This window comes from Vigna angularis, chromosome 6 (assembly GCF_016808095.1).
Source record: "Vigna angularis cultivar LongXiaoDou No.4 chromosome 6, ASM1680809v1, whole genome shotgun sequence".
Classification (NCBI taxonomy): Eukaryota; Viridiplantae; Streptophyta; class Magnoliopsida; order Fabales; family Fabaceae; genus Vigna; species Vigna angularis.
The window spans coordinates 20,973,072-21,026,636 of record NC_068975.1 but is presented as its reverse complement, the minus strand read 5'-3'; the positions used below and the strand labels follow the sequence as shown (position 1 = coordinate 21,026,636).

At 38.9% G+C, this 53,565-nt stretch overlaps 2 protein-coding genes across 2 annotated transcripts; one reads left to right on the top strand and one right to left on the bottom strand.

The window, feature by feature from the left end:
• The first annotated feature begins 5,474 nt into the window (after positions 1–5,474).
• LOC108343293 (THO complex subunit 3) lies at positions 5,475–33,387 on the top strand. Its single transcript, XM_017581484.2, has 11 exons — positions 5,475–5,679; positions 5,843–5,938; positions 6,689–6,818; positions 7,157–7,248; positions 7,446–7,514; positions 19,988–20,045; positions 20,154–20,253; positions 20,451–20,537; positions 20,644–20,722; positions 32,901–33,033; positions 33,109–33,387. The coding sequence occupies exons 1-11, from the start codon at positions 5,617–5,619 to the stop codon at positions 33,141–33,143; spliced, it is 942 nt and encodes a 313-aa protein (XP_017436973.1). The 5' UTR covers positions 5,475–5,616; the 3' UTR covers positions 33,144–33,387.
• Positions 33,388–33,821: 434 nt separating this feature from the next.
• Positions 33,822–35,479, bottom strand: LOC108342210 (uncharacterized). Its single transcript, XM_017579936.2, has 2 exons — positions 34,560–35,479; positions 33,822–34,361 (listed from the first exon to the last, which is right to left on the bottom strand). Exon 1 carries the CDS (start codon positions 35,309–35,311, stop codon positions 34,610–34,612), a length of 702 nt encoding a protein of 233 aa, XP_017435425.1. The 5' UTR covers positions 35,312–35,479; the 3' UTR covers positions 33,822–34,361; positions 34,560–34,609.
• Positions 35,480–53,565: the final 18,086 nt, after the last annotated feature.

Genomic DNA, 53,565 nt, shown 5'->3' with positions numbered 1-53,565 from the left:
AAATTCTTCAGATTAAAACATTTTTACTGAAATAAGATTAGAGAAAGAGAATTAAGGATTTGGCCAGTGGGAGAAGAGTAATTGGAATCCTAGAGAAGACGAAGACAATCAACTGCATTCTACAAGTTCGAAACCCATTAGGGTTTTTCGCCTCTCCTACCAGACCAATTGGAATCTGCATCCTCCACTTGAAACCAAAAGGGAACCAGAGGAACCCAGAAGCGCTCATCTCCTCCGCTCATGTGCGTCCGCCTCAGCCTCCACCTAATCGGTCGTCGCGAGTCGTGGTCCAAGGCGTCGCCAGCACCGCTGTTCATCATCGGAGGCATCGCCGACCATGGCGTCAGGTCCTCCCTTCTCCTTCTTCTCTTCGCGCATGAGAGAGAAGCTCTCTCGTTCCTCCGTCAATCGCCTCTTGTGCGAGCTCGACCGCTGCGAGGCGTGAGCCAAGGTGCCACCATACCCATCGGTCGCCGCCAAGCTCGTCGTCGGTCACCGTGCAACGTCACCAACGATGAAGGTGATTGGTCTTCGCGATGGTCTGATTCGAACTCAGATTTGGGGCTTTCTATTTCTAATTTGGGATGAGGCGCGATGATGTTGAAGGGGATGGTTGATGAAGGCGCCGATGAAAATTGGGTTTTGTGGTGTTTCGCAGGTGATTGCGATTTCAATTCGGACCAACCACTACCTGAAGGGAGAGGCATCGTGGAATGCTACATGGGACACGCGAATGGCGCGGTGGCTTCGTCGTCCTAATTCTGCGTGGCTCCTCTTCAGAGCTTTTGGGAGTAAATATTGTTCTTATTATTGATGGTCTGGCGGTAGACGATTAAAAAGGATGAAGTGTTTTATGTTTGTGATAATTTTCTAAGAAACTCAATATTGAGATTGATACGGTTGAGTTACATTTTTTTAGCATTTTTGTGTTGTTGATAATAGAAAATCTGAACTTCGGAGAGAGAAAGAGAGATACAGAGAGACAGAGAAAGATTGCCGCTAGCAAAGCTCCGACCGTGACCGGCGGCTGGCAGGGAGGCCCATGGCCTGACTTGATGATGAACGTTCAGTGGTTAATGTGCAGATCCCTAATTCCCTTTTCAATTCACTCTTTCATTTTCTAACCCTTTTCAATCCCTAACATAATATTTTAAAATAAACCAAAATTTTTGCCACATCATAATTTTTTAATTTAAATACAAATTCCATCTAATCAAACAATCCACATCAGCATAAACACATCAGCTAAATTTAACGCCGTCTGAGAGCACTTAACGGTTAAGGTAAAATTTGCTCATTTTTACAAAAAATATGACCCAATTGAGAAAGTTGCAATTGGGACCCAACTGAGATTACCATACAAAATTGAGGACCAACGGAGGGTTTAAACCTTTTTTTAATACAAAATAAGAACTTTTATACTAACATCTAGAAACTGCTCCATCATCTCTCTTCGTTAAATATCTTTAATTCACCAAAAAATAATAATCATCGTAACACAAATCACACACAACAAGAAAGGTAAATTAGTTTACGATATTCAAATATAAACATTAATGTCAATCTCAGAAAATTTTGACATTTGTTATGAATATCTTCCACCTATAAAGTTAATTTTATACTATCATAAGAACGACATTGTTTTTTAGACCAGGATCTCATATCAATCTAAACCCTTTAACCATTATCCGAATAATCTCTAAACCTGGACTCCCATATAAATGCATACGCAACCAATGGAACTTTCCCATGGAATTCCATCAAGTGCCAAAATAGCTTTCTAATCATGAATACATCCAATATTACCATACAAATCAACTCTTCACACCAAAACATACAACAACATTGTTCCACAAACCATTCATCATTTACTATATAAGCAACATGCATTATTGACATTTCACATCACACCTTTCAGATAAAGCCCACACACAAACATAGATAAAACACACACACAAACACACAAATAAAGAACACACACATATGTAAAGTTCACACACAAAAATAAAGATCACACGAAAAAGTACATGCACACGCACACAAACATAAACACACACATACAGACACAAACACACAAAGAATTAGAGAGACAAACACAGACACATAGACACACACACATACACTAACATAAACACATATACACACAAACACACACAAACAAAAGCATAAAAATAGACACACATACACAAAGATAAACACAGGCAGGCGGAATCACACACAAACACAAATAAACACACCCACCCACACACATAGACACAAACAGACAAACATATATACACGTAGAAACATGCAATCACAGATACACATACACACACGCAAACACACAACAACACGCAAACATACAACAACACACAGCCACACATAGACATAGAGACAGACACACATAAATACACACCCATAAAGACATACACACAAATAGAGAAACATACACAAAAACACAGACACACACAGAAACACAAACACACAAATAGAGAAACATACACAAAAACACAGAAACATAAAGTTATACAGAAAAACAAACAAACACACACACATAGGGACACAAAAATAAACACATAGACAGACACACACAAACACACACACACACAAGTAGACACACAACCACAACCACACACACATACACACAAACACCAAGACACACACATACACACAAACATAAAGACACACACATACACATAAACACGTAGACACAAACACTCACCTACAATTACACAAACACACACACACATAAATGAAGATAGACACACAGATACACACACAAAGACATATAAAGAAATACATACACACACAAACACTCACAAACACACACACATAATCACAAACACAAACACACAATCACACATACACACAACCACACCCACAAATACACACACATAGACACAAATGCAGACACACACGCACACATATATACATGCATACACACACACAAACATACATACATACACACACAAACACGCATACACACACACACACAAAGAACAATATGTATAGGACCAACTTTCAAAATTCCAGCTCAAACTAACGGTTAACGTAGTAGGAATGTTAATTTTCCCAAGATTACTCAAAGCAGAAAATGGGGTGGACCAATTTTAAAAATTTCAACTTGATTTTACGATTAATGGAGGGGAATATTAATTTTCTCGAGATGACTCCAAACCAAAAAATGGGATGTCGCCCAAGCAAAGATTTACTTGCTTGAGCAACAATATTTGTCACTTGGGAAAGATTTTGATAGAAGTTGGGTTAAGTTGCAACATCATTCTCCTTCGGGTGTAATTTGACTCTTAGGCCATAATGTGTCACTCGAGCCAAATTTTGGCAGAGAGTATAGTGAATTTTGGTCGGAATGGGTATTATAATAAGAAATTGAATGATTTGTTTCACTGTGTTTTAACCCACATGTTTAAATAATTGAGTTGGATTTACAATACCAAGGACGTGGTGATTGCTTAAGGCCATAGAGAAAGCGACACAACTTACAGACTTATTAAACTCTTCTAAGCAACTAAACTAGGAGGTTGCTCCATGTATACTTCTTATGCAAGATCACCATGTAGAAAAACATTTTTGATATTTGATTAATGGAGAGACCAATGACAAATTACCGCCTTAGAAAAAAAGAAGTAAATAATAGTCATCTTAGACATTATAAAGAAAATAGCAATATAATCGAGGCTATAAACTTGATTGTACCTTTTTGCAACTAATCATACCTTGAGACGATCAACTTCACCATTAGGACACACTTTAATAATATAAACCCATTGACACCCAAATACCTTTTTCCCAAGTGGAAGGGAAACTAACTCTCTAGTATTACTTTAGTTTAAAGCCCGCGTTTCTACAATCATGGCTTGTCGCCATCTAGGATCATCAAATGTTTCCTTCACATTTTTTAGAATGGTAATGAAAGACACTAAGGATAAAAAAGAACAATAAAAAGGTGTCAAGCGATGATAACTAAAAAAATTATAAATAGGATGAGTTTTGAGTGGATTGAGTACCTTTTATGAAAGCAAGGTGATCATGATGACTTTGACCAGAGAACAATATTTCCACATATGCATACCAAGAAAGATAACTTTTTCCATTTAATTTCTCGAAAGTAATGAAAAAACTTTCAAAGAATGAGACAACAACTCTAGTGGACATTTATTTTATCAGCTTGGGCAAAGAAAACCCTAGAAGGCTTTCACAAGGATGACTCTTGGACCTTGCCGAAATGAAGTTCCAATGGTCCAAACAAAAAGAGGAAGCTTCGGCGATGAAGTTCCAACGACGGGAGAACAATGTGTGGGTGACATTCATTTGACTACAAAGGATAGAAAAGCGATGTGTGGCAGCGTGTGACGACAAACAAGCTACCAAGACTGCTGGGGTTGGTCATCGATTGAGATTAAGTGATTATCACCAGAAACTATGATGATAATTAACAACAACGATGGTGGTTAATGACGAACTACGCCTAATAATTTTAAATAATGTCGAATAACAACAAATAACTATAGACAATGATGACAGTAGTAAAAAATGTTAAACAAACAATGGTGGATAACGTCGAAATAAGATAAAGAAGAGATTCTATTTATAATAAAATATATGATACAAGAAATCATAGAAAACTTTAAATCTACATTAAACACTTAAGTATAAAACTAATATAAAACTAGGTTAAGTATAAAACTAGGTATAACCGATAAATATTTCAAGTACTGTGTTTCCTACTTACACTTAGACTTAATGACTATACATAAATTTAATAATTATTCTAAAAAAGATAAATTGTGTTGGAGCCGATCTATCGAGCTAAAATTTTGTTCAAAACAAAACTTTTAAGTTTTCATTTATTATTTCTATTACTGAAAACTAAATCATAATGCAACAATTGAGTTAATAATACAATTCTATTATAATTCAATAATGCGAAGGAATAAAAACATTACTCATAACCTAAACCAACCTCTCTTAAAAGTAATTTTTCATAAAAAAATAAAATTTAATCCATCCATTTAACCTACCAAAATCATAAAAAAAAACACATTTCATACCATAATTTATTTCCAAGTATTAAGTCCATATTCATTTATCTCTCAAATGTAAATACAATTACAATTACAATATGCAATATTTCATCTCTAAAATTTCAAGTTGTAAATTCTTCACTATAACTAAAATATAAAGGATTCTAAAAACTAAGCTTTTTTATCTTTTCATTTATTTTAGTCATCTTCAATATTTGTACTCTTTCAATTTTTTCAATCTCTATTTTGTTTTTGTCTATTTTGTTAATTTCAGTCATTTATTTCATTTTTAGTGTTTAACTTTAATGCCTTTAGAAAAATTTAAAAGAGTAAACGTAAACTATTCACATATTTAAAGATAAAAACAATTATATTTCCAGAATTATTTTTAAAACAGTTTTATTAGAGCAAATTATATATATTAATCAGCAAAATATTTAAGCTCAATATTTCTACAAATTTCTTCGTCCTGTTGTTCCCACCTGTGCGTGAGTTTCCACTACAATCATCACACACTGTTCACAATAATCACAGTTACTGCGAATCTTTCTACTCAAGCTTCAGAAAAGTGCTTCTCAGATTCGTTGCTTTCACCATGGAGGAACAAATCCCGTTTAAGAATCTCCATAGCCGAGAGTATTCGGGTCACAAGAAGAAGGTACCCTTTTGCTCTCTCTTTCTCATTCATGGTAAAGGCGTTCATAGCTCATCACTTTCGTGTCTCTTATGCTTGAAACCTTCGGTTTGTGTGGAAAACAAGCCCTTCTACAATTTTTCTGCTCCAATTATGAAATGGGTGTTTTTTGTTTTTTCTCCAATAGGTGCACTCTGTGGCGTGGAATTGCATTGGCACAAAACTTGCTTCTGGCTCTGTGGACCAAACTGCGCGAATATGGCATATTGAACCACATGGGCATGTGAGATTACTCCTCATTGCCCCCCTCTAGTTTTTGTGTTTGTGACCCAAATTTTAATTTTGCATTGATATATTTTTCTCGTAATAGCTGTCTGAAGAATGAGACATGTTATCTTGTTTAATTTCATTGATTAAATTATATTAGCCTTCGGTCCGGGCCTACTTGTAAGTTGTCATACCTGATTATGGCTTGAGGGCTATGGAATAAAAGTGTCATTATTCACGTAGAGATGCTGCCATTTGATTGGAGAAAGAATAAGTTAGTGTTTACAAAGAAATGTAGTAGGTGTTCTGTTTGTGAAAAAATTGAATACCCAAGTGTTGATATCTTGTTTAATAATTTTTCTTTGAAATTACTTTGGGAACTTTTTTACTTTCTGGGGATTAGATAAAATGACCTCTAAAGGATTTGGGTTTAGAGATTTAATCAAGGGTTAATCCTTGAAGTATGTTAGCAGAAGGAAGAGTTAAACTTAATGTTGAAGTGTATCTAGAGGAGGGAAAGGACTAGGTTCTGTTGGAATCAGTGGATGAGGGCTCAAAGGATCACCACCTATTGATTACCTTCTGTGATCCAAAATGACGGTAATGTCAGAGAGGATGTTTCTATTAGAATTCGATCTTGTTTGATCAAATCAATAATGACATTGGGAACTATGCATAGTCTGAAAGGAAATCCTTACTGAAGCTTTAGGTCAACTGTTTATTTTTCCAGTCTCGTTCAGTAAATGAAACATTATGTTTATTGTAGGGCAAGGTCAAAGATATCGAACTGAAAGGTCACACTGATAGTGTGGATCAGCTATGCTGGGACCCCAAGCATGCTGATTTGATTGCAACTGCATCGGGTGACAAGACTGTTCGCTTGTGGGATGCTCGAAGTAAGTGATTATTCAGATACACAAATTATTTTAGTTTGTGATATCATAAGGGAGGAGATTTATTATGACTTTTTATAATTTGGGAGATCTATAATGCATTGTATGGTTATATTTTGTTTATCCAATGCAAACCTATACCATAATGCACAAATAATTGTTTTTTTTACTTGAAAATGTTTCTGTAGGTAAGACACATGCTTTTTTTATTAATAGCTGGAAAAAATGCTAATTGAGTTAGCTCGACAGCAGTCTAAAGTGATGTAAACAGATTATTTACCGTTTTGATCGAGGGCCAGGGAGGGGGCTTGGAAAAGGTTTATGATGTTTGGTTTCTGCAGGTGGAAAATGCTCACAACAGGCAGAACTTAGTGGGGAGAATATCAACATCACTTACAAACCTGATGGGACTCATGTAGCTGTTGGTAACAGGGTATGTGACGATCCATTTGCTTTAAGCTCTGAAATGCAGTTGTAGTGATTGGATATCAGTACTGACTATAGGCTGTTTTGCTTGAATTGTTTCTTGTTCTAGAATCATTAGATCTGTAGTTATTAAATAGAATATGTCTATGGTTCTCTTGCTGTTTTTTGGTGTGGTAAAGTTATTCCTTGTTTTGTGTTTAATAGGATGATGAATTAACAATACTGGATGTTCGGAAGTTCAAACCAATTCACAGGCGCAAGTTCAATTATGAGGTATAAACTAGTATAAACTTAGTTGAATCTGTATAAACTAGTATTCAACACTATAAAGTTGTTGAATCTGTTTCTTTCAATTTGTTAAAGCCTGTTTTTGAGGATAAGAAATGATGCTGGAACTTGAAAATTATGAGTAACTTGTCTTTAATTAGCCTTTACCAGTTTAATTGGTAAAGTACATATGCTAGGTTTGTGTATGCTTGAACTATTGATCCCATAAGCCCATTAGTATATGTTGTATATATATATATATCCCTTTATTTTTATTTTAAGTGAATATAGTTGAGTTTCTTCATGGTTTTAGAGCGAGGTTTTTTCTGCCCTTTATTATTAAAAAGATGTCTAGTTCATCCTCTTCCAAGTCAGTGCCTTTTCTCTGCTTTCACTTCTACTCTAGCCATTGCAAGAGAGAAAGTATGGGGTTTATCCATTATTGTTTTGTGGTCCAAGGCTGTTGAGAAGTGGTGTGTTGGACAAGGATTGAAGAATCAACTCTACACTAAGCTTGAAGATGCGAAGAAGGATTGGGAAATTTGCTAAAAATGATACTTTGTTGTTCTGCACTCTGATATTAGGCCCAGAAGCTCATTAGTATATTTTGTGTATAATTATATCCTTGTACTCTTACTTTTCATTTAAGTGGATATAATTCAGTTTCTACATGTTAATCTGATTATCTTCTCTTTTAGACCATCCAACCATGTTGAGGAATAGGAATTGAAATTTGCAGTCCAATAAAGGGCTTGACTCTCAATTCCTTGCTTTGAATGAAACCTGATGAGTCTTTTAAAATATACATACTGTTGTTTTTTCACTATATCCACACAAGTAGTGTTAGACCTATCAATTTGGCCCCCCTCACATGGTTTGATCTTGACTTACATGAGCTGGGATAAAAAAAACTCACATGACCAAAAAGCCCCTCATTGGAAAAGCTCACGGGACCAAAATATCCCCCAAAACCCTGTGGGCCAGGGCCAACCCATGGGCCTTCTTTTTAGAGAAGATATTTATCTTGAATACAAGAGAAATGCAATTAACTCCTAATATATCGGAAATCTAAGTGCTTTTAATTTGTCAAAGAACTAATATAAACATTTTAATTAGACTAACATAGACTTTGTAAGAGGTTTCAATAAACTTAGTTGCTTGCTTATATAGGAAAATTACGCAACAACATAGGATGTTGAAATCCTTCCTTGGCTAAACATGTTTAATTTTCTTTGACTTGCTAAACATATTTTTAAAGTATATATGAGTCATTTAATTTTGTTGTGCTTAAAATTCATCTAGATGTGAATCAAAACTAAATATGACATCTCAATTTGAAAGTTTAAAATAATGAATTTATGAATAATAAGTTTATGGATTTTTTATTATATGTTGTTTAGTTTTTTCTTTTTTTAATGTATGGCAAATTTATACTTAAATTCTACCAATTATTTATTTATCTTTAATAATCAATATATATATATATATATATAATATTTAGTAATTAAAAAAAAACTTTAGTGTGAATTTTATTAGAATTAATTCAATATTCTCATATTTTCGCTAGACTCCACATTTCTCTTGTCGTGTTTGGGATTTTATCACAATGTATTAAGTATTGCGTTATTAAATGTTATGATAGAAACCAAAAATAAGGAAGCACACAATAGCTGAATAGTCACTTTATTATTAAAGAAAAACAGAATGCATATCCCAGGAAGAGAATACAGATCTGTAAAGCAAGTAAAAACGTATTTCTAGACAGTTAGAGAGTGTCTAGTAATTCCCAGCCAATTCCAGCCCTCCTTTCCTCCACTCTCTTTCTACCCCTTATACCCCAAACAACATAATTACTCCTTTCCTACTGTGCCAACTCAGCAGTTTGTTATATGGAAAGATTCTTCTCATTCTCTCTGGTCATTTTGATCCCCTACTTTGCCCTTCCTTCTTTGTCTAACATACACCTTAGATATATTGGGTTTGGGCCTAACTATTTCCAGGTTCCTATCAACACTCCCCTCCACAAGATACACCTTGTCCTCAAGGTGGAAATCAGGAAAATGCTCCTTGATTGTAGATCAAGCTTCCCACGAATTTTCAAAATCTGGTAAATCTTTCCACCTAATAAGAATTTCGAGATCCCCTTGTTGATTCCTTCTAACAGCAAGTGCTTCTGCTGGTTGAACCTTCAATTCCCAATCGTCTGCTAAAAATAAGAGTAATGGTTGGCTAGCAATTGTTGCAGCAGTGGATTTCTTAAGTGCAGAAACATGGAAAACTGGATGCACTTTGCTTCCTGAGGGTAGCTGCAGTTTATAGGCAGTAGGACTAAACTTCTCCACAATTTCGTAAGGTCCATAATATCTCGGACTTAACTTTCGATTGACCTTTTTAGCCAAGCTCTTTAATTTATAAGGTTGTATCTTCAAATACACTACATCTCCAACTTCAAATTCCACCTCCTCTCTATGCTTGTTGGCTTGCTTGCACATTCTGTTTTGGGCCTGGACTAAATGCTCATTTAACTCATCCAACATATATGATTCCTATCTGCCATCAGCCTATTGACCTCCTCCACCGAAGACCGTGTCATATCTCCTCTAATTAATACTGGAGGTTCTCTTCCATATAAAGCCTTAAAGGGAGTCATTTTGGTAGATGAGTTATAGTTAGTGTTGTACCAAAACTCTGCCCAGCTGAGGCATTTAGGCCACTGTTTAGGCTTAGTCCATGTGAGACACCGAAGATAAGTCTCTAAACAGCGATTCACCACTTCAGTTTGCCCGTTGTTTGAGGGTGATAGGCAGAACTGAATTTTAGCTTAGTGCTAGCCATTTTAAATAGTTCCATCCAAAAATGACTGATAAAAACTCTATCACGGTCAGACACAATCGAAGAGGGAAACCCGTGCAACCTGACAATATCTTTGACGAAAATTTCAGCAATGTCCTTAGCAGTATAAGGATGAGCAATAGCTATAAAGTGTGCATATTTTGTTAACCTGTCCACGACTACAAAAATGGTGTCAACCCCTTGGGCAATCCTCCTATAAAACCCATTGAAATGTCAGACCAAGTGTGAGTAGGTATTGGCAAAGGTTGTAACAGCCTGCCTAGGTTCAAGGCTTGATACTTATTTTGTTGGCAAACTGCACAACTGAACACATACTGCTATATTTCTTTCTTCATCCCTTCCCAAAATATTAATCCAGAAATTCTCTTATATGTTCTGAAAAATTCAGAATGCCCACCCAACGCTGAATCATGAAATTCCTTGAGTATTAGAGGAATTTTAGACGAATTCTTTGGTATTACCATTCGTTCTTTGTAATACAATCTTCCTTTTATTAATTGAAACCCCAAAAGTGAATCCTGTTGTTTCAATAAATCTTGGGTGATCCCCCTTAATCTAGCATTAGCTTGAATTTCATCTTCCGACCCATCCCATTCATTGAATTGTACAGTGGAAAGTGCTGAATATTGTAGCTTCCTAGAGAAGGCATCTGTGGCCCTATTTTCACAACCAGGTTTGTACCTTATCTCAAAGTCAAAACCCATTAATTTTGAAATCCATTTCTGCTGATCCTCCCCCATAATCCTCTGGTCAGCCAAAAATCTCAGACTTTTCTGACCCGTGCGCACCACAAAATGGCTACCCATCAAGTAATGCCTCCATTTATGAACAGCCAACACTATAGCCATTAATTCTCTCTCATAGACAGACTTACGTTGAGCTCTATCAGACAATGATTGACTCATGTAAGCTATGGGTATGCCTTCCTGCATAAGCACTGCTCCTACTCCCTTTCCAGAAGCATCTGTCTCTATTACAAAAGGTTTCTCAAAATCTGGAACACCTAAGACAAGTAAAGTGGTCATTTCAGCCTTGAGCTGTTCGAAAGCCTGTTGAGCATCATTTCCCCACTTGAAATTGTCCTTCTTTAGCAACTGTGTGAGTGGCCACACAATCTTGCCATAATTTTTAACAAATCTCCTATAATATCCTGTGAGCCCCAAGAATCCTCTCAACCCTTTTAAATCCTTCGGAACCGGCCAATTCATCATTTCATTAACCTTGTCTGGGTCTGCCGAAACTCCTTTTCCCAAAATCAAATGCCCCAAATATCTCATCTGGACTGTAGATTAGAATGTCATCGAAGAATACAAACACAAACTTCCTTAGATATGGTTTTAAGACCCTGTTCATAAGAGCTTGAAAGGTAGAAGGGGCATTGGTTAACCCAAATGGCATGACCAAGAATTCCTAGTGCCCCTCATGTGTCCTAAAAGTTGTCTTAGGAATGTCTTCTTCCCTTGTTCGAATCTGGTGGTAACCAGATTTTAAGTCCAGTTTGGAAAATAGTATAGCTGCTCCCACTTCATCCAATAATTCATCAATTATAGGGATGGGAAATTTATCAGGTACTGTCAACTTATTAAGTGCTCTATAATCCACACAGAATCTCCAACCACCATCTTTTTTCCTTACGAGAATAACAGGACTAGAGTAACGGCTAGTACTAGTCCTAATAATCCCTGCATGCATCATCTCACCTACTATCTTTTCAATCTCGTTCTTCTGATAATAGGGGTACCTATAAGGTCTGAAATTTGGTATTTGAGCACCTTCTTTGAGATTGATTGCATGATCAGGCTCTCTCCTTGGCGGTAGCCCTTGTGGGTCCTGGAAAATGTCCTTATACTCCTCTAGGACAACATTGATCTCATCAGATAACAGTTGTTGATTTTCCTCTGTATCCTCCAACTGCTGATATGCAATATAGTAGCCTACTACTTCATCTTGTAAGGCTTTAATCATGCTCTTCCAGGATGCTTGCTCCTTGCTTAGGGAAGGGTCTCCCTTTAACACCTTGCCTCCTTCATCTCCCCATTTAATGATCATGTTTCGAAAATTAGCTTCAATGTCACCAAGGTCCGCCAACCAGTCCATACTTAATACCACCTCCGTTCCACCCAAATTAAACAGAAAAAAATCTTGTTTAGTTTTGACTCCCTGCACCTCAAGATCAACTCCTCTACATAGTCATCTACCCTTCACCTTCTCACCCGTTCCCACCTCCACAGTATAAGTAGGGGTATTCTCCACTAGAAGATCCAACTCAACTACTAGTTTTCTAGAAAGGAAGCTGCTGGTTGCTCCACAATCCACCAATATCAGCACTCGTCTTTGGCCAATAGTTCCCCAAATCTTAAAAGATTTGTGAGAAGTCAGCCCCACTTTACTTTTCAAAGACAATTGAAGTGTCTTGTGCTCCAACTCTGCTTTTTCTTCCTCTTCCTCATCTTCATCCTCCGATTCTTCCTCTTCCTCATCCTCATCCTCCGATTCTTCCTCCCCCGATTCTTCCATCAAAACCAACTGATAATGCTTCAGCTTGCATTCATGTTCAGGTCCCCGTTTCTCCCCACATTTAAAACACAACCCCTTCTTACTCCGTTCTTGCAACTCAACTTGCGAAAGCCTCCTGCCCATAGTGATTTGTTTTTCTCCACTAGGCCCATTTTGCGGTTTGGGCTCAGTTGGACCCGCACTTCCAAAATTGGGCTTCTTAGGATACAATTTATTCTTCATAGAATCTACTGTTGCATTATACGATCTACCCATCTTGGTCACCATTGGAGAAGTCTCCTTCTCACCCATGCTTACTTTCTCACCCGAGCCTAACACCCTTTTCTTTAAAGCCCAATTCTTCTCGTCCAATAATAGGGCCCGTGCAATTCAACATGGAGTCTATTTAGAAAAATTCCTTTTAACATCACCCGGTCTGCATTCTTCAATGAGCTGAAATCTTCTCAAATTTTTGCCTATACTCCATTACTATCCCCGTTTGCTTAATGCTCAACAATGGCCCAAATGGATTCTGCACTAAGTCCGGTTGAAACCTCCGAATCACTGCTTCCTTGAACTAGACCCAGCTTGGTGAAGGTGTTTGTTCCTCCCACCAATGGTACCAATTCAATGCCCGGTCCTCTAATGCTACTGTTAGGATATTTATCCTATTTTATCATCATTATAGTGTGTCAAGGATTACCCTATTTATCATGATTATATTATGTCTAGGATTACCCTATTTATCATGATTATATTGTGTCTAGGGTTACCCTATTTATCATGTATTTGTGTATCAATTTATTCTTATAAATAGAAGATTGTGAGAGGGATCAATCAAGCCCTCTAGAATTATTTTACAGTTTCAATCTTAAGTTGGTATCAGAGCGGGTCGATCCCGCTCTGGTTTCTGTCTCGTAATATATATTTGTCCGGCGCCACAGTTCTTTGTCGCCCGCCGCTGCCCGCCGCTGCCCGCCGCCGGCCACCGTCAACCGTCGGCCACCGTCGGCCGTCGCCGGCCACCGTCCGGCCACCGTCTCCGGCCACCGTCCGGCCACCGTCTCCGGCCACCGTCTCCGGCCACCGTCCGGCCACCGTCACCGCCGGCCACCGCCTGCCATTGCCGACCACCGTCGTCCATCACTGTCAAAGTTTCCTTCGTCTAAACCCTTAGGGTTTTCTTGTTCTTCGTTAGTACTATTCGTCTTCTTCAGAAATGGTGTCTGGCAGTACTCTTTCCTTCTCTGGAAGTCCATCAATTACCTCCGAGAAGCTAAATGGAAAAAATTATCTATCATGGTCTGCTGCCGTTGAAATGTGGTTCCTTGGCCAAGGGCATTATGACCACCTTGAGCGAGATGGAAGCCATGTGCCTACTGAAAAAGCTGATCAGTGGAAACAAGCAGATTTCCAGTTGTGTGCCCTGTTATGGCAATCAGTGGAACCCAAACTTTTTGTATCTTTGAGGGCTTTCAAAACTTGTCACTCCTTTTGGAAGAAAGCCCAAAGCATTTATGCCAACGATATTCAACGTCTCTATGACACTACGAATAAACTTGCATCTCTTAAAATGGCAGACCATGATATGGTGTCCTTCATGACTGAAGCCCAATCTGCTGTCGAAGAACTTAGGATGTTTTTGGAAGTAGATCCATTAGAGGATATAAAAAAGAAACTAGACAAATTCTACATGGTGTTGATCCTTCGTGCCCTACATCCCGATTTTGATCATCTCAGAGATCAACTTCTAACTAGTCATGAGGTCCCCTCTATGGAAACATTGACCACTCGCCTTCTGCGTGTCCCGGTATCTCAAACTCAAGAAGCGCATGAACTAGTGGAACCATCTGTCATGGTTGCCACACGAGGAAGAGGAGGACGTGGCACTAGAGGAGGAGGACGAGGAGGTCGGGGACGTACTCAATGCACATATTGTAAAAGGATGGGTCATACTCAAGAGAATTGCTACTCCTTACATGGTTTCCCTTCCAAAACCGCCAATATTTCGAAGACTGAAACTTCCACTTTGAAAACTGAAACCTCTACTTCTATGTTTTCTGAGGATGAATATCAAGAGTATTTAAGGTTAAAGTCTAACAGCTTGGCACAACCATCTCAATCTCCCAATACATCAACAGCCTGCGTTTCTCAATTTATGGAATGTCAAAATTCATGGGTAATTGACTCAGGTGCTTCTGATCACATTTCTGGTAATACCTCTTTGTTCTCATCTATTTCCTTTCGAGAAAAACCTCATTTCATAACCCTTGCAAATGGATCTAAAACTTCTTCCAAAGGAGTCGGTCATGTTTCTTTGTCTCCCTCCCTCAATCTCAACTCAGTCCTTTTTGTCCCTAATTGTCCTTTTAATTTAATTTCCTTAAGCCAGTTGACTAAAATGTTAAATTGTTCAATAACCTTTGATCATAAATCTTTTGTTATACAGGAGCGTGGTTCGGGGAGACAGATTGGAGAAGGATATGAAGCTGGCGGATTATACCATTTTGGATCTCGTCCAAGGGTGTCTTGTGTTGCTGCTCTTAATCCTAAAGTGCTACATGATCGACTTGGCCATCCTCATTTGTCCAAATTAAAAAAGATGTGTCCTGAACTTAGTGGTCTCCAAACCTTAGAATGTGAGTCATGTCAATTAGGAAAACATGTTAGATCTTCCTTTCCTAAAAGGTCTCAATCAATATGTAATTCTAGTTTTTCCATCATCCATTCTGATATATGGGGACCTAGTCGTATCTCCTCCTTTGGTTATAGATATTTTGTTACCTTTATTGATGAATATTCAAGATGTACTTGGGTTTATCTTATGAAAAATCGTTCTGAATTGTTAGCTATCTTTACATCCTTTTTGAATGAAATCAAGAATCAATTTGGTCAAGTAATCAAAATATTAAGAAGTGATAATGCCAAAGAGTATTTTTCATCCTCCTTTTCTGCCATCTTGAGTTCCCATGGTATCTTACATCAGTCTACTTGTCCTCATACACCACAGCAAAATGGTATAGCAGAACGAAAAAATAGACACTTGGTTGAAACTGCTCGTACCCTTTTGCTTGGTGCCCATATTCCTGTCCATCACTGGGGGGATGCCATCTTAACTGCATGTTATCTTATTAATAGGATGCCCTCCTCCTCTCTTGATAATAAAGTCCCTTTCTCCATTTTGTTTCCTAATGATCCTCTCTTTCATACATCTCCCCGAGTGTTTGGCTGTGTATGTTTTGTTCATGACATGTCTCCAGGTCTAGACAAACTCTCCGCTCGCGCTCTCAAATGTGTCTTCTTAGGCTATTCTCGACTTCAAAAAGGATATCGGTGTTACTCTTCTGAAACTAAGAAGTATTACATGTCTGCCAATGTCACATTCTTTGAACAGACTCCTTACTTCTCTCCATCTGTTCAGGATGTTTCTATCCTCCAGCAGGTCCTTCCTATTCCAATGGTTGAGTCAAATAGCTCCACTGTCTCTGTCATTCCCAGTCATGATCACAATCCTTCTACACCTGTTTCTCCACATACTGAGATCATCCCACACAGGGCCCCAATGGATAGTCCACCTCCCCAAGACAATGGTGAATCTCCTACTTCAGATTCTTCTCCCTCGTCACCTCCTCCCACGCCTCCTGGTGCAAATGATTCAGCATGGCCTATTGCCCTCAGAAAAGGTACTCGTTCCACTCGGAACCCTCATCCCATTTATAATTTTCTAAGCTATCATCGATTGTCGCCCTCCTATTTTTCTCTTTTATCCTCAGTGTCCTCTGTTGTTATACCCAAGAATGTGAAAGAAGCACTTGATCATCCTGGATGGCGACAAGCTATGATTGCAGAAATGCAGGCTCTTGACCACAGTAATACTTGGGAGCTGGTGCCCCTTCCCCCAGGAAAAAAGGCGGTTGGTTGTCGATGGGTGTATGCAGTTAAAGTTGGCCCTGATGGTGAAATTGATCGGCTCAAAGCTCGGCTTGTTGCAAAAGGTTACACTCAGGTTTATGGTCTTGATTATTGTGACACTTTCTCTCCTGTAGCCAAGATGACTACTATTCGTCTCTTCTTTGCCATGGCAGCCATTCGTCACTGGCCACTTCATCAATTGGATATCAAGAATGCCTTCCTACATGGTGATCTTGAGGAAGAAGTTTATATGGAGCAACCTCCAGGGTTTGTTGCTCAGGGGGAGTCTGGTATGGTATGCAAATTGCATCGATCTCTATATGGCCTCAAGCAATCCCCACGTGCTTGGTTTGGAAAGTTTAGCTCCATTGTTCAAAAATTTGGGCTAAAACGCAGTGAAGCAGACCATTCAGTTTTTTATTGTCATTCTTCTCTCGGGAAATGTGTTTACTTAATAGTATATGTTGATGATATTGTCATTACAGGAAATGATGCTGTTGGAATATCTCAACTAAAAGAGTACTTGTGTAGACATTTTCAAACCAAGGATCTTGGAAGTCTCAAATATTTCTTAGGCATTGAAGTAGCGCAATCAAAAGATGGAGTTGTAATCTCCCAAAGGAAGTATGCTCTTGATATATTACAAGAAACAGGCATGATTGATTGTAGACCGGTAGACAGTCCCATGGACCCAAACCAGAAATTAAGGACAGAAGAAGGTGAATTATTCTCCGATCCAGAGAGGTATAGGAGGCTGGTTGGCAAACTGATTTATCTCACTATTACAAGGCCAGATCTATCCTTTGCAGTTGGAGTGGTTAGTCAGTTCATGCAGGCTCCATGTATTGACCATTGGAATGCTCTCATTCGCATTCTAAGGTATGTAAAGAAGGCTCCCGGGCAAGGATTGTTATATGAAGATAAAGGAAGCATTCATGTCTCTGGGTATTGTGATGCAGATTGGGCAGGTTCACCTATTGATAGACGGTCTACAACAGGATATTGTGTTTTTCTGGGAGGAAACATTATTTCATGGAAAAGTAAGAAACAGAATGTAGTAGCTCGATCAACCGCGGAAGCCGAGTATAGGGCAATGGCATCACTAACATGTGAACTTATATGGGTGAAACAATTCCTTCAAGAGGTTAAATTTTGTGACATCCATACTATGAAGATGTATTGCGACAATCAAGCTGCTCTCCACATTGCATCAAATCCAGTGTTTCACGAGAGGACTAAACATATAGAAATTGATTGTCATTTTGTTCGTGAAAAGTTGTTGACCAAAGAAATATGTACTGAGTTTATTGGGTCAAACGATCAACTCGCAGATGTATTGACCAAGTCATTAAGGGGTCCTCGGATTGAGTTTATTTGTTCCAAGCTTGGTACATACAATTTGTATGCTCCAGCTTGAGGGGGAGTGTTAGGATATTTATCCTATTTTATCATCATTATAGTGTGTCAAGGATTACCCTATTTATCATGATTATATTATGTCTAGGATTACCCTATTTATCATGATTATATTGTGTCTAGGGTTACCCTATTTATCATGTATTTGTGTATCAATTTATTCTTATAAATAGAAGATTGTGAGAGGGATCAATCAAGCCCTCTAGAATTATTTTACAGTTTCAATCTTAAGTGCTACTAACACCGCACCCATCTTTTCATCGTCATCCATATCGTTCACCTTGAAGTAGCATTTGACTCTGTTAGTCCATCCATAAGCATCATCACCAACAAATATGGGAACCTCCAATTTCCGCCCTTAGGAATCCCCCTTCAGTGGTCGACTCCCCCTCCGCGAATCCCGAGTTCTAGAACAAAGTTCAGAAACTCGAGATGAAATAGCTTGACTACCTTGACTCTCCCCCTTCGTGCGGTGTTTCGGAGAACGTTGCTATCGGATCGACCCCTTGTGTCCCCGCGATTTTTCTCCTTCAACAGCTGCTTGATTTCGTCCATTTGAATTTGACTCTCATTCTTCCATTCAAGCATACTTTTCTCTAGATTTTCAATCCTCGACTCCATTGTTGCTCTTGTAGTAACCATCCAGACCCCAAGAAGCATGGGCTCTGAATACCAATTGATAGAAACCAGAAATAAGGAAGCACACAATAGCTGAATAGTCACTTTATTATTAAAGAAAAATAGAATGCATATCCCAAGAAGAGAATACAGATCTGTAAAGCAAGTAAAAACGTATTTCTAGACAGTTAGAGAGTGTCTAGTAATTCCCAGCCAATTCCAGCCCTCCTTTCCTCCACTCTCTTTCTACCCCTTATACCCCAAACAACAGAATTACTCCTTTCCTACTGTGCCAGCTCAGCAGTTTGTTATATGGAAAGATTCTTCTCATTCTCTCTCTGGTCATTTTGATCCCCTACTTTGCCCTTCCTTCTTTGTCTAACATACACCTTAGATAGTTTGGGTTTGGGCCTAACTATTTCCAGGTTCCTATCATGTTATAAGTTCTCTTCTTTAAGAAATTGATAAATAGATTATATAGTCAATAACTGTATTAAACTATATATTATATATTTTATTTAATAACATAATAAGTATGATGTAAAAATATTAATTTTAAATATAATAAGATTACAACATATTAGACTATCTAATAAAATATATAATTTTATATATGTACATAAATGATATTGTTTCTAAGAGTTAATTAAAGTCTTGTAGTTGGCCAAATTCACTTTAACCTTGATCCTAACCCACTTGAGAAGGGTTTTGGGGACTGGGGTTTTTTTTTCCGCTACTTGAGAGGGCTTCCTAAAAGGGGTTTTTTCAAGGGTGGGCTAGGGCTCGGTCATGGGTCATGAGTCAAGTTGACAACTTTAAGTGTAAGTCTTTAAGGATTCACCCTATATGGAAAATAGTGTGGATTACTATATAAACGAATACCATAATGCTTTTGCTTCCCGTAACATACCCTCACTTTCTGAACTACCTGTGTATTTTTGGTTCCTAGCTTTTGATTTCTTCTCTTTTTGCATTCATCTCACCTGAAGTTCTAACTCCTTCATTATCATTGATTTTCTCAATTACACCAAACTTATATTTTGGGAGTTCATACACGTCTATCTATGATTTACACAGAATACTTAAAAAGTGTACATCCTTTCTTTTTATCACAAAGGGAAACATAACTCTATCAAGAAGAATTGATTCCATCGAACTCAATGATTCTCTTTTTCTTTTTCTAGGTAAATGAGATTGCTTGGAACATGACAGGCGAGATGTTCTTTCTAACAACAGGAAATGGTAAGATCATTGACTCACTTGGTACTTTCTAAAACATGAATCTAAACTTCGGCTTTTATAAAGTAGAGAACTTCCTTATATTTTTATTATTACTTCTTGCCCTCTCAGGGACTGTGGAAGTACTGTCTTACCCATCTCTTCGGCCTCTTGACACTCTCATGGCTCATACAGCTGGTTGTTATTGCATTGCAATTGATCCAGTAGGAAGGTATGTTTCCAAATGTTCGTTATTTCTGGTCTCACTGATAGCATTTCAGTTAGAAAGTTAGATACAAATATACAACCATATATCTGACTCTAAATTTTTAATTTGTTGTCTTCATTTCCTTCAATTGAGTATCCTTACTTTCCATAGAAAAAGTTTCTGCAAAAGGACAAATAAATAATCCCATGTTATTCTGGCAGATATTTTGCTGTTGGAAGTGCTGATTCCCTTGTCAGCCTGTGGAACATCTCAGAGATGCTCTGCGTGCGTACCTTCACAAAGCTGGAGTGAGTTTTCATTGGCTTTAATGTTTGTGTACTCAGCTTTCATTCTTTAGGCTATATTGATTGTTTTTATTGTTTTTGTGACAAATATGGAATGCTTGTTTCTTAGGTGGCCTGTCCGGACAATTGGCTTCAATTATACTGGGCATTTAATTGCTTCTGCAAGTGAAGACTTGTTCATTGATATAGTAAGTTACATGACTCTCTTTCTTGGTTTCTTTCTTAAATGCTTCTGCAAATGAAGACTTGTTCATAGACATAGTAAGTTACATGAATTTCTTTCTTGCTTGCTTTCTTGCTTTTTTGCTTTCTTTCTTGCTTTCATCTTTCTTGCTTGCTTTCTTTCTTTACTTTCATTCTTGCTTTCCTTCTTTTATGCTTTCTTTCTTGCTCGCTTTCTTACTTGCTTGCTTTCTTGTTTCTTATCTTGCTTTCTTGTTTCCTTTCTTTCTTTCTTGTTTCCTTTCTTTCTTTCTTGTTTCCTTTCTTTCTTTCTTGCTTTCTTTCTTGATTTCTTGTGTTCTTTCATGGTTTCTTTCTTACTTGCTTTCTTAGTCGCGTTCTTTCTTGCTTGCTTTCTTTCTTGCTTTCTTGCTTGCTTTCTTTCTTGCTTTCTTGCTTTTGTTCTTGCTTTCTTTCTGATAAGACTAGTATTACACAGATGTATTAAACTGTATGTGTATTCCTTTATTGTCTATCTCGTACCAATGTAGTATGAGATTAGATCAACAATCAATTACAATTGAGGTGTTTCGAGAGACCTCACCCTCCACTGCATATTCCACCCAGCTAGGAAAAACAACACAACCCCCCACACGTAAAAAAGTCTATTTATAATGTTTGTTGCACTTATACACATAACTGTCTCAACAGACTTATTTTTTTCTTCTGTTATATACAAGGCCAAACCTATCATTACCCTCCCCTTGAAGTTTCACCTTGTCCTCAAGGTGAAATTGAGGGAACTCCTTGCTAATGGCAGTTGCTACTTCCCAGCTATTTTTGATGGCCAGAAGTTGTTGCCACTTGATCAAAACTTCCATTTCACCCTGGGCATTTGTTCTTGTATCCAGCAACGCTTATGGAGAGACATCTAAAAGAAATTCTTTGGTGAGTATAGGAGGTAAGGCCTGGACAACAGTAGTGGGATGGACTGCACGTTTAAGGAGAGATACATGAAAAAACGGATGGATTCTGCTATGAGCAGGTAGATCCAATTTGTGTGCTACTGACCCCATTCTCGCCATGATTTTTGTAAGGTCCATAGAACCTAGGACTAAGCTTCTCATTAGGCTTCTTGCCAAGGATTTCAATCTATATGGCTGTAACTTTAGATATACCCAATTCCCTATTTGATACTCCACATCTCTCCTGTCTTTGTTAGCTTGCACCCTATTCTCATTCTGGGCTTTACACAAATTCAGCTTCAACTCTTCTAATATTGCATCCTGTTCCTTCTGGAGTTGATTAATACTTTCCACTTTAGATGGAATAGTATATTACCTTCAAACGTAATGGAGGATCACGACCATATAGAGCTTTAAAAGGAGACATTATTTTAGAAGCACTATAGTTGGTATTAAACCAAAATTCAGCCCATGACAACCATTGTGGCCATTTCTGAGGTTGAGAGCCGGTCATACAACGTAAATAGGTCTCCAAACATCAGTTCACCACCTCTTTTGGCCATCCGATTGAGGGTGGTAAGTTGTGCAGCTTCGTGCCTGCTTGCCGAAATAATTCTCTCCAGAAATTACTCATGACAGCTTGTCATGATCTAAAACTATTGTGGAAGGATATCCATGTATCACAACTTCTTTGATGAATAACTTGGCTACATCTGCTGCTGGAAAAGGGTGAGCCATAGCAAAGAAGTGGGCATATTTGGTGAGTTGGAAAAGGGTGAGCCATAGTAAATAACTGGGCATATTTGGTGAGTCTATCTACTATAACCAAAGTAGTATCTTTCCCTTGTACTTTGGGTAACCCACCAATGAAATCCATGGATATATTAGACCAAACTTGAGTAGGAATTGGTGTTTTGGTTTTGTGGGGTTGAATTAAGTTTAAAGTCTACTTTTTAACAATTGGCAATGGCTGTAAAAGACTAGCAAGGGGTAATGCTTCTGATTTGTTGTGTTGACATACCTCACATTGCATGACAAACTCCTTTATATCTCCCCTCATGCCCTCCCAATAAACAACTCCAGCCACCTTTTAAAACACCGTGAACCTCCTAGAGGAGATTCATGAAGCTCCTTGATAATGGAAGGAATATGAGAATACTTCTTGAGCGCCACCAATTTCCGTTTATAAAATAATCTTCCCTTCCTCGCCTTATAACCTTCATGAGCTTTAGCATTCACGATTAAGTCTTGTATTAAAGAAATCAACTTAATATCTTGCTGAATTTCTTTTTCCCATGTCTTCCACTCATCTGTTTGAAACACAGAGACTGCCATAAAATCTCTTCTGGATAATGTGTCAGTCACTTGATTTTCTCTACTAGGTCTGAAACGAATCTCAAAATCATACCCAATCAATTTGGAGGCCCATTTAAACTGTTTCTCTGTTAACAGACGCTGTTCAGTAAGAAATTTAAGGCTCTTTTGGTCTGTAATAATAACAAATTGGCTGCCCATCAGATAATGCTTCCATTTCTGGACTCCCTGGACTGTAGCCATTAACTCCCTCTCATACACTGATTTTCTTTGGCCTCTATCTAACAAGGCTTGGCTCCAAAAAGCAAGGAGTCTACCCTCTTGTAGCAACGCAACCCCCAATACCTTGCTAGATGCATCAGTTTCCAGGTTAAAAGGTTCAGTAAAATCTGGTACTGCTAACACAGGTAGTTGAGAAACAATCCCCTTAAGGGCCTCAAATGCCTGATGTGCCTCTACAGACCACAAAAAACCCTCCTTAGTCAGCAACTATGTAAGAGGTTTGGCAATCTTACCATACTCCTGCACAAATCTTCTATAATACCCGGTTAATCCCAATAATCCCCTCCAAGCCTTTGCATCTTCGGAAACCAGCCAATTCCACATAACTTCTATCTTTTTGGGTCTGCAGCCACCCCATCCTTCGAGATTATATGACCCAGATACTCCAAACGTGGCTGCCCGAAATTACACTTCTTCTGGTTAAGTTTCAGTTTATTCTGTTTGCTCATGTAAAACTTGCTTCAAATGTTCCACATGTGAAGCCATAGTGGGATTGTACAACAATATGACATCACAGTAGCCAAGCACCGGCTTCCTTAAAATTTGCTTGAGGATATCATTCATTAATGACTGAAAAATGGCTGGAGCATTAGTCAACCCAAATGGCATGACTAAAAACTCATAATGGCCATCATGGGTTCTAAAAGTCTTCTCAACATCACTTTCTCTCATGAGAATCTGATGATATCCCGACTTTAAATCCAGCTTGGAAAACATAGTTTCCCCGGTAACTCATCCAATAGTTCTATTAGAAGAATAGGAAACTTGTTGGGAATGGTTATCTTATTGAGAGCCCGATAGTCCACAAAAAACCGCCATCTTTCTTATTGACCAATATGATTGGACTTGAGTAGGGGCTGATGTTGGGCCTTATAATTCCAGCCTGTAACATCTCATTAACTAGCCTCTCTATTTCATTCTTATGTTGATGAGAGTACATGTAGGGCTTGATATTAGGAATAACAACCCCTTCGTGAAGATGGATTTCATGATCATTATTGCGGCTGGGAGGTAGTCCCACTGATCCTGAAAAACGTCAACATTTATCTTCAAAGCCTCCAAAATTGCTACAGGCACATGACTACAATTCTTTCTTTCTCTGGACCCCATTTTATAAAACAAACATGATCCTTCTCGTTTCAATTCATGCAATACCCCTTTCAGAGAAGACTCTGATTTAGATAGAGTGGGATCACCTACTAAAATTTGCTCTTGTTACGTGCCTGACCACGTAACTTGTCTCTCACGGTGAACAAACGTACTTAACTGAATAAAACTCTTTATTACTGCAACTTTGGTAATCACAAAACACAACCAATGACTGGGAGCAGGATCTCCTTCAGTCACACGAGAGCATAACCTCTCTTACAGTACTCAAATAATCAAAAAAACATGCCCTAAGCTCTAGGTGCCTCCTTTATTAATACTAATCACTCCTTCCAGAAAAGGTAGGGAATAATAGTAATTGCCTATTTATTATAATTATCTGGAAAGAATCATTCTATCCTTATTTACTATATTTATTGTATTTATTACTGTAATACTCTGCTGAATGTCCCTTGAGTCCCGCCTGTCCTTCCGCTTGCCAGTTAGACGTTCGTTGTCGTCTCCCTTTGTTCAAGACGCTCGTCCTTATTTAGGACGCTCGTCCTCACTTAGGACGCTCGTCCTCGCCCCTCGTTGCCTCCACTTGCTCAGGACGTTCGTCCTCGCTCTGCTCGTTCATGGCGCTCGTCCTCACTCCTTGTTGCCCCGCTAGCTCGGCCTCCCCTCGCTGAGGACGTTCGTCCTCGCCCCTCGTTATCTCCGGCTCAGAACGCTCGTCCGCTACCGTACGGTTCCCTTCTTGCTCAGGACGCTCGTCCTCTCCCCTATCCCTCCTATATCTTCTTCTCTCGTACACTCGCCAGGCCCTAACATTACCCACCTCCTGAAGATCAACCTTGCCCTCAAGGTTGAAGTCGGGATATTGATCTTAGATGGTGAGGGCATCTTCCCATGTCGCCCCATCAGGACCTCCCTCTTGCCATTCGATCAAGACTTCCTGCCGTTCGTCCTCTCCTTGTTGCACCTGCCTTTTATCCAAAACTCTGACCGGCCGTGGAGACGGTTCCTCCATCTCTAAGTCTATTGGTAACTCCTGCTCGATCCGGTGGTCCCCTACTGCCTTCTTTAACTGTGACGCATGGAACGCGGGATGTATCCGTGCGGATTCTGGTAATTGCAGCTTAAATGCGACTGCCCCCACCTGCTGAATGACCAGGAAAGGTCCAAAATAACGTGCGGCCAGTTTAGATTATACTGTGGACGACATCGTAGTTTGTCGGTGAGGTCTAATCTTCAGATAGACCCAATCTCCCACCCCTACTTGGGACGGCCTCCTTGCCTTGTCGGCCTGCCTCACCATTAATTCTTGAGCCCTGGCTAGATGGAACTTAAGCTGGTGGAGTGCTTCATCTCTTGTCTGTAACTCCTGATTGACTGCTTCCACTAAAGTTTCCCCTGGAACGAACCTGTGCAGTGAGGGAGGCGGCCTCCCATAGACGGTTTCAAATGGGGTGCATTTGGCTGACTCCTGGTAGCTGGTGTTGTACCAGTATTCCGCCCATGGTAATACGATGCTCCAGCCCTTGGGCTGTTCGGAACAAAAACATCTCAAATACCCCTCCAAGACCCTGTTGACAACCTCCGTCTGCCCATCAGATTCAGGATGATAGGCGGTGCTCATCTTTAGTTGAGTGCCTTGTAATTTGAACAACTCCTTCCAAAAATTACTCAAGAACAGTGGATCCCGGTCACTTACTATAGATAGCGGCACCCCATGCAATCGGACGATCTCCTTCACAAAGACTTCGGCTATGGTGCGTGCGGAATAAGGGTGTTTTAAGGGTATGAAATGTCCGTATTTGCTGAGACGGTCCACCACCACTAACACAACATCATATCCTCTAGACTTGGGTAATTTGACAATAAAATCCATGCTTATCTCCTCCCAAATTGCGTTGGGAATGGGTAACGGTTGCAGCAACCCTTGCGGTGATGAGGTCAAATATTTATGTTGTTGACAGACCAGACAGCTTGCAATGAACTCGGTCACGGCTTTCTTCATTCCCACCCAATAAAGAGATTGCGCCACCTTGCGGTACGTTCGGTAGACCCCTGAGTGGCCTCCTGTCTGTGTGTTATGGAATTCGGCTATCAACTTGGGCACCCAGGCCGAACGGGCTGACAGCACGAGCCTCCCTTTATAGTGCAAGCGCTCGTTTTCCAGCGTGAACGAGGGGTGGGAGTTAGGGTCTTTCTTCAAATCGTCAATCACTTTCCTTAACTCCTCATCCGCCTCGACTTCGTCCAAGATTTCCCTGAAATCTTGCCAGTACGGGCGAGCAATCACCGTCAATTCCTTCTCTTCCTGCAGCTCATCCTCATCCTTGCGTGATAGGGCGTCCGCCACTTTGTTGGTTACCCCTGATTTGTACACAATCTCAAAGTCGTATCCCAGGAGCTTTGCCAGCCAATTCTGCTGATTCTGAGTGGTGATGCGTTGCTCCAAAAGGTACTTCAAACTCCTCTGATCAGTGTGAACCACAAACCGTTGCCCCAACAGGTACGGCCTCCAGTGTTGTATGGCTAAAACCAGCGCCATTAACTCCTTCTCATATATTGACTTTCCTAACGACCCCTCAGATAGCGCTTTGCTAAAGAAAGCTATGGGCTGCTTCCCTTGCATGAGTACCGCTCCAATTCCCCTTCCGGATGCGTCACACTCAATGTGAAACGGCTGGTCAAAATCAGGCAGAATCAATACGGGAGCAGTCGTGATTGCCTTCTTCAACCGTAACATGGCTTCCTCTGCTTGTTCCGTCCATGCAAACTGCCCCTTCTTAAGAAGGTCGGTCAAGGGTCTGGCAATCTTTCCATAATCCTTCACGAACCTCCTGTAATATCCCGTCAGTCCCAGAAATCCCCTCAAAGCTTTCACCGTCTTCGGTTTCTCCCACTCCAGCACGGCCCGTACCTTGTCTTCGTCCATCTCGACACCCTTCTCGGATATCCGGTGGCCCAGATAACCTATGTGAGTTCTGCCGAACTCACATTTCTTCCTGTTGGCTACCCATCTATTTGCCACGAGCTCCCTTAGCACCGTCCCCACATGCTCCAAGTGCTCCTCCCAGGTACGGCTATACACCAGTATATCATCAAAGAATACCAGTACGAATTTCCGCAGATAAGGCTACAACAGTTTGTTCATGGCACTCTGAAAAGTGGCTGGTGCGTTGGTTAGGCCGAACGGCATCACCATGAATTCGTAGTGACCCTGGTGTGTCCGGAAAGCCGTTTTCTCTATGTCGCCTGCTCCCATTCGTATCTGATGATAGCCTGACTTCAAATCCACCTTTGAAAGTATTTGGCCCCCCTCAGTTCGTCTAACAACTCCTCTATCAAGGGAATAGGGAATTTATCAGGTACAGTGGCTCGGTTTAAGGCCCTGTAGTCCACACAAAATCTCCAGCTGCCATCCTTCTTCTTTACCAAAATTACAGGGCTCGAATATGGACTGTTGCTCGACCTTATAACGCCCGCTTTCAGCATTTCCACCACCTGTTTCTCAATCTCCCCCTTCATCACATGGGGATATCTGTACGGCCTTACATTCACGGGGTCCGTACCTTCTTTTAAGGGAATTTGATGAACCATTCCCCTATCTGGCGGTAGTCCGTTCGGCTCGTGAAATACGTTCGCGTACCGTTCCAAGATTCGCATCATGTCGACCGTCTGCTTCCTTGTCAACTCCGGACCGAACGTTTCTTTTACCTGAGCGTACGGTCTTTGCTCCTCCTCCTTTTCTGTCTCCCCAAGCTCCCACATTAGCAACCAGACCTCTACTTCCTTTATCTTAAGCAACGCTGCAGGTTCCACCAATCTCCGAGTTAGAGTTGGGTCTCCTTTAATTGTCATTTTGCGCCCTGCTTGAACGTACGCCATAGTTAGCTGCCCCCAATTTAAGGTTACCTCGCCCAGCTTGGCCAACCATTCTACCCCCAGTATCACATCCACTCCGCCCAACTCGAACAGGTGAAATCGTTCATTGATCACAACCTCTCCCATGTGGATCGTTACTGCCTCACAGCACCCCCTCGTCTCCTTTCTCTGTCCATCCCCCAAACTCACCCTGTAGGGTGGTGTATCTACTACGGGTAATGCCAGATCTTCTACCAATTCCCTGCTTATGAAATTGTGGCTGGCGCCACTGTCAATCAGAATTGGAACCTGCTTCGTCCCTATCTGCCCATGCAGCTTCATCATTCTGGGCTGGGTGAGCCCTCCTGCTGAGAAAGCAGATAGCTCCATTTGTTCGAGTTCAACCTCCACCTCTTCTTCCCCTCCTGGCTCCTCGTCTTCTGCCAATATCAGCATCCAAAGTCCCCTTTCTGGACAGCGATGCCCCGGACCGAACGGTCCTCCACACCTGAAACACCTCCCTTCCTCCCTACGTTTGACGTACTCAGCGTACGGTAAATCCCGTACGTTCCTGCCTTGAGCGTTAGAGAACGTACGTTCGCCTTCTCTCCTTGGGCCTCCTTCCTTCTCAACGGTACCCGTTCGGTTCTGATTGTGGCGGCTAGGATCCACCCTTGCCACTGAACCGCTCGGTTTTCCCCACGTTTGTCCTTTGTTGATGATTCCCCCGCTTGCCCTTGCTCCAGCTTGGAACGCCTCCACGTCCCTTGCTAGTCTCATGACGTCCATGAACTCCTTCGGGTCAAGCAACCTGAGTTGGTTACGAATCCCCTCCTGTAGTCCTGCCATGAAATACCCCATCAACTGTGCCTCGGGTATTTTTTCTGCTTGGCCCACCAACACCTCGAATTCTTGGATATAGTCTCCCACGGACCCTGATTGTTTACAGGATGCCAGCCTCTCGAAGACCGTTCCTCGATTTCTGCCTCCAAACCGAACCACCAACGCCTCTTTTAATCCTGCCCATGATCGGTTCCTGGCTTTCTCCCTCCAAAACCGGAACCAGTGTCCTGCTATCCCTTCCATGCTGATGTATGCCAGGCGCAACTTTTCGTCCTCTGGTACCCCTTGCAGTTCGAAAAATTTATCCGCCCTATAAATCCAGTTCATAGGCTCGCTGCCTTCGAATACGGGTAACTCGACCCTCCTCCTCCAGTACGGCTGCTCCTCTCGGTGTCCACCCTCTAAGCCGCCGCCATCCCTCTTATCCTCGTCATTCCTTCTTCCATTGACCGATCCCTGACTACCATCAAGGTGTCCATCATCCCGTCGACCTCGCTCCCCTATCACCCTCACCAGTTCCTGGACTGCCGATTCCAGTCCGCCCATGGAGATTTCTAGGGTCTCCATTCTTCCTTCCACAGCATTCAGCCTTCCTTCCATGACGCTTTCCTCCCTTCAATAGGATCCAGCAGGTCGGACCAATTGTTACGTGCCTGACCACGTAACTTGTCTCTCACGGTGAACAAACGTACTTAACTGAATAAAACTCTTTATTACTACAACTTTGGTAATCACAAAACACAACCAATGACTGGGAGCAGGATCTCCTTCAGTCACACGAGAGCATAACCTCTCTTACAGTACTCAAATAATCAAAAAAACATGCCCTAAGCTCTAGGTGCCTCCTTTATTAATACTAATCACTCCTTCCAGAAAAGGTAGGGAATAATAGTAATTGCCTATTTATTATAATTATCTGGAAAGAATCATTCTATCCTTATTTACTATATTTATTGTATTTATTACTGTAATACTCTGCTGAACGTCCCTTGAGTCCCGCCTGTCCTTCCGCTTGCCAGTTAGACGTTCGTTGTCGTCTCCCTTTGTTCAAGACGCTCGTCCTTATTTAGGACGCTCGTCCTCACTTAGGACGCTCGTCCTCGCCCCTCGTTGCCTCCACTTGCTCAGGACGTTCGTCCTCGCTCTGCTCGTTCATGGCGCTCGTCCTCACTCCTTGTTGCCCCGCTAGCTCGGCCTCCCCTCGCTGAGGACGTTCGTCCTCGCCCCTCGTTATCTCCGGCTCAGAACGCTCGTCCGCTACCGTACGGTTCCCTTCTTGCTCAGGACGCTCGTCCTCTCCCCTATCCCTCCTATATCTTCTTCTCTCGTACACTCGCCAGGCCCTAACAGCTCCTTTGCATCCTTACCAATGATCAACCTTAACTTTCCAAAATCAGCCCCGACTTCCCCAAGGCTTGCTAACCAGTCCAGCCCCAGAACAATATCAGCACCACCACAATGAAAACAAAAATTTCTTGTTGAATTTTCAGGCCCTGTAAATCCAAAATGAACCCTTGATACTTACCTCACTGTACCTTGTGCCCATCCCCCACCTGAACCACAGATGGACAAGTCGCCTCCTGTTTCAGCCCACATTTAGTTATCAAATCTTGTGAAATGAAATTATGAGAAGCACCACAATCTAGCAAAACCACCACATCCTCCTTTCCAATTGATCCCCAAAGTTTCCAAAACTTCTTTTTGTAAGGCCAGCCATGGTACACAGATAATTGCCAGACCTGTCCTCCTTCCTTTTCTTGTTCCTGATTGGAATTGTTGTCTTGTAAATCCTCAATTCCTTACAATTCCTCTTCAGACTTAAGCAACGTATGCATTTGTTTATTTTTGCACATATGATTGGGTCCAAATTTGTCATCGCAATGAAAACATAACCCTTTTCTGATTTTATCTTGCAATTTTTCTTGTGTCAATTTTCGAAAAGGAGCTCCCCTTGGCCTCTACATTCCCGACGCACTGTTTCCCATACTCAAAATTTCACTTCTCCCCCATCTTCCTTTATTGGAGCCATCCACAACTATTGAATTTCCATCTTCCTTTGAATAACTTCAGGTTACCGTAAAAGGTTTGCAGGTGTTGGTGATTCGGTTAACACCTTGAGGTGTTGCTTTCGATGTTACCCTAATAATTTCTTCTACCATTTGGGCCTTCGTCATTAACTCAGCAAGATTGTCATGTTCATACAACTTTACTTCTAGCTTTATATCTTTTCAACCCATTCAAGAAGATACCTACCAAACAATCTTGGTTAATTCCCTTTAAGAAACCAGCATACTGTTCGAATTTCTCAATATAATCCACCACATATCTGTTTGTCTTAACCCAATCAGAATTTCAAAAGGGTTTTTTAACATGGTTGGTTGAATTCTGCGTACAACCGTCACCTTGAATGCATCCCATGTTGGATTGGGATTGCATGTTCCCACCATTGGAACCAATTTAATGTTTTTCCCTCTAAAGCAATCACGAGAGCCTACATTCTTTCATTTTGCTGACTTCTTTCAATCTGATATACCTTTCCAGCCTATTAATCCACCCATACGCCTCTTCTCCTGCAAACACAGGAATATCCAATTTCCTCCATTTAGAGGAAAACCCCGACTGCCCCTTGTCCTCCTCCTATTTCCTTCAATTTCTTTGGTTTCCCACAGAAATGTCGTCAAAAGTTTTCTCTCCACCTGACAGCTTTTCCACTACTACGGTGATACCTCTGATCATATCCTCCAACCTCTGGAGTCACTCATGCTGTTCATTTTCAGTCTTGTCATGATCTTGAACCATTTCTTGAACTATCTTTTCTAGGCCATCCATTCTTGTATTCACCATACCCTACCCCTCCACAGAACCAAGATCACGGCTCCCTATACCAGTTGATAAGACTAGTATTACACAGATGTATTAAACTGTATGTGTATTCCTCTATTGTCTATCTCGTACCAATGTACCATGAGATTAGACCAACAATCAATTACAATTGAGGTGTTTAGAGAAACCTCACCCTCCGCTGCTTATTCCACCCAGCTAGGAAAAACAATAACATAACCCCCCACACCTAAAAAACAAACTATTTATAATGTATGTTGCAATTATGGTTATCAAACTCTTGAGTTAACTCGTAAACTTGAGTTTACGTTCCCAGACATGGCTTCCGAGTTAACTTGGAAGTAAACTCTTTTCTACGTAAACTCGGTAAAATCGACTGTGAAATCGGTACGATCGCATAGAATCGCGAGTTTGGAGCGATTATGCGAGCTTGAAAAGGGGAAAAATTAAGAAAAACAAGGTCGTTTAGGGTTTAGGGTTTCATGACTTGATTGTCACTGTCTCTCGCGTCCCTCTGTCTCTCTCCATGGTCATCGTCATCGCCTCACCTCCTTAATAAAATGCATTAAAATTAATGCCAATAATTCAAGTATTTATGTTTTACAATATTTATTTTTATGAACAATATATCTATAAATTTTATTTATTTAAAATTATATAATTTTGTAGACTTATTTGAATTAAGATATTATTTATATAATAATTTTTTCATCTAAAGTAAACTCGTTTACGAAACTCGACTCTCATGAGTTTACATTCTCGAGTTTGATAACCTTGGTTACAATTATATATACAAGTGTCCCAACAGACTTAATTTTTTCTTCTGCTATATGCAAGGCTAAACCTATCCCTTTATTTCTTGGTTTCTGTCTTGCTCCCTTTCTTGCTTTTGTTCTTACTTTCTTTCTTTCTCGCTTGCTTGCATGCTTTCTTGCTTTCTTTCTTGCTGCTTTCATGCATTGTTGCTTTCTTTTTTAATTGCTACTTTATGAAACAGTCCAATGTTCAAACTGGAAGAACAGTACATCAAATTTCTTGTAGAGCCGCTATGAACAGTGTTGAGTGGAATCCTAAGTACAACTTACTTGCATATGCTGGTGATGACAAAAACAAGTATCAGGCTGATGAAGGTATCATTTTTTTTATCTGTGAAGTGTTAATTGGAACACAATGACACGGCTAACTTTTGTGCACTTTGTTTGCAGGTGTTTTTCGCATTTTTGGTTTTGAAAATGCCTAGTATTTGTTAAAGGCATATTTTTATTGGTATTTGAGCATGCAAAGAAGGGAAATGGACAAATGGAGGTTGATTTCTATTATGAATGGATTGGATTTTTGGACCAAGGCATATGAATGTTAGACAAAGGATTTTTTTAACTTTTTTTTAGTAATTTTAAGATTTTTTTTAACAATTTATGTTATAGAAGTTGTGACCAAATTGTCCACAGGATTTATTAATGTAGTTAAAAGTATTGTTGATACAATTCTCCTATCACTCTGGTAATCTACTAAACAAATTAGTGTGCAAAAAAATTCTCAGTACTCGGACAAAACTCGGTACTTTTTTTTTGGAAAAAACTTAGATATTAGTGTTATTTTTCAATTTATCATTTAATACGCTTTAAATCATTTAAATCAGTTTGATTTTCAAATTAATTATTTAATACGTTTTAAATCTAATGGTAACCCGTTTTTAAGTATTTGCAATTTGGTAATCTCCTTAATCAATTCATAAATCGTTTGGATTATTAGTTTCAGTTTGGTAATAGTAATCTTCATTCAAGAATTTGTAACAGTAAAAAACTGGCATTATTTGTAATTGCATGGATCCAAACAACAGCACCAAAATGGAATTGATTTCTTATCTGCCAACCTACCAAAAAGCTTTATTATGGAAAACTCGAAGGTTGAACGAACATGAGCCAAAATAAGAATATCAGAATTTTTTTTATAACTGGGAAATAAGAATAATACAATGTTACACGAACACGAGCTAAAAAGTGAATAAAAGAATTTGTTTATATAACTTTGTGTGAAATATTGAAATGAAATGTAAAAGAATTTGATCACTTGTACACACACTTGGCTAGAGATTGTTCCAAAAAATGAAATTGCAGCTTGGAAGAATAAGGATAAGTCAAAATTGGAGCAGCAAACAGTGGTAACTGCATTGTAGATAGAGTTCCCAACATTGTAGATGTGAAGAGCACACAAGAGGTGTTACTTCCAGCAATCAGCAACACAACCATCAAGTGAAACCTTCTCAAAATAAACAATCAACTAAAAAAATGTGTCTCCTGTCTCCCATAGGTGGTCCTGTATGTGCATCTATGCATGCAACTCACATGCTCCAGCCCCCTCTTCTTGCAAAATTTGAACTTTGCATTGAAACATGAGGCTTCCCCTATGTTCAAAAGGGTTCCATCGGACCAAATCTGCTTCATTCCCCAGCAAAAGACTAAACAAATGCAACAGTATTTTCCTCAAAATATAATGGTTGAAATTAAAAGAAGGAACTAACTTTACCAAGTAAAAGAAGATTGGAAGACTAAAGTTGCCATCTTTAGAAACAGGGACTATGTAAAATCAGACTTGGATAAAAGATTGGATTTTGTATGTAAATTATTTTAGCCAAAGAGGAAAACAAAAATTATACCACAAGAAGTCCCTCAAAAATGGATGCTCCAAGGAGCGGCAGATCCATGATCACAAGCCACAGAGGACCAACTTGGAAGCAGGAAACATCAAACCTGTAAAGCAAACAAGAGAAATGGTGAGTAAGTTCTTAGAACACCAAGTTAATGGTCCCCACTTGATCTCAACACTGGAACTCTTCATCCTCTTTCCACTGTTAGGCTCCTTTGACAAATCAAAACTAGCCCCTTTCATCCTCAATTCCTGAATGCACCTTGTCACAGCCCTACCATCACTCCTCTCCCTCTGCAACTGTCCCCACACCTTCCAATACCTGTGCACCTTCACCTGAACAAGAACCACAAACACAAGGGAGGTGCAAAGGGACAACATGGAGGGAAGCCACCACTTGTGGCAAACACTGTGGTGGGCCTGCTGGGCCTCTTTCTGGGCCCTGGCCCAGGAAGTGAACAAGAGGGTTAGGAAGAAGCCATGAAAGATGAAGAAGAAAGACGACAGTTGAAAGAGTTCAGCTTTGATGGTGTCCATCCTTGTCTCCTTATGAGCAATGCGTTTTGCAAAGAGTTCTTCCTCTCTTTGCCATAGCTTCAGAAGCAAAAGGTGACCGGGACTTTCTGAGATTTCTGTCAAAGGGTGATCCTCTATTGCCTCAATCATGTTGCTTGTCATGGAACACAACACATTCTTGGGATGAAGATGATGTTCTTGCTCAACTGGGATTTCTACTACGTGGGTATCTTTTGTTTCACCCATTGTTGTTATGATAATAGATTAAAACTAAGAGAAGAATGTGATAGCACAAAGATGGTGGATTGTTCCTGAACAAGGAAAAGAGAGAAGAATGAAATGAAAAGTTGAAGTTGTTGTTGAGAGAGAGAGAGAGAGAGAGAGAGAGAGAGAGAGAGAGAAAGAGAATGATGAAACTGAAGTAGAGTGATGTGAGAAGATATGTAACGTTATATATTATTTTGGTTATCAACCGTTACATTTAAGGTTCCAACGGTAACATTTCTCTTTAAGATCTTTCTCTCTCCTTCTGGGCTCACTATTCTCTGAGTTTAGTACTGTTAATCTCAACGGATACTTCTGTTCACTTACATTTTCTTATAAATTAGTTCCATATAAATTACTTTAATTAATATATCAAATTAATAATGGGAATTGAATTTTGTAACTATTCTATATATAAATATATATATATATATATATATGTATGTATTATATTCTTATATTTATTAACCAAGTTTTTGTTATCTACACAAGCCGCACATAAAAACTGAAAGTTTTATACTTATGATTTAAAAAAGATAACACTTTATAAATATTTTATGGTAATTCATTTTTTTATCTTGACAAAAATTTACAAATGTTTCTGTCATATCACTATAATCTTATAAAAATTGATAATTTATTTTTAAATCATTTTATTACAGTAATTATTATTTTTTATTTGTTATGATCATAATCAAGAAATTAAAGAAGGATTTAGCTAGAAAATGTAAGTCGAAATAGACTCAAACTTAATATAAATTCCAAATTCTCTTATAAAGGAATTAATATCAGACTCGGAAAAATGAAAAAAAAAAATTAGAAGAGAAAAAGAAAGGAAAGTATACCATTAAAATTTAATTTAACCAAAAAGTGAAATCAATAAAGCTATAGAAATATAAAACATTCATTTATATTATCAATATTACATGTATATTCGAATAATTTTTTCATAAGAATTTTTTTAAAAAATAATAAAGCAAATCAAAATTAGAATTTCATAAGTTAATTAGAAGAAGCTTAAGTATAAAATAGTTTTAATTTATAAAATATTAATTATAAATTTCATAATCTCTACTTATTTATTATATATTAATTATACTTTTACAATAATTTTCTTCTTTTTTTTATTAGAGATATCAAGATGGCTTTTAACCCATGAACCAATTCGATTCATCATAACTTGAGCTGAGGAGTGATACTCCCTCCACCACCTCCATCTTCTCTCTCCACCTTCCCATTTTTTTTTTAAATTCTAAATTTATCCTTTTTACTTTTATCAATTTTACTTTTTATTTTTTAAAACACTGATCTCAATCCTTTTCATTTTCACTTTCCCTTTCACTCTTAGCCGCAAGTCCTCACCCTCTATTGTCACTTTCTCTCTTTCTCTTAATTTCCACTCCCGTTAACACAAAATTTGACAGAAAAAACAAATTCTGCATGATATAAATTTAAAATATTTATAATTTCTGATAAATTTTGAAGTATCATGATTTCATAATATAATATGTTAAAAATTTCTTCCCCACTTCCTTGTCTTTAAATAACCAAACTTGAAAATCTATGCTTAAAATTACATTTGTGCTTACAATGATGCAATGAAAGAGAAGTATGTTTGTTGAGTACAAAATAAAAAGTGAATCAAAGAAAAAATAGTTAGTTCAGTTTATCTTCTTCTCTTTCTATCAAATTTTGTGTTAACGAAAATGAAAATTAAAAAAAAAAGAAAGTGAAAGTGACAATAGGGGATGGAGGCTTGATCCTGAGAGTGAAAGGGAAAGTGAAAATAAGAGGGAATTGAGATTAGAGTTTTAAAAAATAAAAAGTAAAATTAGTAAAAGTAAAAAGAATAAATTTAGAATTTAAAAAAAAATTGAGAAAGTGTAAGGAGAAGACACTCCAGATTGAGTTAAGTTAAAAAAAATTAGTTTTTTTAATATTGTATATGAGCTCAACTCATTAAACACACATTAAACGGGTTCAACAACATTTTATAGTATTTTCATCATTTTTTATAAGTTTTTTATTAAAATTATTCACCACTTCTAATTACATAGATTCATAATTTGATTTTTTAAAATTTTAAATATTATTCAATAATATTTGAATAGTTTAAATATTTAATTTATTTGTTTGTCAATACTTTAATTTTCATCTAATATTTTATAATGATATTTGAGGAAATAACTCTTTAATTCTATCTTTATAAAAAAAATGAATCGAGTGATTCTACTTTCATTATATTACAATAAATATATAAAATAAATTATATAAAATAAATTGTAAAAAATAAAATACTTGTAAGTGAACCAGTTTACTAGTCTACCAATTTGAGACGAGTCTAGTCAATGAAGTTGTGACTCACAAAAAATTAATTAGATTGAATTAACTGTGTAATGAACCAACTCATGTAAGTTAGATTGATTCGCTTTGACACTCTTAATTTTCATATCCAACCATGTTCTTTCTATTTCTACCAATATTTTACTGCAATTGCATTTTAAAAGATATATTACAAAATAAAAGAATTTTAAATATACAAAGTGATTTTGAATTATTTTGATTAATATTTTAACAATATTTTATAGTAAAAATTATCATTATAGAATAGCGCTCTGAAATCCATAATCAAATTTATTATTCTAGAATAAGGTTTAAAATATATTACAGAATGTTGGTTATATAGAATTTAAAAACATCTCTAAATGCTTTATCCATAAATTTTTATAATAATATTTCTCACTAAGTTATTGGATTAAGCTTCGTCAAGAAAACATACTTATTATTGACTTTTATGATACTTTCATTGTAACAGCTTTTGAATTCAATTTAGAATAAATATTTTAGAATATATTTTAAAGTCTTTTGTAAGGTTATTTTATAAAAAAAAATAAAAAAAGAAGTAATTCTAAACAGTTAAAATTTGACTTTGGATTATAAATTTTCAAATGTATTTTATAATCTTTGTTTTGAAATAAATTCCTTTACAATAATATACAATCAAAAGATGTTATACATTTTAGATTATATTTTTCAATAACCATAAAGATTTTTAAATATGAATTTTGTTATTCCATTGTAATGGAGGTGTGGAAAAAAATCATACAGGTAGATAAAACAATTGTATATTTGACTAAGGAGAACATAACTGGGCTTTACTGGTTTTAGATTATGAGTTTCCCTAAGCAAATTTTATTCAGATTTTTCTTCCTGTATCTCATGATTACTAATTGCACTCCCATACCAACAAAGAAAGATTTAGATATCCTTTTTTGCACCTCCTAGAAAGAAAGAAAAGCCATTTCTTTTTTGTTTGCAAAAGAGTGAAAAATAGGATGATAGAGTATTAGTATTTATATATATATATATATATATATATATATATATATATATATATATATATATATATATATATATATATATATATATATATATATATATATATAAACATATATATTCCTAACTGTACTGATAGGTCCTCCCGGCATAAGACACGCCCGCCCAGTAATCCGGACGTCCGCCAAATAGTCTGGACCGTCCGTCCTTAGAAACCGGACGACCGTCCGAGGACGTCCGCCCAGGAATTAGGACCGAACGAGCGGCCAAACCATCTGAGAGGTGGACGTCCGCCCAAGGTTGGCATGTCCGCCTAATGTGGAACGTCCGCCCAATGTGGAACGTCCGCCCAAGAGCTGGACGCTCGTCCAAGAAGTAGGACGTTCGCCCAAGGAGTGGATGTTCGCCCAAAGAAGTAGGACGTCCGCCGCCCATGGAGTGGACGCTCACCCGAGAGCTGGACGTCCGCCCAAGAAGTAGGACGTCCGCCCAAAAGAGGACGTTCGCCCAAGAGCTGGACGTTCGCCCAAGGAATTGACGTCCGCCCAAGAGCTGGACGCCCACCTAGGGTAACATCCCTGATCGACCATCATTCCCAACCGACGCACTTCGCTGATTACACGGTTAATTGCTAATGACACATTAAGTCCTTAATAGAGATTAAGGTATTATTGGGCCGTTTGAAGGCCCCCAAAAGGTAAAAGCCCATTACGATCAGTATAAATAAAGGTCTCAGGTATGATTTCAGGGGAGATGGCTTAGAACGCAACATATGCATGCATTATTCAACGCCTTGTCATATTACTGACTTGAGCGTCGGAGTGCCTTTGGCAGGTACCCGGCCCCTCCCCACTGGGAGGGTGAAGCAGCGCTAAGGAGAGGAAGGACGCCCGTCCAGTTTGGAGCTGAATGCTAAGGATCACCCGCCAGGAGGGGAGGACGTCCGTCCCGCTTGGAGCAGGGAGCGAACGTCCGGATTGGAGGACGTCCGCCCAGTTTGGAGCAGGGAGCGAACGTCCGGATTGGAGGACGTCCGCCCAGTTTGGAGCAGGGAGCGAACGTCCGGATTGGAGGACGTCCGCCCAGTTTGGGGCATAGAGTGATCGTTCATCTTGGTGCCGCCCGCCAGTGAAGCTTGCTTTGGTTCGTGACCACTCATCCGCCCGGCTCCAGCATTCATCATCAGTCGCCCGTCTTCTCATCCGCCCGGCAGTGCGTCTTCGTCGTTTGCCGGCTCGTCTTCAAGTGTTCGTTCGCCCGCCATCGGTCGTCTGCCCGCCCTCAACATTCGTCATCCGCCCATCCGCCCTCAGCAAGAAGCTCGTGTGTTTTTGCAGGGTCCGTCCGGACACAGCCGAAACATTTGGCGCCCACCGTGGGGCCGTGTAACTTCGGTTACCCAAAGGTGACCACAAGAAATGAGCACGGACAACCCCATCACCAGTACTTCACAACCGCTCGACATACGTCCTCGGCCGTTCGGCCTCCACACATTTAAGAACGTTCGGCCTCAGTATAGTCTCGGCCATTCGGCCTCCTCATATGTAAAGACGTTCGGTCTCAGCATTGTCTAGACCGTTCAACCTATTCTCGGCCATTTGGACATATTTTCGACCTTACAAGGTATGAACACATTCTTTAAGCTAGAAATACGATCAATATTCCCTTATACTACAGGTGACCAACCAATCCGGACTTAAGCGTTCGTCCGCCCAGATTCAGAGAGTGCTCGTCCAATCCGGACTTAAGCGTTCGTCCGCCCAGATTCAGAGAGCACTCATCCAATCCGGACTTAAGCGCTTGTCCACCCGGATTCAAAGAGTGTTCGTCCAAATCTGGACTCAAGCGCTCGTCCGTCCAGCTTCAAAGAGCGCCCATCCACTTGGCTGAAGCGCTCGTCCATCACGCCTCATCAGGCGGTCGTTCATAAGGCCTTAACTCTCGGCCTCAACATATTATCGGCCCGCTCGGCCTCAGCGTATTGTCGACCGTTCGGACTCCGTATTTAAGGACGCTCGGTCTCAGCATTGTCTCGGCCGTTCGGCCTCAGCCTATCTTCGGCCGTTCGGCCTCGTCATGATTTCGGCCATTCGGCCTCCCCATATTGGAGGACGTTCGGCCTCAGCAGTCTCGGCCGTTCGGGCTCCTCATATTTAAGGACGCTCGGTCTAAGAACTATTTCGGCCGTTCGGCCTCGTCATATTTTCGTCCTCGGCCTATTTCGCCATTCGGCTTCCACCTGATTAAGAGCGTTCGGCCTCAATACAGTCTCGGCCATTCGGCCTCAACCTTTTCTCGGCCATTTGGCCATAGCATATTTTCGGCCTTACAAGGTACGGACACATCTTTCGTTAAACTTGAAATTCGCTATGTTCCCTTCATGGTGCAGGTAACCGGCAACGATGGCGACAAAGCGAAAGACCGTCCGCCCTACCAAACTCCAAGCTGGTGAAAAAGAGTGTTCCAACGAGAACAACTCTCAGCTTGGTTGGGCGACGGAGCGAAAGACCGTCCGCCCTACTAAACTCCAAGCTGGTGAAAAAGAGTGTTCCAACGAGAACAACTCTCAGCTTGGTTGGACGACGGAGCGAAGGACCATCCACCCCAGTAAGACCAAGCTGGTGAAAAAGAGCGTTCCAACGAGAACGACTCTCAGCTTGGCTGGGCAAGAAAGCAAAGAGCCGGCCATTCGTAACTTAGCCAAATCTGGCATTCAACGATCAGCCGGCCGTCCATAACTTAGCCAAATCTGGCATTCAGCAAAGAGCCGGCCATTCGTAACTTAGCCAAATCTGGCATTCAACGATCAGCCGGCCGTCCATAACTTAGCCAAATCTGGCATTCAGCAAAGAACCGGCCATTTGTAACTTAGCCAAATCTGGCATTCAACGATCAGCCGGCCGTCCATAACTTAGCCAAATCTGGCATTCAGCAAAGAGCCGGCCATCCGTAACTTAGCCAAATCTGGCATTCAGTAAAGAGCCGGTCATCCGTAACTTAGCCAAATCTGACATTCAGCAAAGAGCCGGTCATCCGTAACTTAGCCAAATCTGGCATTCAGCAAAGAGCCGGCCATCCGTAACTTAGCCAAATCTGGCATTCAGCAAAGAGCCGGTCATCCGTAACTTAGCCAAATCTGGCATTCAGCAAAGAGCCGGCCATCCATAACTTAGCCAAATCTGGCATTAAGCAAAGAACCGGCCGTCCATAACTTAGCCAAATCTGGCATTCAGCAAAGAGCCGGCCATTCGTAACTTAGCCAAATCTGGCATTCAACGATCAGCCGGCCGTCCATAACTTAGCCAAATCTGACATTCAGCAAAGAGCCGGCCATCCGTAACTTAGCCAAATCTGGCATTCAGCAAAGAGCCGACCATTCGTAACTTAGCCAAATCTGGCATTCAACGATCAGCCGGCCGTCCATAACTTAGCCAAATCTGGCATTCAGCAAAGAGCCGGCCATCCGTAACTTAGCCGAATCTGGCATCTACCACTAATCTGGAGTAGGAGGACGTCAATCAGCCATCCGGCCATTTGTCCTCCACGGTGTCGAGCGTTCATCCCTGTCAAGTACAAAAGTCGAGCGCCCACCCTGGACGACTCGCATAACACAAGAACCGGACGTCTATCTAAAAGTAGAACGTCCGCCCAAAGATTGAATGAGCGTCCAATCACTCAAAAAGGGACGTCCAAAATGGAACGTCCGTCCAGAATGAAATGACCGCCCAAAAATGGCAATATGGCCGAGCGTCCAGACACTTGGACGTCCGCCCTAAGATGGCAGTCAAGACGGACGTCCAGCCATGTGGACGTCCACCCAAGATGGCATGTCCAGTCAAAATGACGAGCGGCCACCCGTGTCAAACACCAAAGACCGAACGCCAAAACAAACATTAGTCCGAGTTTGCATGGATCCAGCGGTTTTCCAAAATGACGCCCATCCAGGCACGGACAACCCCTTCGCACAATAAAATTATGCTCGGGCTTCGGGGGCTTATGTACTGATAGGTCCTCCCGGCATAAGACACGCCCGCCCAGTAATCCGGACGTCCGCCAAATAGTCTGGACCGTCCGTCCTTAGAAACCGGACGACCGTCCGAGGACGTCCGCCCAGGAATCAGGACCGAACGAGCGGCCAAACCATCTGAGAGGTGGACGTCCGCCCAAGGTTGGCATGTCCGCCTAATGTGGAACGTCCGCCCAATGTGGAACGTCCGCCCAAGAGCTGGACGCTCGTCCAAGAAGTAGGACGTTCGCCCAAGGAGTGGACGTTCGCCCAAAGAAGTAGGACGTCCGCCGCCCATGGAGTGGACGCTCACCCGAGAGCTGGACGTCCGCCCAAGAAGTAGGACGTCTGCCCAAAAGAGGACGTTCGCCCAAGAGCTGGACGTTCGCCCAAGGAATTGACGTCCGCCCAAGAGCTGGACGCCCACCTAGGGTAACATCCCTGACCGACCATCATTCCCAACCGACGCACTTCGCTGATTACACGGTTAATTGCTAATGACACATTAAGTCCTTAATAGAGATTAAGGTATTATTGGGCCGTTTGAAGGCCCCCAAAAGGTAAAAGCCCATTACGATCAGTATAAATAAAGGTCTCAGGTATGATTTCAGGGGAGATGGCTTAGAACGCAACATATGCATGCATTATTCAACGCCTTGTCATATTACTGACTTGAGCGTCGGAGTGCCTTTGGCAGGTACCCGGCCCCTCCCCATTGGGAGAGTGAAGCAGCGCTAAGGAGAGGAAGGACGCCCGTCCAGTTTGGAGCTGAATGCTAAGGATCACCTGCCAGGAGGGGAGGACGTCCGTCCCGCTTGGAGCAGGGAGCGAACGTCCGGATTGGAGGACGTCCGCCCAGTTTGGAGCAGGGAGCGAACGTCCGGATTGGAGGACGTCCGCCCAGTTTGGAGCAGGGAGCGAACGTCCGGATTGGAGGACGTCCGCCCAGTTTGGGGCATAGAGTGATCGTTCATCTTGGTGCCGCCCGCCAGTGAAGCTTGCTTTGGTTCGTGACCACTCATCCGCCCGGCTCCAGCATTCATCATCAGTCGCCCGTCTTCTCATCCGCCCGGCAGTGCGTCTTCGTCGTTTGCCGGCTCGTCTTCAAGTGTCCGTTCGCCCGCCATCGGTCGTCCGCCCGCCCTCAACATTCGTCATTCGCCCGTCCGCCCTCAGCAGGAAGCTCGTGTGTTTTTGCAGGGTCCGTCCGGACACAGCCGAAACACTAACTTATAGTAGTATTAGTATAAATCATCCATTTTAGTGTTAACTTTCTTTTTGGGTCACATTTATATATTCCTAGTAAGATTTGATACTCATACTTCCGTAAATGAAACATTATTTTTCAAAATGCTACTAACATAAGTTTGTAAAGTTTCTTTTTATTATTTAATCTTTAACTTAAAGGATTATATTTAATTTCTAATTCTTAAACTTTGATGAAAATTTGAAATTTATTTATTTTCTAAAGTTTAATACAATTTGGTTCTAAATATGAAAAATAAATAAATATAAATTTCTTAACGTTATTTTAGATGTAAAAGAAAATTAACATCATAAAATTTAAAAAATTATATTTATTTATTTTTAAAATTTACTTTCTAGTATTAAAATTTAAAACAATAAACTTTAATTTCGTGTTTAAATTTTAATTTCTTTTTAAATAGGCAATTATAGATTAATCTCATTCTCCTATCAACAAAACTCAATAATTTTAACTAACAAAAGTGAAATAGTCGAAAATAGAATTTTAGAAAATATGTTCATAATCTTTCTTGTTATACTTCTTAAAAAAATAGTTTTTAAAAATAATTATCAATTATGAAGAGAAAATTAGCATTAATTATAATTACATAAAGTTATTCGTTTTTCTATTTAGAATATTTCGCCTAATCGATATGAATTGTCAGTTAAGTAGCATATTTACAACTTAAATAAGGAAAAGAACAAAATTTTATTTTATTTTATAAAAGGTAATACTCTGGTGCTCAAGCGTCATGTTTATATTAATCTTTTGATATACGGTTTGGATTGATTATTTTATTATTGCTTAATATAAATTAGATATTTATTTCTCACTTGTCAATTTGCAGCTCAAGTTTTCATTTTTATATTTCAATTATTCAAATTTCCTTCCATTAACATTGCATTTATAAACATTTATATTTTTTAATATAAATTTAATAATTTAAAATTTATATTTAAACTCATATGTTAGTTCATACTGTATTTTTTAAATAAATTTAATATAATTATATCAATAATAATGATAATAATCTTATAAAATATTATAGTATTTTCTTTTATATTCATTCAAATTATTTACAAACCATTCAAAATGTGGATATGATATTTTATTTATATATTTGTCCAAATTTAGAAACATATTAGCCATAGATAAAGTGAAAACATTTAATCTCCATTCTTAGTGTCACTCATCATGTGGACCACACAATTGGGACAACAACCCTAGCCAGGTGATGAAGTAGCTAATATCAGCAAATGATTGCTAGTCTCATGGGTCCATGGTCCCCTTCTTTGTCTCTAAAATTTTAAGTCTCTTTTATAGTTTGTTATTTGAATAGTTATGATATTGATACCCAATTTACATAAACTTTACAAGAAAAATTGGTAATACTCAAACAAATTGACTCATTGAGTTTCTATTTTAAAGTTTGTGTTACAAACATAACATAATATTGTTTTCCTTCTTTTATGCTATTGTATCGAAGTTTATTTAAAAAGAAGAGAGTTAAATATTTACTTTTGATATGTTTTATTTTTATGACATTCACTATTCAGTTTAAGAAAATTTTATATTTTTCAAAATATTAATTGAGTGTTATTTTTAAATAGTTTTCAAACAATGTTGGATTATTTTTTATATTTTTAATTTTTAACTTTAAAATAATGAAAAACAAGTTCTACCATTTCCATAAAAACAAAATTGTAAAATACTTACACAATTATAAATAATTTACTTGTTGGATTGATGATAGGATGCAATTCTTTACTTTAGTGATGATGCTGAGTAGAGCCAAAATCTATGTCATAATTTACAACGAGATTTTATTGATTATATGTGTGTGCGAGAGATAGAGAGAAAGTGTGAGATATGTGAATGTAGTAATTTCTAATGAGAAAATACCATGTTGTATGATTATATGATGTTTATTGAATGGTGATTTAGAACAATATTATCCTAATTCTATTAATTATCAGATGAAGGTTCCTATAATCTTGAGGGATGATATGAAAAGGGGTTGTGTCTTGTAGATAGAATGAATTTACCCTGCCATAACTATTGAGACCATAACTATTGAGAGATACATGGGGCTGAGTAGAGCCATTACTTAGCTCACAATCTACTAAGACTTTTTCATAGTGATTGTGTGTGCGCGTGGCGGAAGAGCGGGCAAGTGTGTGTGTGTGTGTGTGTCTGTGTGTGTGTGTGTCTGTGTAATATAGACGATTAATAAAAGTCTAATAAATATAATGAGGTTGAATAATTGATCAATATGATTTAAAGATCAAAATATTGATTATTGTTCATTTATCATATGATTTAGTGAAAGCAAGAAGTTTAGCAAATGCAAAGGTCAAGTCTTAGCATTAGATGAGTCTATGCAATAGACAGGTCAAGGTGTTAGAGGAGTACTCAATTGGTATTCAACAAGTTTAAGCATTAGACGATTCCTTTGCCTTTGAGTAACACAAAATGTTAGACAAGAAGACAAAAATTATACGACTAAAGTGTTAGATTAGCTAAACAGTAGAACAAATTATAACACAATTTGATATTATGATAAATCCTTCAAATTTTTTATTGATCATATTATGATATGATTATTTGAAACAAAGAATTAATTGTACGAGCTATAACGTTCAAGAAAATTATCTTATGATAATTTACCAAATCAAAATGATCAAGTAAAAACAAGATTAAGAAAATGATTTATATGATTGATAAGTTGTTTGATTGAAAGTGAAATATCATTGTTCTAATAATTCAAATGCATAAGCATATATTACAAAGTTTCCTTAATAAGCCAACCGTGAACATTGAAAAAATAGAAGAATTAAAATCAAGTATGAGCTTAATCATAAAAGGAAATAAGATATCTTGAAAGTATCAGCAAATTCAAAAATGTTGTCTTGAAGAATGACATTGAAGATTCAAGCCAAAAATCAAATTCCAGAATTAATCAAGTCATTCTATATCAAGAAGATTATGATGAAGCGCTACAAATTGAATTCTCAACGACTATCAAATGCAACGGCTATATAAAGGATGTAAAGTCATACTAGAAGATAACAAAGCTTATTAAAAGAAAATCAAAGTGTTGATAAATTGTTATATCATTAATGATTAATGAATTGGGTTGAAAACTTAAATATTGTAAATCCTTCATTAAGTGAAGTTATAATCCATGAGTTGAATTGTGTACTCCTATTGTGATAGTGCTTTTGGATTCTTCATTGTAATTGAGAGTTTTTGATCTCATGGACATTGAGAAGGATCCCTAGGGAGATTGACAACCAATGTAGCCTGAAGATGTTTGTACTCATGTATTTGAAGAGGTTGAAACTCATGTAGCCTGAAGATGGTAATATGCGTTGTTAATCAAAGGTGTTGGTTAGTGGAATTTCCTAAGCAAATTGCTCAAGAGACTAAACATGCTTCAGGTGGAGGTGAACCAATATAAATTCTTTGCATGGATTTTCTTTATCCTTATTATTTACTTTGAATAATTTGTGTGTTTGCTTGTTTGTGTGCTTATTGTTTAAATTTGTTATAGGCTTTATCCATCCCCCACCCTCTTTTGGAGCCACATTACACCAACGCGTGTGCGCGATTAGAATGTAGTCATTTCTAAGGAGAAGATATTGTATTGTATGATTATACGATGTATATTGAATGATGATTCTAAAGGACATTATCCTAACTCTACTAATTATCAGACTTATAAAGAAAGATATTTAAGTAGTGAGATTTGATGGAGGATCCTACAATCTGGATGGTATGAAAAGGATCGTGTCTTGCGGATAGATGGAATTTACCTATTATATGAAAAGGATTTACTTCCTAAGACGTGAGATTGAGTAGATTTCAGTCTTATGTCATAATCTACTGAGAGGTCATATAACAAGTGCAAAATCTATAAGTTTATTCAACGCACAAGTTTTTTGGAAGTAGGACGTTGTGTCAATTACTATGTGCCATTGGAATGATATTGTGTATCTTGGATGTGATGTGTAGAGATGTAAAATCCAACTATTATTTGGATATCAACCACTCCTAACTAAAACTCCAAATATTATTTAAATTGTAGTCATTATTAACTAAAACCTTTAGTATTAATTAGAACTCAACCACTCTTAATTAACTTACATAGCACAACCCCTGTTGGCAAAAAACTAAAAGATTTACAAAGAGAGTAATCTAAGATAGATCACTTGATTACTCACTAAAAGAGATGTTATGTTTTGTGACAAATACAAGATGATTCCACTATTTTAGGTTGCTCTAGAACGCAAACAATGTTCCCTCTTACAACTACCAAGGCTAAAGATAACTTAAAACTTGAGGTTGTTCTTGTTGCAAGACTTTTATGAACTTTTTTTCTTCAAAGAAATCTTTTGTATGTAGAGCAAATGAATGAAAGAGTAGTTGCACGTCCTCTATATTCATCGTGAGGATTTTCTATTGTTGCTACTTTTTCTTACATTTAAGCATGCTTTCAAGTTTGGAGACACATTAAATGTTCCTAACTTAACATTGAATGTGTGTGGTTTCTTTGACAGCACATTTATCAAAGTTTGACATGTATTACAAAATGTTTCAAACTTTTGTGTTAAGCCAAATATACTCATTGTTTGTTGAAAAAAAAGTTTAGAAGATGAAATATGTGCACAACATTTTGCATTTGTCAAATGAAGCACAATATAAACATTGTTTGCACTTGTCCAACCAGACAACTTGTTTTTGTTGGGATAAATTAGATACTTTGTGTCTAACATGATCTAATATACATAAAATTATGTTTTATACTTAGTTGCTTAAGCACACAATCAAAACTAAACAAAATATATTTTAAACTTATATTAATACATTAGTTTGAAATAAAAATAACTACAGTGATGTGTAGTATAGCTAATTTAATGGTAAAGTTATATTAAAATGAATGAGCTTGCATTGGATGATGTGGTGATTGATATGGATGGAAAATTACTACTATCTAGGATGACATTTTCCTTGAATGTGTTTTTGGACATTGAGTATTGAATCTCATTAATAAAAGAAGATATTCTAATTTTATTAATAATTTAAACTGTATAGAATAAAATATCAAGTGGTGGGATTTGAATATACGTCTTTTATTAAAAAAATTTAAGCATGTGTAAATAATTATCTTGATTCCAAATAGAGTTACTAAAATGTGATTGTAAACTTTGATATAGGTTAAGTGTTAGTTTATGGTAAAATTTGCTCTAACATGTACCTTATACAAAACATATTAATCCCTTAATCTTTGGGTTGGACAAGAATGAGTGTATAAATATTGTTATGCTTTTCTAAAGTTATAAATAACTATTTTTTTATCAATATATGATGAATTAGAAATATTAAACCATTTAATGAAGAAAGACATAAAGAAGAAACAAATATCCTTATTTTTTCTTCAAAAAAATACCATCACTAACATAATGAAAGCCTTTTATGTAAGTTATTTTGAACTTTTTACATCAATATTAGGTTTGATGTTATTCCAGGACACATAAGTTTACATCGCATGAAAAACACAAAAGACAAAAAAGTGAGCTATAACAATAATAAAGTCTACAATGAAATGAGTAATTATAAATTTATTTCAGTTTAACATAGTTGAAGTAGAGTTAATGAACAGAGAAATTATACTTAGAATAAAGATTGGATCACACAGGAAGAAGATTGAGTTGTACAGGGTCCAAGGTATTCAGTAACTCTTAAAACCTAAATAACATTGAACTTGTGTTCGTCATAAGTTTGACTTTTCTTTTCACTAACTTTTCTTCAATTTTATCAAAAAAATCTTTTCTTTGATACACGACACCATAAACCGAAACAAGTTCATAAATATCTAGTTCATTGTAGTTTTTTTTATAGGTGGTAGGAATGAACCAAAGTGAGAACCGATGTTCGATTTTGATTTCAAATATCATGAAAGTTAAACAAACATATTTTTTTATCCCTATAACATATTCTCAAGAACAAACACAACAAACAAAACAAGAGGATATTGACGCAAAACCATGATTGAGTTCTTTAATAAAAAGTCATGGTCACATCGACACAATGGGGAAGCAAAGTCACATCGACACAATTAATTTCCAAACTACTACCACTGAGCTAAATCTGGCATCAAGTGTTCAACCGTGTAACAGTTCGGCCATTCGGCCTCACTGGTATTCAGTCGTTCGGCTTCACAATGCAAGTGACAAGACCATGCAGACCACTCGGCCAAGAGGAGTGCAAGAACCGAGAGGTAAATCCCTCACGTCCATTAGGAAATTCTTCAGGAATTCCTAGGTCGAAGACCGAGAGGTAAATCCCTCTCGTTGAAGAAAAGACCGAGAGAAAAATCCTTCTCGGCCAAGAGGTAAATCCCTCTCGTTAACGAAAAGATCGAGAGACAAATACCTCTCGGGCGATAGGTAAATCCCTTTCATCAACCAGAAGATCGAAGAGGTAAATCCCTCTCAGAAGTAAGCCATCAATGGCGTCAACAAAACCCAGGGAGCTCTCCGAGAAGGTGTTGGACGTCCCCGAGGACTGACACTCTCGTCCACTAGGAAGTTCCAAAATGAACTCCTACGCTGAAAAACCAAGCGGTGAGGAACGTTCTCCATGAACTCTAACTCTCGTCCTAAACCGAGCAGTGTTGGACATCCCCGAGGACTGACACTCTCGTCCAATAGGAAGTTCATAAACGAACTCCTACGGTGAAAAATCGAGCAGTGAGGAACGTTCTCCGTGAACCCTCACTCTCGTCCTAAACCGAGCGGTGTTGAACGTCCCCGAGGACTGGCATTCTCGTCCACTAGGAAGTTCCAAAACGAACTCCTACGCTAAAAAACCGAGCGGTGAGGAACCTTCTCCGTGAACTAAAAATTTGATGCCGAAGAGCAAGAGGAAAATCCCTCTCGCCAAAAAGTTGAAGTCAAAGACCGAGTGGTAAATCCCTCTCGGCAGAGAGGTAAAGTCCTTCCATTAGGAAGTTCTTTAGGGACTCCTAGTGTAAAACCGAATGGTAAAGCCCGTTCACTAGGAAGAACTCCTAGCTCAAAGACTGAGCGGTAAATCCCTCTCGACAGAGAGGTAAAGTCCTCCCATTAGGAAGTTCTCCAGGAACTCCTAGTGTAAAGACGAACGGTAAAGCTCGTTCACTAGGAAGAACTCCTAGCACAAAGACCAAGCGATAAATCCCTCTCAGCAGAGAGGTAAAGTCTCTCATTAGGAAGTTCTCCAGGGACTCTTAGTGTAAAATCGAACGGTAAAGCCCATTTACTAGGAAGAACCCCTAGCTCAAAGACCGAGAGGTAAATCCCTCTTGGCCGAGGGGTAAATCCCTCTCGATGATGTTGAAGACCGAGAGGTAAATCCCTCTCGTCCACCAACAAGCTGATGATAAAGACCGAGAGGTAAATCCCAATCGTCAACCAGAAGGCTGAAGATAAAGACCGAGACGTAAATCCCTCTCGTCAACTAAAATAGTTGATGCCGAAGAGCGAGAGGTAAATCTCTCTCGCCAGAAAGTTGAAGTCAAAGACCAAGAGGTAAATCCCTCTCACCAAAAAATTGAAGTCAAAGACCGAGAGGTAAATCCCTCTCGCCAACAAACTGAAGTTATAAATCGAGCGGTAAAGACAGTCCCCCATGGACTATAAATCGAACGGTGAAGACAGTCCCCCATGGACTATAAACCAAATGGAAAAAAGCAATCCCCCATGGACTATAGACCGAGCGGTAAAGACAGTTCCCAGTGGACTATAAACCAAACAGTAACGCCCGTTCCTTGGAAATAACTCCGAGGTCAAAGTCACAAAGTTGAGAGGTAAAGCCCTCTCCCTAGGAAGTTCTCCAGGAACTCCTAGTGCAAAGCCGAATGGTAAAGCCCATTCCCTAGGAAGAACTCCTAGGTCAAAGTCACAAAGCCGAGAGGTAAAATCCTTTCACTAGGAAGTTCTTCAGGAACTCCTGGGTCGAACACCAAGAGTTGAGGAATAGTCATTCTCAATCAAGCGTCTTTAATAAAGCACTCTTGCACGCTTGGCCATTCAACCTTATAAAATGGGTTAGTCTAATTATTCACATTCTTTTGACACTTCAAATTCGATCGTTATCTTTCTTCAGAAAAGAAAAACAATTTCTAAAAAGAACTCCCAACATAAGTCGCTCGGCCTATTGAAAAGTTCAAAAGAGAAGTTATAAAGTTCACCGTTTCGGCAGCACGAGCAACGACTAAAAACAACCTCCCTCAAACTTATAAGTCATATATAAAGCCGAACGCTTAACTCGGACTGGAGGGTCATAATGTATCGTACCTAGTGGAGACCGAACGGTTAACATTTGGCACCGTTCGGTCCATCCACTCAAGATCGTTCGGTTCATCTGCTACAGTCAATCAGGTCAAAGATTGGGCCGCAATTGGGTCAATGTTTAAGTTATTGAGCCAATAGTCCAGTAGATGATAAAATAATCAAGAATATCTAATTAAAGATATTGATAAGCAGGTTATAAACAACCAACCAGATTTTTAAGTAATCTGTTTAAATCTTATTTTGTTTATATTTTATTGGGCTTATGTCAGCTTAAGGTACATAAGACAACTTATAAATAGAGAGTTAGGGCCACAAGCCAAGTACGTTCAACTCAAACTTCATAACAGCCAAACATTCAATAATGATAATCATTTACTAAATACTCAACTAAGAACCAAGGTTCTTCAAATTCACGCCTAACTTGAGCGTTAGAGTATCTTTTGCAGGTACCTCCCCCCTGAAGCAAGAAGGTAATCGAACGGTCAAGACTGATGTGACTGAACGACCCAGACGGAAGTCAACCGAACGGTTCAAACAGAAGAAAGACAAGCAGCTCAGACTCTCCTAATTTTTGGAAGGAAGGAAGACACGTCAGAATAGGTTAGTCTCTCGGTCCCGAAAATTCCCACCGAAACACAGACCATAACTCGAAAGAGCGCTTTTATTGTTTTTGCAATGTAAGAAACTAAGAAAGAAAACTCTATATATGATATATAAAAAGAAATTTATATGAGTCATCTTATTGTTCGACGTAAAACAAATCATTTATCTCAAACACTATAAAGTCTAACATGAATTACTATAACTTACTTATAAAAATATCACTACATTTATTTTACATGAGCTTCTTCGCTCTTAAATATAAATTAGGTAACGTAAACAAGTATTATTGTACTATCAATTTGTTATTTTTTATTTATTATTATGTTATATTGATGTGATTCTTTATGCATATAAACTAATTTATGAGTATAATGGAAGTGAAATACTTTTAAAATTAAATAATATTTTTAAATTAGAAAGGATATTTAGTCTCAGTTTTAAAAAATCCAAGACAAATTCTTTTAATGTTTTAGTTATGTAGATAACCGAACTCTAATGTATTTTTTTTAAATATTCTTTTTTTAGTATAAATCTTGTTGCTCTTCTCTCATACTCAACAATTAATCTAATCGTAATTTATAGCATATATTTTGAAATTGTTTACACAATTTTAGTAATTTTTAAATAAATTCTCATCACGATTGCTTTTGTATTTAATGTTTGACCCTAACTCATTTAAGAAAATTCACTTTTTTTTAGTTTAGTGATG

Excerpts from the sequence above, each read along its gene's own strand:
- LOC108343293 (XM_017581484.2), top strand. The coding sequence starts at position 5,617 with ATGGAGGAACAAATCCCGTTTAAGAATCTCCATAGCCGAGAGTATTCG. Across the intron at positions 7,515-19,987 it reads GGCGCAAGTTCAATTATGAG|GTAAATGAGATTGCTTGGAA; the intron begins GTATAAACTAGT and ends TTCTTTTTCTAG. Across the intron at positions 20,723-32,900 it reads AAGACTTGTTCATTGATATA|TCCAATGTTCAAACTGGAAG; the intron begins GTAAGTTACATG and ends TTTATGAAACAG.
- LOC108342210 (XM_017579936.2), bottom strand. The coding sequence starts at position 35,311 with ATGGGTGAAACAAAAGATACCCACGTAGTAGAAATCCCAGTTGAGCAA.